The 72,089-nt window shown below is 45.6% G+C and overlaps 1 protein-coding gene across 1 annotated transcript; it reads left to right on the top strand.

The window, feature by feature from the left end:
- The first annotated feature begins 22,709 nt into the window (after positions 1 to 22,709).
- Positions 22,710 to 53,556, top strand: CDT1 (chromatin licensing and DNA replication factor 1). Its single transcript, XM_078669289.1, has 10 exons — positions 22,710 to 23,204; positions 23,863 to 24,012; positions 27,486 to 27,793; positions 37,311 to 37,502; positions 38,517 to 38,662; positions 38,772 to 38,872; positions 39,889 to 40,077; positions 42,572 to 42,715; positions 52,154 to 52,355; positions 52,666 to 53,556. The coding sequence occupies exons 1-10, from the start codon at positions 22,881 to 22,883 to the stop codon at positions 52,827 to 52,829; spliced, it is 1,920 nt and encodes a 639-aa protein (XP_078525415.1). The 5' UTR covers positions 22,710 to 22,880; the 3' UTR covers positions 52,830 to 53,556.
- The last annotated feature ends 18,533 nt before the right edge of the window (positions 53,557 to 72,089 follow it).

The following is a 72,089-nucleotide window of genomic DNA, read 5'->3' as shown; positions in this document are numbered from 1 at the left end:
TGGCTCACCACTAAGTACCTACATCAAGGAATTGCTTCAGTTGATCGTGTACCCAGAGTGTTTCCCAAAGGGGGTGAATATATCAAGTGCTCTGTAGAGCGATGACTTGGGGGACACAAGATAAAGCAGGATATTGTCCGCATATAGAGAAATGCGGTCCTCCCACTTCAGTCCCAGGATTACTGGGTCTCCACGAATCCACACCGCCAGCGGCTCCAGGGGAGAAGCAAAGAGGAGGGGAAACAGCGGACAGCCCTGTCGGTTCTCCTGTTTCGAATACCCTGATTTCCTATTATTAATGAACACTTGCGCCAAGGGCTTTGCATACAAAAGGCGTACCCACCTGATAAAATTGTGCCCAAACCCCATCGTGGCCAAATCCCATCTTGGCCAAGACTGTAAACAAATATGGCCACTCTATGGTATCAAAGGCCATCGCGGCATCAAGCGAGACCATGACCGCAGCTTCCTGAATCATGCCCCGGCGCCCCAAGACACAATGCAGTCTCCTTTGGTTCAAGGCTGTATTACGGTGGCGCATGAAGCCCGAATGGTCTGGGTGCACTAGTCTACCTATTGCCCGGATCAGACGTCTGGCTAGTAGTTTTGCGAGTATTCTGGGCTCTGCATTTAATAGTGAGATTGGCCTGTAGGGCAAGCAGGTCCCTGTCATCTATGGCCAGGGAGGGAAGTTTTATGTCCCCGATCAGAGCCTGCGAGTCCTCTTCTGTAAAGGACGAGCTCGGATCCTGACCCTTCTTAACTGTTACAAGCACCTTCTGAAGAACGCAACCAGGGATACAACCCTACAATTACTTACAAGTATTCTTTTTTTTACTCTGTTTATTGGCAAGACATTTGTGAAGTTCACCATGGTTTGGCAGGTACTAGGTTTGTTGCCCTCAACTAGATTATGTGATAACCTAAAATGTCCTCCACTGCCAAATGTAACAGAAGGGCTCTCTCTCTGTTCTCCGAGCGTCCTATGGCTGCCAAGTACATATATGGTCTATCCACCCACAACCTCCTTTTGGTTTCTTGTGATGATTGCCACCCAGAGATAACAAACAGCGTGATGGACAGAACAGACGACATCCTGAATGTTTTGGGTGTTGTGTGTGGAGTGAAGTAGGACAGAAGCCACTATGCGTCTGTGTGAGAAGCTGGCCTAGTATATGATGTCCACTAATGTAATTGGGCACCTTGCACCAGTCTAGACAACCCTTATGGTGATTTAAGAGCCATCCAAGTGATACGTGATGGCCAGTATAACCTGAGCTCAGAAGAGGAGAGTTACACAAGACACCAGGAGACGGGGAGGGAGGGGAATGTTTGGGGAGGGGAGGGAGGGAAAGGGGAGACGAGTTAATCTCTTGTTGAAGTCCCTCCACACTACGGACTATGAATACGGCTGAGTATATGTGATATGTTACTTACCATGATTGGCTCACATGTATTGTTGACGGCTCTCCGTTTAGGAACCAACAAGAGGCAGTGGGTTGTTGTGATTAGAGGGGTAAAATAGAAAATACCAGCTGATGTAACATAGAGATTCTATACTGTCATTGTTTTGATAACACGGCTGTGAATAAAGAGTTTTATAAAAAAAAAAAGAGCTATACAAGTGATAGCTGTGGAGAGCAGCCTTCAGGCTTAGTCTTGAAGGAGTGTAAAGCAGCTTGTTTTACCAGAATGCAATCTTATAGTATAGATTAATTGAAAAAGAACCATACAAAGAATTTATCAAAAATATGCATTTATTGTATAACACTATCTAGTATGTTACAGTATCTCCCACATGGATATAGACACAAAACATACAATACTAAAGTGAAGAAATCACAGTAAATAGCACTAATACACAGTGGATCCCGGGGGGGAGGGGGACCAAACCATATACTAAGAAAGTGGTATAAGAACTATGACTCGAGTCAAGACAATGTCAAGAGGACATAGAATTGCTGGGGACCCTCAGAACCACCCAGGGTACGTAGATAGGAACCCTACAGAGAGCATGTGCAGTGTGTGAACAAGAATGTGTGCTCGTTACATGTCTATGTGCAAGTCAAAGTTGGATTTTTAAAGATTAGGGACCCTTCCCAGTGGACCCTGAAGAAACCCTGTTGAAGACAGAATGGTGGAGAGCCACCCCACCCGTGGACACCACGGTACCTAAGCTACCTATCCCAAGGAAGCTGGGTGCATAGGTGTGAAGTGGCGTCAGAAACTGCTGTCAAACCCAATGGAGGACTTCAGAAAAGTGCCAATGCCAGAAGAGGAGAAACTGTCCAGAGAAATCCAAACATGGATTCTAGAAGAAGAGTACCTGAAAGCAGAGGGGACAGAGTCTATGTCATTCAGGGGTGACCAGGAACTTGGAAGACGGATGCCCTCCGATGTTGGGTGCTTCAGGAAAGATGACAGTGACCATGACTCTGCAGCTTCGAGGACCAGGCGACGCTGAGGAAGACCAGGACCCGAATACGAGCTGTCCCACGAAGTATGTTGAGTGCTGAGGGGTAGGTGTCCGGTGGGAGCACCAACAAGCCTTGGCAAATGCAACCCATGCAGGAAGTCAAGAAGGTGCATGGTTGGGACCAGCAAGGTCCAGAGGGCTCACCACAAGCAGGGGAGTCAGGGCAGGCCCGGGCGCTCAGGGGAGCCCAAGGAAAACAAAGGTGACCCTGAAATGGACCTACAAGCCGGAGGCACAAGAGTCATGAAAGGACCTCAAGCAGCTCACCAAAAGATGCCGCCCACGATGCATACAATGCGGTGTGGCGAAGATTCTGGTCACTGGTGGTGCTCGAAGATGGGGCTACTTGGAGACCGAAGATCTACTTGCAAATATTTCAACGCGCATTTGCAACTGTAAAGGTGACGCTGTACTCAGTGGTTTGGTTATTGCAACCCCCACAAGGAATACTGGCCTCAAACTTGGTGAGAGGATAGTGCAGACCTTAGGAGCTAGGGAAATCCATAATCTGTGTTGCAGAGCCCACGACATCCAGAGGAGCTCAGGATCTGCAGACCGGTTGACTTAGTTGCAGTGCCTGTGAATGCACTGGAGTGACTCATACACTCCAAAGGAGATTACTTCGGTAGTCCTTGATGCTTCACAGGTCTTGGAAGGTTCCTGTATGATGCACAGGCAATGTAGCAGACTGGAATGTAGATGAAGTCAGGCCCAAACAAAATCCAGCAAAGTCCAGAGTGCCTAGGCAGTAGAAGTGCAGTAGTTTCAGTTCTGAATCTTATCCCATGACAAATCTAGGGACCTACACCCAGGTAAGCCCTTAAGTACCCTAAGTAAAGGGTTGGGAAGATTCAGTTGATTTCAACATGTTTCATACCAAACATGATAGGATTTGTAGCAGCCATTTTTTAGATGGTCATCGCGCGATTACACGGTGCCCCTGTGTAGGACACTGGCTCTGTATAAACTATACCAATGTGAGGTATAGTGTGCACAGAGTGCAGTGGAACCCAAAAGGTAGACAGATGTAAAGTAGATAGCACCTCACTCTCTATTTGTGGTAGTGTGGTCGAGCAGCAAGGCTTTATCAGAGGACAGTGTTAAGCATCTGTTGTACACACTCAGTCAGCAAATGATTTCACACACTCAGAGACTTAACTTCAGACCAATTGTTTTTGTATAAAAATATTCTTTTAGTTATTTTATTTCCTAGAACCAAGCAAGCCTGGCACAGGTAAGGGATGTATGACGGTACAATGCGTACCGTTTCAACGCGTGCTTTTACAATGCGTCTTTAACAACGCAAGTCGTTACAACGACTTGCGTTTTTGGGCGCGGATAGTGAATAGTATAATTTACTATTCTAACACCAGTCCCCGTGGATAGTAGGGAAGGTGTTGGAATAGTAAATATACTATTCTTTATCCTTTAGCGCCCTCCAGCGCAAGTCGTGGTTACGACTTGCGGTGTTAAGGACGCGTCGTAAAAGCACTGCGGGGTAACATCCGCGTTGAAAAGGATGTTCCCCCAGGTAAGTGATAAATACTTTGAAGTAAATATACAGTTGTAACACAGTTTGAGTTGCAAAGCTAAATGTACTTTGATTTGATCACAATAGTGTTACTGATAATGAAATGCTTTTCAGGATACAGTACAGATACTTTGAATGGGATTTTTAGTAAAATTACAGGTAAGTTACTTTTGAGATTACTTTTCTTGCACGGTGTAGTTATCGGTTTAAAGGTAAGTACTTTGTTGTGGGAGTTGGTGTTCTGGGGTTAGACTCAGGGGTCCCCCTGTGTCAAGGATGCACTCTTGTTACACCCTCAGTGGCACTAGGGCGGCCAGTGCAGAGTGCCGAGGTCCAATGTGATCCAATGGGGAATCGGGGGCCTCCGGTTGGTGGCTGCTGATGAGCAGGCTACTGGGTTGTAGGATCAAAGCTAATGGACTTAAGCTCAGGGCAAATGAGGGTTTAGGCCTGCACAAAAGATGCACACTCAGCGGCACTGGGGTGGCCGGGTGCAGAGTGCTGTTTTGGCGTCGGAAGCCCTGTAGCTCTGAATGGGCAGTCTCCAGTTTGCAAAAGCACTGCAGGCTCGGTGACGAAGGTCTTCTGGGTGCCACCACCGCTTGGAGAGGTAAGTTGGGATGTTGGGGGTTGGTTAGGCACCGTCGGTTGGGCCACCCAAGGTTGTGGGGCATCAAGTGCATTTTAGGGTCGGATCTTCTTACCAGCTCCTGGTCGCGGTCGGGGGACCTTCCGGTTTGAGGCTGCAGGCGTCGCTTGAGGCATGAGGCAGTCAGGGGTTGCCGGATCTCCGGTCAGGATCACTGGGGAGACCTCTCTATGGTGTTTGCCCACTCGAGGTCAGGCCGTGGACAGCGGGTGCAGAGTAGTGCAGATTTGCAGTTTCCAACTGGGGCCAGAGGTTGTTGATGAACAAATCCGGTGTTCACAGGAGACACAGTCTTTGTGTTTGAAGGCAGGCAGGACCTCCGGGATTTTCAAGGTTGCTGGCAGCAGGACTCACCGGTATTTTGCATGAGCAGGTTCAAGGTTGAGACAAGCCGGTAGAGCTGGGGTCAAGTCAGTGAGCGCCTTCCTCTTGTTAGCGTTGGCACGGCTGTTCGGTCCTACTTCTAATTTTCTTGCAGTTGGTTCTTGTCTGAGGAAACAAGGGTCTGGGGTGTCCCTAAATACTAGATTTAGGGGTCATTACAGGTAGTTAAAAGGTTGGGACCAATGGGTCCCTTCCCTGTGGTGGGTACACCCCCTATTATGCCACCCTCCAGTGGGAGGGAGCATAAGCCTTTCCCTGGTTGGCTGAGTACCCCCATCTGCAAGATGGCGGGGACTGAGAGTTGTGCTTCACCTCGCCTCCCCCACCTGAGGAGTGGGGTTGGCAGAGGTGGGCACACCTCTCTTCCTCGCTTGTTTTTCCCGCTGGTTCTCCCGCCCAAAGTGGGGGTCAGAACCAGTTGCTGAAAGCAGCAAGTGGCCTGGGGAAGCTCACAAAGACGGCAAGCCTTTGCTCATCCTGCGGGAAGAGGCTTGGCACCTCATCCCAGGATGCACATTGTTTCAGGCCCCCGAGAGCAGCAGGCTCTCGACCCAAGGGTCCAGAAACATGTCTGGTGGTGGCAGCTGAAAGCAGCCACTCAGCCTGGACACTAGTGATAGGTTATTTTAGGGGGCATCTCTAAGAAACCCTCTGTGTGCATTTTTCATTAAATCCCACACTGGCATCAGTGTGGGTTTAATGTACTGAGAAGTTTGAGACCAAACTTCTAAGTTTTGAGTGCAGCCATTATGGTGCTTTGGAGTTTGTAATGACAAACTCCCTGCACCATATACTCTTAATGGCAGCACTGCACTTACAATGTCTAAGAATTGACTTAGACACTGTAGGGGTACAGGGCTCATGCACCTGCACCCCCACTACTGGTATAGTGCACCCAGCTAGAGGGGTGACTAATCTATGCCAGGGCAGTGGGTTGTAGGCATGCAACAAAGGTATGTGTGCCATGTCGACTCTTCACTTTGTTCTGCACCAAAATACGCAGCCTGCAAAGGCAGTGTGTAGGTGTAATGATACAGGGCCTCTAAGGGTAGCACAGTACGTGCTGCCGCCCCTAGAGGTATTCCCTGGTCACAGTGCCCTAGTTACCTGTGGTACCATTTACCAGGGGCTGACCTGTGGCCAGAGATGCCAATTGGGCTTTGTTTTCATGCAGGTTTATGGAAAAAACATATGCCCTGGGCACCTGATTGGCAGGAGCCCAGGGCACAGTCAGTCAAATCACATCAGCAGTTCAGCAAAAAGTGGGGGCTACCATGCAGAAAGAGGGCACTTTCTCACATCCTCCATATAGTAAATGGCTGCTTCACTGACAACCCAGGAGAATGGACTCCTTAGTCTGCAGGTGTGTCCTGCTCGTGCGGGGGCACCCTCTCACTTAGAACCAAGCACCCTGTCCTCAGGATTGTGAATGCCTGCTAAATGGGTGGCTTATAGGTTTTAAGTGCAGTGACCCTTAGATATAGTAAACCTATATCTTTAGTAAGTCGTGCATGCACCAACTTACACAGGCTGCAATGGCAGGCCTGTAGTTTCATTTTGAACGGGCTCTCAGGGGAGGCATAATACATGCTTCAGCCCATGGGAGACCTCTGGGGTACCTATGCCCTGGGTACATGGGTTCCATATACTAGGGACTTATAAGGGTACCGCAGTATACACTCTGGGATGTACCTAAGTACTGAGCACAACAATTTAGGGAGAAAGTAGATAGACTGGGGTCCTGATTAGCAGGACCCCAGTCAGACTAGTCAAAAACAGCATTACATCAAGCAAAAAGTGGGGGTAACCATAAGAAGCAGATCCTACTTTTCTAAAATCTGTCAGATCAATATTAGCAGTAGCGACATGTCAGGTGGCTTGCTCAAGGTTAGCAGTGCACAGTCCCCTTTAGCGCAGGCAATAAAAAGTGCAGAAGGAGGCTAAAGGTGGGAAGGACCCCATGATTGTGCGTACCCTTCACTGGGGCAGGTCGCCTCACCTTCCCGCTCTCATTCAGCAGTTTGAGGATGCAATAACCAATTTTCTCCCTTCCGTCCTTTGTGATCATGGGCAGCAGGACTGGTGTGGGATCCTTCAAATTGCCCAGAACTAGCTTTCCTTGTTTACAATTACAAGGCTGAATCTGGGCCTGACCCCAGGACATGGGGTTGGGTTGTAAGGAACCAGCCTCCATATCAAAACATGCTGATTTCCTCTGGCTGGATACAGCAGCAGGTATTCCCAGCTCGTGTGGAGGACGATAAACAGCCCCCAGGATGTCCGAGGAACAATACGGTCCTCATCGCCAATGTTGTGTTGGCAAGTGCCACAGAAATCAATCACCTCATATCACTTTCACTTACATCGGTATTCAGGGCACATTTAAGGCCCCTCCCAGCAACGATTTTGATGGCAGAGGTATTGTTGAAAAGGAGAGACTCTCCCCCTTCCAATGGTATCTCTCCTTAGGGGATCCCTGCTTGGGGATAAAAGCAGGAGGGTGACCTCTTAGCAGGGATCAACCCACTAGACACCAGGAATTTCTTCTTTTTGGGAGTGAGTGCCCCCCCAACAATGGGCTTCAACTTTCCCGTCCCCATGTACAACAATCGTTCAGCTCCCCTCTGTTTCCTGTAGGCAGACAGGGGGTGAATGAATGAATGAATCTTTATTGTTAAATTATTTAAAATTGTTACAATATTCTATCAATGAAACAAAAGCTTGTTAAAAATCTCACAGTTAGTTAAGAATGAAAAGACGTTTAAAAAGATTAAAATAGTAAAAAGGACTATTACTAGAAATCAGACCATCAGGGATACAAAAAGCCTACTAAATGCCAGGGAAATTATGGCACCACTAAAAAAAGGAGTTGAGGCAGCCTTCCCACTAAGTTTGACTAAAATCATTAGATTCTCTTCACATTTCTGAATGGGAAAGTTTCAGCAGCAGAGGGGAAAAAAATTGCTATCACCCAGTGTTTCTACACTTCAGCCGATAAATACTGCATCTCATTTGTCTGTCTGAGCTGAGCGTACGCAACAGGAAGGAATTGAACCAGGGATCATGTGAAGACCATGTTGACTTGGCATGGGCCCAGGTGTGATCTGTGGGCATTAGGCTCACTCACACAAGTAGAGTACCATTTTTATCAAGAGAAGTGTGGTAACGCTGGGTGGTAGGATTTTTGTGGACCCTGTCATCCGCCACTTTGTAGGCTAATATTTTACAGATTTTATCTCCCCCTTCATAGTGAGAAATTTTTAATTTGAGTAACTTGGTACTACTCTTTTCGATAAAAATTGTCTTTAAATTGGACTTAAGAGATCCAAGCATTAATCCCAATTCTACCACATTGGGGGAACCAGTTCGTAATGCATCGGCCAAGAGTAGTTCTTGAGCCAGAATGCTAGATATCAACTTTGTATTAATATTCCGGCGCTCTGAATTCTGCTTAAGAACATATTCTTGAGTAAACCCACTAATACTTGCCTTACAAGCACCCCAGACAATTATATGAGACGCAGAGTGAAGGTTAATTTTAACCAAATGCGCGCGGCGGGTTTTCCCGCTGCGCGCTGAAGTTTTTAAAACCCCGCGGTTCATGACGAGCTCAGCTCGTCATGAGCGCACGACAGGTAAACCTCATGACGAGCTGAGCTCGTCATCAGCGCAGAAGGGGTTAATGAATTCACAAAGATGTACTTTAAGCTGAGAGATGTAGCCTGCATCAGAGAGTAAATAACGAGGATAGGAAAACATTAATGGGGCCGCTTGAACTTGTGAATTATTAAATACCAGTAAGATTGGATTATGGTCCGAAGAGTTTGGATTATATTATCACTTGCCCAGGCCATATCGGTGCGGGAACATAATTTGTGGGGCGCAGAATAATACGTGTAACCAGATATATTAGGATGGAGAGAGCGCCATATATCTTTAACATTATGTATCCGCCTGATGTCTAGAATTGCAGTACGGACTTTACGCATGCGCTGAAAAGCGCCTTGTCTAGTGGTATCCTGCTGATAGTCCATGATACAATTGAAATCCCCCATGATAATAAGTTCCCCGTCCCACCCCAAAAGATCCATATTCAATTGGTCAAAAACAGAATTATCGCCAATATTTGGTCCATAAATCACACAGAGTACGTATTTACAGTTCCCTATAGATATTTGCGCAATAGCACACCGACCATTTTTATCTGACGCAGTTTTGGACGTTTCCATTCTAAATCGTCTATCTTTAAGGATAGCAACTCCTCTAATTGAAACCTGTTGTGTAGAGCAGATTATAACATTGTAGCCCAAATGACTAAATAACTTCCTATCTTTATAGGCAATATGCGTCTCTGATAAAAAAACTAACTGTGGGTCATAAAGTCTGAGGTCTTCAGAGACAAGTCGTCTTTTATTCTTACTATTGAGACCCGAAACATTCCATGCTAAACATTTTAATTTATACATTTCAAAACATAGATTACACAAATTCTGTCATTCTGGTCACTGAAAAACCATAAAGACTCCTTCCCATCATATTGCATGATTTTCCAAATCGTGCTGCTGTTTTTAACATTTTTACCCCCCCCCCCCCGCACAAACCCACCCTCAGAGAACGTGGGTCCATCCCCCACCCCCTCTCCCTCGCCCCAGGACAAGAGGGAATCCCCTCTGTAGCTGCTGCCACTGGAAGGGCAGCTCAAAGAGAAGCAACCCAAGGAATACCCAACCACTGCACTTCTTTTCTAAAATGAAGAAAAGAGAGGGAGAGAAAGAAAAAAAAAAAGAAAAGAAAAGAACCAAAAACAGACAAACTGAGTAAAGAGAGATTCCTGATCGAGTCCCCCAAAGACTGATACATGACCCTTAACCAAACTTGGAGAGCACACTCTCCGCTTCCTTCTCATCAGTGAAATAATAGGTATGACCTCCCTTGATAACTTTGAGGCAGGCAGGTTCCTGTAAGAACACTTGCCCTCCAATAGATTTGAAAGGATCAATGAATTTCCTTAACTTCCATCTCTTATCCATGGTTGCTTTACTCAATTCGGAACGTACAAATAAAGATATATTCTCAATTGTAATTGGAGAGTTGGGACGTGCTTTCAGAGACACAGCCTGCCTTAAAAGAAAATTACCAAAATAAATAAGGAAGGGCCTAGGAAATTTACTCCCCTTGTTCCTCTGAACTAAAGGGAGACGGTGAGCTCTTTGAACCTGAGAGTCCCAGTCCCAATCGGCTAAGTCTGGGAAAGCCTTAGATAGTAGCTTAACCAGGTAAGCCCTTGCGTCTGACCCTTCAGCACCCTCAGGGGTGTCGAAAAGTCGTAGATTCGATCACCGTTGGTGATTCTCTAAATCCTCCAACTTTAGCTGTAGGGCTGTAATCTGGGCATCATGCTGGTTCAAAGAGAATTCCATACGGACAGACCCCTCTTCTATATTAACCACCATTTGTTGGAGATCCTCGATGTCCTGTGAGACCCCCCTAAATTGGAGGTCATCTCCAATAATGGGTTCTGTAATTTGGTGTTGTCCTCTCGCAATTGCAAAAAATGCTCCTGTGCTTCCGCACGATGGTTGGTTAAAGTTTGCAAAATGATATCAAAAGGAGATAAAATAGTTTCCTGTTCTCCAGAAGTGCCTGACCGAGAGGTATGTGTTGATATTGCTGCATCAAAAACCATAGATATTGGTGGACCAGATGAGTGACCGGATAAGTCCAGAGGAGTAGAAGAAACTGTGGACACTGTTGAGGTAGATTCTGTAAGTGGAGCTGGGGACCTAAAGGGAGCCGAGTTGAGACCGGCAGATGGAGGCACAGATTATGACCCCAGGACTGGCGGAGACAGGCGAGATACAGGACAGCTTTTCAAAGGCTCGGCTATTGGTGGGCTTGTACCAGACAGTCGTACGGTCATATTCTTAACAAACCCTTTAGCCTGGATCCACTTCCTAAGGGGGCTTTTATCAGTGAGAAGGGTCTTTTTAAGAGCGGGAGCAGTAATAATAGCTGGTAAGCCCTCCGTTGAGGCTGTTCTCCCCTTCTTACTCTTCTTCTTTGCCTTTAGTTTAGCTTTATCCCTTTGGCCTGCCAGAAACTTAGAGGTAGCTGAAGGAGTACCGATCACAGGATTAACAGTTTCTCCTTCTTCCACTTCCTCTACCTCCTCGTACTCTTCATTAGCGCAGTCTCTTTCTAATTCCTCGACCCCCACACCGGGGGGGAGGGAGGCAGTCAAGTCATCGCCAATCAAAGTATTCTTCGAACATATAAGCTCTAAAGCCAATGCCTCTTCTGGGGTCGATCCATTGTCAGCCATGTTAGTACTCCCCTCATTCGGATGCTCAGTCGGCAGACCCGCAATCACACCAGAGAAAATGGCATCGCAGTTACTATCAATCCCGGTTGTGGTGGTAACATTGTCACTGGTTTCAATAAGAATTACACTGTTTCCATCGAGATCTGCACCCGGCAATTTTATATTGTTTCAACTATTATCCATGCCGCCTAAGTGAGACCCTTTTTTATTGGCACAGTTGGAAGCAGTGGACCGAACAGGCACAATTGCATCTGGAATAATAAGGACAGGAGGGCGTAGTACCTGTTTACTGGCTCCGGGGGTCCCCGCAGGTGATTTCGCTGGGACAAAAGCAGAGAAAGTAGGTGAATCCCCCACAACAGGCAGAACCATTGATGCCGTCATCACAGGCACTGTAGGCACAAAAGAAACCGGGGAAGCCACCGTTAATTCCGCCGCCGCTGCCTTGTTGGCGCGTGTTGATCTTGGTAAATTGTTTGGAGCCATTACCCCCAGCGATCTCGACTCAGAGATCCTGGTACACGGAGCAGGAATCGCCTGTCCCCGCCCTGTCCACAGCCCCGACCAGCCGCGCACCGACCCGCGAGCCAAACGCGCGATCGTATGCCGTACAAGCTGCAGGGGGCACCGAACCAGCCACAGCCACAGCATTCGTTGCCTCCCTCAGTCCGCTGATCCGTCTAAGATGCAAAGCTGAGAATAGTCGCACCAACCACATAAAAGAGCCGCGGGACCGTACCGCCTGGTATTGAAGCCCGAACCAGCCACTCCGGACCGCCCGGTATGTGCTTTTCAGGTAGCTGATTCGATTTTCAGTTTTTCAAACTTCAGGGACAAGGTCGATAGAATCCCTCGGTCATTTCTCCAAATTCTCCCCCCCCCCCCCGAAAATCGCCAAGTGGGGTGGGTCGGTAGGAGCCTTGGTGAGCTGCTGCTCTACGGTGTCCTCACTCCGCCATCTTGGACGCCGACCCAGAAAATGCCCAGACCCTTATAAAAAGCATCAGAGGCCCTAACAATGTCATATTTAATCAACCAGCACAGATATTGGCCCAATTTGTCGAATTCTATAACATCTTATATACTCCTGAGAATCTACCTTGTGCTTCGGATATTTTAGACTATTTGGACAACAACATCAAGGAAAAATATAATATACCTGGGTTAGAGCAATTATCGGAGGAGTTCACTCTGTTAGAGATCAGACAAGCGATTTTTTCGCTACCAGCGGGAAAAGCAGCGGGGGAAGATACCATTCCAGTTGAACTTAATAAAATATGCATTGAGGAACTAATCCCGCTCTTTTCTTTGGTAATCCAGTCTATAGGGGAAACCGGGAAGGTCCCTAACTCTTGGAACATAGCGAAAACTGTCTTTTTCTTGAAAAAAGGCAAACCGGCAGACGAGTGTGGGTCCTATAGACCCATCTCACTGATTAACACTGACGCTAAGGTTTTCGCCAAAATCTTAGCAAGTCGATTGGCTCCGTTTACCCCTAAGATTGTAAACTCGCAACAACATGGTTTCGTATTGGGTAGGGACACTACGACCCATATTAACACAGCTATTACTGCTTTTGACATAGCTGAGATGAGTCCACCCCACTCTGTATGATTTTATTGGATGCCGAGAAAGCTTTCGACCGAGTGGGGTGGGACTATCTTTGGTCTGTTATGTCCTTTATAGGATTCAGGGGCCAATTTGTTAGAGCTGGATTCGAGCCTTATATGATAGACCCACAGCTAGTATTAGTTATGCCGGTCTGTCTTCGCCCACTTTTGTTATCTCCTGGGGCACTCGGCAGGGGTGCCCGTTGTCACCCCTGCTGTTTGCCCTATCAATGGAACCATTTCTTTCCGCTCTTCAGCTACAGTCTCGAATAATTCCATTCAGGTCTGGCTCACATTGTCTGAAAATCACTGCATATGCGTATGATATTGCTATATATTCCACCAATGTTGTAGAGCCGTTAGAGGGTATAATGGCTGAGGCCAACAGATTTGGAGCCGTTTCAGGATACAAGCTAAATATAAATAAAACACAAATAGTGGTTAATCACAAACCATCGGCTATGGTTTCTGGAATCTGTAGGGTCGCCAACTATTTAGGGTTAAAATCTCATCTAAAAGCAGTGATTTAATTACTATAAACTACGATGCGTTATTAAAATCAACAGCTTTGTTATTGAAAAAATGGCATAAACTCCCTTTAAACATTATTAGCAGAATTAATTTGATTAAAATGAAAATTCTCCAGAAATTCCTTTATTTATTTTGTTCTATACCATTGGCACTTAATAATTCCTTTTTTTTAAACTTGACAGAAGGTTCAGCAGTTTCATTTGGGGATACAGGAAGGTGCGCAGATCTTTGTTGTTACTTAAGGGCTCTCTAAACACGGGGGGACTTAATTTTCCAGACTTTAAATTATACTTTTGGGCCACTTTTATTGGTCGTTTGCGTTCTTTGCTTAATTCAGATACGCAATTCTTTTTTCATACCCTTATGTTAAATTCAGACTCTAGAATGTTTTTGTTAAGACTGAATGACCCAAATTATTACAAAAGGGTTAAATTTAAGACCGCTAGAGATACAGCCAAGATTTGGTTCAATATTTTGTCATTTTGTAAAACGTCTTTTTTTCATCCTACATTACGGCTCTGCGGAAATCCGGGTCTTCCCGGGATTTTCAACGATGGTTGGGCAAATATATGGTCTGATCATGGAGTGTTACATTGGGGGACTTTTATGGCTCTCATGGCTTTTTAGATTTTGTTGCACTCAAAAATTTATATAATTTGACCGAGGAAACGAGGTTTAAGTACATTTAAATCCATGACTTTTTGATACGTAAGATGAAAATTCTCGATATCTCAGACTCCGACATCTGGAACAGTCTTTATTAATCTAAAACGAAATCTTTAATCAGTGAAGGGTACAGTTGTCTTATTTCTTATAAGACAAGTGACTGCTCTAAATTAGCCGAGAAATGGAGTTCCAAGTTGGGATTGACGATAAATCTCAACCAGATTGTTCACTCTCTTTCGAATCTTAATAATCTTGTGCAATCATCAAGCTTAAGATTGCAACAAAGTAAAACCATGTGTATGTTATACTACACCCCTGAAGTGATTCTTAAGTGGTCGGCAAATGCTTTATTTAGTGATCGTACTAAATGCCCTAAATGTGATCTTGTAGGTGCTCATTTAGAACATATGTTGTTGTCTTGCCCGATGTTAAAAGAGTTTTGGTCTGCTTTGGACAAGGTTATGAAAATGAAATTGGCGAGGCCCCCTCTTCTCTCTGATTTAATTGTACTCTTAGACATACACGATGTTACCCTCCCTCAACAGGCCTTAATCACTATTCTACTATCGTGTGCTAAACTAACCATCGCTCGTGCCTGGATCTCCCCACAGTCTCCACATATCATGGAATGGTGGTCTCTGGTTAATGAAATTTACGGCATGGAGGCGGCTCTGGCTAGGCTTAGAGGTGTCCGGTCTCTATGCAAATTTGAAAAAATCTGGGGCAATTTTATTTGAAATTACTTTAAAATTACTTAAAATGCCAAATGCAAAATGCTAACACTGTATTTTTTTCTTTTTTCTATTTTGTATCTTCTCTCTGCCCTTCTCTCCATCATCTTCTGATAAATCCTCTGTATCTCCGGAATTTAATATGACCATGTAGTAATTGTTAACACATTCATTCTGCTACACTGGTGTTAAATTGCATCTTCCCTAATGCATTTTTTTTCCTTCCATTTTCGTGCTGTCAATAAAAAATTCTTTAAAAAAAAAAATGGATTTTTGTGGACCAGCAGATTTCAGAACTTTATCTCACAGAAATGTGATGGAAAGTATGCTTTCTCCACAAGTTCAAGGTTTGCAAGGCACTGTGGGTCAGAAAAGTGAATGGCAGTACACCCTAGGTCCAATATTGACAGCTACCCACAGTGCAAACAAACAAGGGTTGAATTTAATTGGAGAAAAGCAATCTCTCCTTGTTGCGTTTTCGAGCCTTTACTGTTGTGGATTCTATGCTCAACCACACAAGTGAGGAACTGGTTTTATTGAGAGAAGTGTGGGAATGCTAGGTGGCAGGACCTTTGTGGATCCACACAGATTCTGAAACTTACTCGAACAGAAAATGTGTTTTAGCCACAGTCTGAGGATTGCGGGGCATTGTGGGTGGGGAATTGTAGTGGGTGTCATGCAAGCCAGACCATTCTCGACTCCCCAGGATGAGCAGTTTAACATTTTTTACAGATTTGGTAGGTTTTGCTGAGGTGCGACCGAGGCCAGGCCCGAAATCTGCAGCTATCCACATTGCAAAAAAAAGCATACATTTTGAGAGGGAAAATTCGGTCTCTTCATGTTGGGCTTGGAGCCTTTCCTGTCTGTTCTGTGCATTAGGCTCACTACTCAAGTGGTTCCAATTTTTTGTCAGAATTGGGGGGAAACAAAGTAGTAGAACATTTATTATAACCAAGTGGATTTCTTTTCATGTTTTGCTTCCAGATAAAGGCCAATGTGCAAGAAAGAAACATTTTGCAAACTGCCCTCTGAATCGGATAATAGTCTGGGTAATGTGTGTTTTGGACAACCATTAAACACTAGGGGCATATTATCAACAAACAGCGTTAAAATTATTGCCGCTTTAGCGGCAGGAAACTGCAGCTAAAGCGGCGATAATGGGCTTGATAATATGCCGTTGTGAATTCTCATAGAAGCCCATGTTCACACCAGAACATGGGCTTCTATGGGAATTCTCAAGGGCATATTATCAAGCCCATTATCGCCGCTTTAGGGCAGTTTCCTGCCACTAAAGCGGCGATAATTCTATTGCCCTTCTTGATAATATGCCCCTATATTTCTTGCATCCAGAAGTGTCTTATTAGACAAGGCAATAAGTCACTTTCGTAAATTGGAATTCAGGGCATAAAACTGTGGTTTGAAAACGTGTTTTTTTGCAGCTCTGCTTGTCCCTGAAAAATGAGAAGATGGTATCATAGCACAACAATTTTTAGGTCTCGCCTAACTATCGTGTAAGCGATGCTCTGCGAGATATTGAGTAAGGGGCTGTTAAAAGTGCTCCCAAAAGCTGCAGGCGGATTGGGTACAGTGCATGCGCGCCGGTCGCGCGCACCATTTGTCAGCCTGCGTGATCACTTTCGCGGCCGCTTTAATGTTCTCAGTGAGCCGCGCGGCCACTGAGAACATCAAAGCGGCCCCAAAAGTGATCACAAACAAAACAAGTTGCTCTCTTTACTTTTTCTGGTTTTGGTCTCTTCCTGCGTTTGTTGTTGTTTCCTTTTTTCCGCGCTCTTTTCTCTCTCCTTCTAGCAACCCAGTTCGCTCTCGTTCTCCTTTTCTCGGCCTCCCTACTCTCTCCCTCTCCCCTCATACTGTCTCAATCTTCCTCCTATTGCCTTTCGTCAGCAACACCCTGCCACCCCTTTTTCTTTTTTTTTTTTTTTTGAAAACCTTTATTGACATCAAAAAGGAGAGACAAGTCAAGGCCTACAACCAAGCCGGCCGGCCGCAATGTGCAAAACAATCAGGAGTCATCAGGCAAATATCACATAATCAATCAGTACAAAGCAGAGGCCGTACAATCATAAAAGGGGGGAGAAAAAATACAGGAACCAAAGGGCTGAAACACAGGAGGAAATAAGGCTTAATTTTATAATATGGGGAGAGGACGTATGACAGGCTCACTTTCAATACGAAGGCATCCGATATCCCGTAACCAACTTCAACATTAAGAAGGGGGCATGAGGTCAGAACATCGGGGGGGACAATATAATGCATTCAAGAAATCAGGATATGTGAGACACCATCAGCCCCTGAGCATTATCCTCGTAACATGCCCACCTCCCAAGACACTACCAAGCCAGAACAGAGGGATCGGAAAGACAATACACCAAAATCAGCCCGCCATAGTAACCTCTAGGACACCGAAAGGAAAAAGGGGGGAGGGAACGGGGTAGGGAAGGGGAAGGGAAAGGAAAATGGCGGGAAGACAAAATAAAACAATAAAAAAGGAAATAAAGAAATATGAAAAACGAAAGGAAAAAGACACGCCGACACAGTCCCCCCGTGGCGGGAAAGCAGGAGACAAAAGGAGTAGCGGCCCAAGCGGGGGTATGGCGATCGGGGAGAAAGACAGCCGAAACATAGCAGGAGGAGTAACGACGCCACACCCCCCACCCGAAACACACCATAGGAGGTCGGGACAGACGCGGCCTCACGAAAAAGAGATAGAAAAGGGCCATAGAACCAGAGGACAAACAAAAAATAGAACCCAACCCACCCGTCCCACCCTGCACCCCTGTAGAAGGCTATGGCCTACCCTTCAAACAGCGTGCCTGTCGCCCTAAACCAGAACCCGAAATATAGCGAGAAGTAAGAAAGAAGAACGAGACAAAAAACAGCAAAAACAAAGAAAAGAAGACCGGAGGGAGGAGCAGAATAATTATAATCCGAACGGGCGGCCGCAGCCCTCCGCCCCACCAGACAAGCACAGTCAACAACAGGCCAGGTCGACACCCCATCACGCGCCATAAAACAGTAGGCGAAGGGGACCTCCCACCTTTCCACGACTGAAAACATTTATGCTACTAAATCGTACACCTGGAATCAAACAGAAGTCGTACATTTCACCCCCAACCCTTTCGAGCGATAAACCCCACCCACCACATGTCAACGTAAAACCACATACTAAATACGGAATCAGCATATAATCGGGTGGAATGGCAACTAACATAGCTACGTGGGGGGTAGATAGTTCCACAAGGGAGCAACAGTCCAAACCAAAAGTGTAGATGCATCGACAATCGCAGCACGAGCAATGAAAAACAGGAGTTCAGTTGCGCCACTGGATCGGGCGAGGTGGTCCCAATTATAGACACAGGCAAAGTCATCGAAGCAGGCACAGGAGGCAGTCCACCAATAGTTTCAGGCAACAATGTCGAACAGGGTCGCAGTACAGCATCCAAGTCCCCGGGGACCGAACCTTGAAAAGCAGGGCGCCCCAAAGTCACCGGTACATTACACGGTCTTCGATCAGTGGCGGAGACACTCAAGCCAGTCGAGGGGGGCGAGGCAAGGAAGTCATCGAAACAAGAGGGCGACAAGAAGCAATGGCCTCCCAAAATGGCGGCAGATCGTGGCGGACCCACCGAGATGCCTAGGGCCAGGGAAGCGTGCAGGGATCTCAGGGCTTCCAGGATATCTCTGACCGTCGGCTCACGTCCACCAGATCCACTCCCCACACAATTAGGCAATACGGGCCCGCCGCCACAGGGTGACTCTCGTTCCAGAGGGTCGGCCGCCATTTCGTGAATCAGCCCAATCGCCGCCCACCAAGACCCCCGGAAAGAACAGTTCTCAAATGTAGGACTTTACAAGCTCCGGGGGTCCCAGCAAGGGCGGCCTCGATGCCAAAGGGATAGCCGCCCAAGACGGGCCTCCGCCAGCGCCAGCACCGGTGCCCCAAACAAGCGGAGCCCGGGCCCCGAGGACCAGGGCCGCCAGACAAAGCAGCGGCGGGGAGAGACCCCCTCACAGAATCAGGTCCCGGAGCCTCTCACCCACGCCGGCCGCGCGGCCACCAGGGCAGGCCCGGGTCAGGATCGCCGGGATCTTCGCACATCGGCTCCCAACACTGGTTCTCGCTCTCGGCCGGGCCGAGAGCCGTCGGATCTCGTCGGCCAGGTCCCGGTCCAAGTCTCGCAGAGGCCCCGATCCCTCGGAGGCCACAACTCCGGAGCCACTGCACACCGAGACCCCGGGGTCGGATGGTAAGTACAAACAAGCCGTTATGTTTCCAATGCCCCAAAAATGTGTCGTCCTCGGACAGGATAGAAGACAGGATAGGCAATCAGGACGGAGGGCTGCGGGAGCCGAGCTAAAGGGCGACCATCACGGCCGCGAGCTAGGCTCCTCCCCTCTGGCACCCCTTTTTCTCTGTTCTTTCCTGCTTCCCAATCCCTCTCTCCTCTTTTCCTTATATCCTCCACTTTCTGATCCCTAAGAGCCCATTGCTTCTATCCTCTGCGCCTTCTTCTTGTCTCTCCCTTTTCTCCCTCTCTCTTAATACTGCTCCCTTCCGACCTCTCGTCCTTCCACTTCCTGGACTTATCTCTTCTCCTGCTCGGCCTTTTCCTCTCTCTTTCTAGCTCCCCTCCTTTCCCCCACCCCTCCCAAGTATTTCCTCTCCTCTCTCTCTCTCTCCAGAAGTTTGCTCAAGTGCTGGCTGTTCCAAGCCCTGGCCTTGGAGCCCTGCAGTGGAACTTCCACTAGTGATCCTTCCCACCAGCCATATTCTTCCCATTGTCCGGACAACACTTAAGACAAACTTCTACTTGACGTAGACATCATATACTTGATGTGGTGCTACCAGATGGAGTCTCATTCAGTTTGTGGATGACTCGGCTAGACCGGAGAGCTCCAATCACTGTGATGCAGAAAGCAGGCTCACAAGAGATAGGGAGCCAGCAGCAATCTATATCCTAAACCTCAGCACAGGGTAACGAGCTTTCTTGGCCACTCTGTCTCTTGATTCAGAGGTAGGCCGTCAGCATCAGGCGATATAACCATCAGAGAAAGGTCTCTGACCATTTCTAGATTCATAAGCAGAATCTACAGCTTTCCCAGAAGATGTAACCGTGAACATTCACACAGTAGAGAAGGTATGTGTGTTCCTGCTACTATAATTCACGATTTCCAAATCAATGACTTATTGTGAACTGTACATTGATGTTTTCTAGCCTGGATAGATCATGGTAACTTCATACAACAAGACATTCAAACAGCCATCCATCCCAAGTTCAAGGATTCCAAAACACAGCAACTAAGTTAACGCCTTCAGCCTTATGTTACTACATCAGTCCAATCATCTGTCATTTTCACTGGCCAAGGGACGTCATGTATTGGCGCGCTGTTCGCCAAATCATTCATGTTGAAGTCTCACCAAACTTACAACTTCTGAACAGCACAGGCCTCCCCAATGAGGGAGTGTCTTGTACGTGGACCTAGCTCCTTAACTGAGAAGCGAAACACACAGCTGCTAGAAGCTTCTCCACAAAGCACACTCCCAATAGTATCCGTGAGCAATGGCATTGTTTACAATGGAAAACATAGTCTACAACACATTGTATGCAAATACAAGCAAACCCAGTTTAACCCTAGGTAACTGACGAGATAAAATCTAATCTGCGTTTCACTTGACTGCTCTCTCCTTATTTTCCAGCACATGCTGCAAGGACCCTCAGACCCTGTGTGTGAAAGAAGTCTTTTAAAACAATGAATGACTTGTAAATGACTTCTAACAAGCACAACGATCTCACGAAAGTTTCCTCTCTTGCAAGGTGTGCATTTAAAATAAGCATTGGCATAGCCAATAGGTCTCGCCTTTGGGACCTTATGCGTGTTTAGTTATCCAGCACAATATCCTTGTTGCTCCTGGACACATGTCCCTAGTCTGCAGACTTGTTACAACAACAGATAAGGCTGTGGAATGGCTCAAGGGAGGACTCTGCTTAGTTTTACTACAGACCCCCCTCTTCCCCCCACTCGCCTTAGGCTATTTCTAGGCAGTCAGACGAGGTGTTTGTAACCAAGGCCTCGTCTCCTATGGTGCGTTGAAAATGCATATGTGTTGTTTGGGTTCACGTTGTTTAGCGCTGTAGTCATTGACTCTTCCCCTGCCCTAAACTCCACTTCCTTTTAGAGTACACCGTCATATTACGGTTATGGTGGGCTAAAATACCCCAAAACTAAACACACTTTTCTTGTAATCCGTCTGTTTCAAAGTGCCAAAAAACTGTAACATTTTGTAAACCACATGGGATTTTAAATATTCCTTTTAAATTCATAAAGGTTCTCCGAGAAAATACTTGCCTTTAAAAACGCTTCTGTTGTTTATTATTGGCTTATTTTACTTTTTGCAAAAATATTCACCTTACTAAAGCAAACAAAAGTCCAAGCACTCCTGGCTGCGTTACTAGACCCATACAGGGACTTAATTTAAACTGGAGTTTACCAGAACGCTGTGCAGCAAAATGCATTTACACATGCCATGCGATAGGGCGGTTTACACAACCACACACACTCAACCACACAACTACACACACCACACACACACACCCACATACAAAACCACACACAACCACATACAACCACACATACAACCACACACACAACCACATCGTCAGTACACGCTTTCACCAGGCACAAACACCAGCACAAACACACCCACACAACCACACACATACAACCACACACACACAACCACATTGTCAGTGCACACTTTCTCCAGGCACAGACACCATCAGTCGTCAGTGCACGCTTTCACCGGTCTCAAACACCACTAGCCGTCAGTGCACGCTTTCACCGGGCATAAACACCACCAGCCGTCAATGCCTGCTTCCACCAGGCACACACCACCAGCCGTCAGTGCACGATTTCACCAGGCACACCCACACCACCAGCCGTCAGTGCACGCTTTCACCAGGCACACACCACCCGCGTCAGTGTACGTTTTCACCAGGCACAACACCTTCAGTGCCCGCTTCCACCAGGCACACACACCACCAGCCGACAGTGCACACTTCCACCAGGCACACACACTACCAGCCATCAGTGCACACATCAATTGTTAACGCATCCACAATTAACTATTGTAGCAATCTCAGTATGGCGCACTTGACTTTTAAACATATTTATCTAAAGCGCAGCATGCCACCATTGCTACAAAAATAAATACAATTTTTTTTGGCCTACTATTTATAGACTTTTGTTTCAATTGGTCTTGCAATATTTAGCAATGCCAATATCTCAAACGTTATTAATGCAAGACCTATTGCATTGCAAATGCTTGTTTAAGTTATTTTCGGGGGGAAAAAATGCATTCCTAGACAGTAATTTTAAGCCGACCCCTCCCCCCCCCAAAAAAAGTTAAACAGTACATATGTTTTTGCTAATTTGTCAGTTCCCTCTAGGGAAGTCCAAAAACTCCAGTACATTTATAATCCAAAATATTTTGGAGGGAGGGGGGTGGTTACGGACGCACGTTTGGTCTGGACACCTGTGGGAAAAAGTTAGGAAAGGGTTAAAAGTGGGTTTTAGGGGAAAGGGTGGTGTGCTAAACGCGTGGACCCGGAGACAAACGATAAAGCCTAACACTAAAACCGTCGCCGTCAGCCTAGCTCACCAAAAACGAGAAGAGCATGATGGGAAGAATAAACCATAACAGGCCGTGGCCAAGAAATAGCCCCGCCCTCCACCCCAACCTATTGGAAGGCTTCCTGGTCACGTGACCTCCAATTCCCGCGAAACTTTACTTCGAGAAACAGACGTTTCTGTAGAAGTTGTGTCCGTGGTTCCTTCCATTCTCTATTGTGATCTCACCCGGCGTTGCCATAAGAGACGTTCCGTGGCCGGGTCCATTGGTCACCGCTTCCCCCGGGTTCTCTTTCGGAACGCCGCGTATCCCTTCCATTGTGACTCGCGATGGCCCAGCTTCGGATGACCGATTACTTCGCCCAGAGCAAGGCCGGCGGCACCCCCCTCTGCTCCGGGCCCCGGGGAGGCAAGAGCCGCAAGCTGCTGGCCGAGCAGCCCGCCGCGCGCAGCCCCGCGCGGACCGTCGAGCTCTCCCTGCCCCGCACGCCGCCCGGCACGGACCCGCCCGCCCTGTGCACCCCCCGCTCCTCGGCCAGCAGGAAGAAGCGAGCTCGGCCGGAGTCCGACAGCGACCCCCAGCCCGTGGAGGCCAAGCGATCCGCCCGCAAGAAGCTCATCCTGCCCGGGGTGGAGGTGCCGGCCTTCGAGCAGGTAAGAATCTGATCGTGCTCGAGAGTGGGGGAGGGTTTGCACGGCAGTTTGAGTAACTAAAGAGGGGGGGACGCGACAACTGTTTCCAATGTCGCATACATGCAACAAACTCGAGCTCTGGAAATGTCCTTTTCAGCTAAGTTTCCCCCGATTAGCGCCTCGAGGCAGGTACGTTTACTGGCAAATGACAAGTGTAATGTACGATCTTGTGGATTAGTGTGTGTGTGAACTATTTGTGGGTGCATTGGAGCAGGTACTTGTACTGGAGAATGTATCTTGATTAGAGGTGGGGGGGGGGGGTATAAGTGCAATAATACAAGAGTTTCTAAATTGGACGACTCTATACAAAGCAGCAATGGAAATGGGCGTAGTACTTCGATTGTTACGATGTTGTGGGCCTATGGAGGGTGATATCATATAGTTAAGGAGGCATCAAGTATACCCATTGACTGTCCTACTTGGGAGGGAAAAATTGAATACATCGTACGAATGGGTATAGTAAGTGAGTGTATAAACCAGTGGAGTTAAAGTGGCGACACATTACTTGTGGCGTTCTTGGTGTACCCCACCGTATTTGTTTTGTGTGATAATGCAGACATCACATCCATTGTTGTGGTCTTGTGTGGCGAGAGACTAATTTTTAAAACATCATTTGCAGGTTGCAAGTCTGACCTCAGAACCAGGTATTCAGTCGTCCACCCCATCATCCCTGGACAAGAATGCCAAGAACCTGGCCAACGGCATCCTTTCACCGGGACTGAGGCAGGACAGCCGATGGCAAGAGGACCCCGATTTTCTGGAAGTGAAGGTTGGTCGAAATCACATTATCTCTGGCAGTAGTCACTGGTGTGTGTGGCCTTGTGCATACCAAAGTATCGGAACTCCCTTGTGATACAGTTGTATAGAATTTGAGGTACCCTGAAGCTGTTTAAATCCTTGATCACGGGTATAGGGGCTACATAGTGCACCTGGTAAATAACTATACATAGGGTGCAATAAATATCACCTGTTAAGAGTTTGTGGGGAATAACATGCACATTTTGGTGTTTAGCGCACCAAACTCTGAATGGTACGTTGTTAGATCATGTGTGGAGTGTGTATCGGCAGACAAGTCTCAGAAAACCTTAAATCCTCTGTATAGTTCTTTAGTGTGTCCCAATTTAGAGGGAAGACGTAGCTTTAGATATAATGGGGCCAGTGTTATGGACTGATGGTTCTCAAATATATTATTGTTTTAATGGATTTGTTTTCTAAATGGTATGAAGTAGAAGTTGTTACAAAAAGTGACTCTCTCTGTTATTACTTTCTTTGAGAATATTTTTCTGAGAGGTTACCCTAAATCCTTACTTACTGATAATGGTGTTCAGTTTAAATCCTTATAAATGAAAAACTTCATATAATATGCTGGTATTATTAAAAAATTCACAACGCTTAATCATCCAAGAGGAAATGTTGTGTGGAAAGGATAAACGGTTATTAAAGGTGCTCTGCAGTTAGCTATGCAAAACAAGAAGGATTTAGAGATATAATTAATGAAAATGGTGTGGAGCTACAGAGTTACTCTGCATGATTCAATTGGTAATAGTCCTTTCAGTATCATGAGAGGTAGAGTTCCCCATTCCAAAGTGAATCCAGGTTGGATGAACAAAGGAAACTAAATGAGTTGTCAATGACGTAAAGGAATGCATGGTAAAGTCTCAACAGAAGAACAAAGTGTATTTTGACAGATAATATGGTGTCAGGAAGGTTAATATTCATATAGAACAATGGGTAAGAGTGAAATCCAGTAGGGAAGTTGAAAAAGGAAAAAACTGATTTAGTGAACAAAAGAAAATTGTCAAGGTGCATAGAAATGCAGTGCAGCTTGAAGGTGGATCTATTGATCATATGAGCTAATTAGCTGTTGTAAAAAAAGATAGTGCTTGTAAAGAAACCCAAAGTACTAACGTCGTTTCCGAGGAGGACCAATATTGGTGGATTACCATTGATCATACAAACAATGGAAATGTACCTCCTACCACTGACATTGTCTGATCATAGCTCAGACCTGTGCGATAATGAAGTACTCAGTTGTCCTGTAAATCAAAGTTATTTTACTAGCACTGGCAGAGTTAGCAGTTTTGCCAGGAACATTGTTAAATCCAGGAAACTTGAAGACATTGTTTGATGTTTTTTTCTTCATTTAAAAAAAAAATTGTATTACAAGGAGAGGATAGGAGTGCTTTCAATAAAGTGATGTGTAGTATGTCTTTAAATAGACTGTAGAGTTTAGAGTGTTATGTAGACTCTGTATTCTGCATGAGGTAAGAATGTTAGAGACAGACTGCGGTGTAGCAGTGATGTGCTCACACCCCAACACCTGCACTGTCCGAAGTTGTCAGACTGCAAGAAACCATTCTTGTTTGTATTGCTTCATCTTTACAGGTACGGTAAATAACATACCTATTTCCCAGGATTACATTCTGGCAGGTTTTGACCTACCAAAATATATCTAGGCTTGAGGTATTTAACGCATCTGGTAACTATCTAATACATAAAATTCGTTATCCCGATCCAAGTGTAAATGGGAGTTTACGCATGGGTGTTTTATTTACGAAGTTTTATATAGCGCTTGCTTGACCCGTGGGTATCAGAGCGCTTTACACACACAAAGGAAAATTAAACATTTGCATTGCATCGCGGGATGAGAGGGAGCATAAAGATATAAGCAAAAACATAATACTTATGATGAATACAGCGAAGGGGACAAAAACGCTGGTGGTTGGAACAGTCCGATAACCACCCATCCATAAAGGTCCAGTGAGATGGGAGTCCACTAGGTTATTGAAGCCTAGGTTAGTTGGCTTGGACGGTAAAGTACTTGTCGAGGAGATGGAGTTTCAGGTCCCATTTGTAGAAGGAGGGGCTGAATCTGATGTCTATAGGTAATGAGTTCCACATCCTGGGTACATTACCAGAAAGGCTCGGCATTGGGTTGTTTTCAATATCGGAGGCTCGGGTTCCAACAATGTTTCTACAGGTATGGGGAACGCGGTTCTCTCGTTATCAAAAGTAACTCCATGGAAGGCTACAGAGAGGTCCACACTACAGAGGGCAGTACAAAAGAGTGCAAGGCCAGTCATGAGTTAGACTGACAGATGTCAAGAAGTGAGTGTCTGTCAGTGGAGTGAAATAATCAGTCTCAAATAATTTGGGGACATCGATGTGCTCTATAAAACTACAATCTAGCAATTAACTAACTCTCATAATCAGTCACTACGTGTTGGAGAGATGTCTGCTATCATGGTTGTGCATGACTTGTACATGTAGCTTAATCACTTGAGGTCACCATTATGACCTTTCAACAAGTTCTGATGTGCTTCAGGTCTGGAAGCTTTGAAGTACCCTGCTTTCTACCTTGCTCCATTGCGAACTACCAGATCAATACCTAAAGGAAACTCAAACCCTTCCTTCCAGCCAAAGATTTCCAAACTGCGGTACAAGCACTAGTCATCCCTCGAATAGACTACGGCAGCATCGCCCTCTGCGGTCTCCCCCTAACCACTACGGCACCCATAAAAGCTTCTCTAAACGCCGCAGCGAGACTCATCACTGGATCAAAAAAACTCACACATTTCCCCATACCTGAAATCCCTGAACTGGCTGCCTTTTGAAGCCAGAATACATCTGAAAATCGCCTGCATGACGCACAAGGCTGTCCACCTGAGCTCACCCGGATACCTAGCTCAGAAGCTGACGATTTCTGGAGGCTCCAGAAACACTAGAGGCACAAACAATCTCTTGCTAAAGCCCCAAAGATTCCACAAGGAAAAAACCTATAAACGCTCCTTCTCAGGAATGGCACCCAGGATCTGGAACTCACTCCCCCTGAAACCAGGCTCATCTCCTCTACCATACTCTTTAAGAAAGAAGTAAAAGCTATCCTCGTGGCTAAATACACTTGAATTATTACTGGGGATGATATTTACAGACACTGCACCATTCAGTTCTACTGATCCTTTTGCATTTTTGTATGACTCGTGTTATTGCCCTACCTGATTGTTTACGCTACTATTTATTTGTACTTGTATCACTATTGATGTATCTGGCTGACTATGCTCCCGCATGTACCTTCCCCACCCCAATTGTTATTTACTCACATGTTGTACCCTTCGTCTGTAAAGTGCTCTGATATCTGCAAAGATCTTGTTCGCGCTATATAAAACTTTCTAAATAAATAGACTCAATTACATCTTTAGTTGGAGCTTCCTTCCTGTATCTTACCCTGTCTTTTCGTTACAGGCTGAGCCAACCCGAAACCTGGCTGAGCTCCAATCGCGCATGCAGAGAATCCAAGAGCTAACTCAGAAACTGAATCTATCAACATCTCCGGTGACCAAGAAACCGCCAACGACATCTGTTCCTAACACCGCCTCTTCCCCCAATGGTCGGACACCAGCACTGCCTGTGAAAAACACCTCCGATCTCAAGACTCTCCAAAAGCGGCTGAAGAAGTTAGAAGAGCGGAAACGGGTGCAGAAAGCCAAAAAGCTAGAGGAGGAACCCATGCTAATTGAGTCCGGTGACAGAGTGCAAAGGAGTGAGGAAAGGTATGTGTACTGTGGACGTAGAGCTCCTGGCAATGCACAATAAAGCCCAAAACCTTCATCGTGGTTCTTTTGGAGCTAGTCTTTGCGCTTTTGCTGGTGTGGCCATTTTAGATCTTGCCTGAGTCGAAGCATGCAAGATATATATATATTTTTTTAACCTAAATGTGTTTGAGGCTGTCCATTGCTTAGATTGGTTGGCTTCATTGTCACTCATTTGCTTGCTTTTCGTAAACTGGTGCTTGTGGCATTCACTTCCACTTATTGTGTTTTGTCCCTGCCCTAGAGCATTGCTCAAGTACTTATTGTTCCACTTCTCCCTTAGTCCGGTGTTATTTTATTTTTTCTCTTGAGCACCAGTGACGGCCTGTAATTTTAGGAGTGTGGGGCGGCAGATGGGACGCACACATACTCACACATGTGCAAACATCCATTCACAACACTTGTGACTAAATATTCAAGCACTAGTATCAACGAGAGGGGGGGGGGGGGAGGGAAGAGCACATCCTTTTCCCCTTGGTTAAATGCAAAACAGCAATGAGGACAGGCCCTGTAAGGCAATATAATATAACTGCATTAACAGGCAATGGTATACGGCAAACCCATTCGGTTTTAAGAACAACCCTCGCCCACCAACCTAGTTGGTGTCATGCTTCATCGGGTTCCCACCTGGGAGGCTGAGTACATCCTAGGTGTGCTTTAAAGCCCGATTTACAGCAGAGCGGATGCTTTGGTGACGAGTGAAAAAAGTGAGGTTAAATTTGTCTCAAGGATCCCCCTCCAAGCCTGGACAAAATTATTTATCTTGGGACAAGGTAAAATGTAAAGCGGATATTTTTAATACGGAGTTGATCTTAGATATTCAGGCGATGGTCTACATGTTTCAGCCTTGATAACATAATTTGTCACGCCTTCTTCAAGAGTAGTTTGAGGCCAGAAGACCTCATGTAAAGTGAGTACACACGCTAAGGTATAAGGGGGTGGACCTGCTGCTTACGGTTTTCACCATATACGCTTTATCTGCTTAGAAATTTATTTCTCACAAACCATAGTTTTGACATAAGCTCAGGTGGATGCAGTAAGCGGTAAAATGCACCTTACAAGTGGATTTCCCACAGGCATACCTTGTAATTCATCAAAAAAGGCATGCAGTGGCAGTGCTGCAATCAACCCTCCAAACATGTAGGTTTGGGTTTTTTTTTGTTGCAAAAGTGACTTCGGTGAAGATTAATCATAGCCCATTGTCTTGAGCAGGTTAGCCAGAATGCTCATCATTCATGCGTACCCGTAAGTGGATAATGTCCTAGGAGTTAGGGCTCTATCAATCTATGCAAATACCTATTCATTATGAGGGTCTGGGCATGTAATTCGCCCAACCCTTCATAGGGATTGTTTTAAAGGAACACCTTTTGAAGCACAACAGTTTTTTGGCAGAGCAACAGATGGATAGGCGTACTAGTCCCTCCTTGGTACTGCCTTGTCTGCATTTGTAACCTCCCATAAGGACGACTTTTTACTTGTGGTGCTACACAGTCTGCTTTATCTAGTCGGTGAGCATTATTTTATTTAATGATCCCCCCATCCCACCCACGGCGTCGCGGCTGTCTGCCCGCTTTTGTATTTTTATTAACGTATATATTTTTTCATTTGCAGCACGGTCACATTTTCTCTAGCTGCCGCGCTTCAGAAACTTTCACTGAAATTTTGGCTGTGCCACTTTCTTTAGACGCTGCTCACTGTAATGTGACAATGCCTTTTTTGTGTTGCTTTTAAAAACTCAAAAGGCAATGTCATTTACAATGTCAATAGATTACTCTCGCAAATGCGGCACCGATTGCATTGAAAATGCTTGTTGTACATGTGCAGCCCGGGTTCTTTAGAACATCAAGTTTACTGTAAGAATGACAAGCTCGCTGCAACGTGGCTGCCTTCGGCCAGGGTCACTGGAATGGAGTGTGTGGCCATGGCATTTTTCACTTAAGTAGATTTTTTGTGTTTGCTACAATTCATCTGCTGCATAATCTGCAGATTTTAACAAATACATTGTACCTAGTTTAAATGGCTCACAAGTAACTAAAAGTGCAGCAACGTTGCCACGCAATGGAAGGCTGTTTGCAAAGGTTGACTGGTCACCTTCCTGTTGCATATTTATTTATTTTATTTATTTATTTTATTTATTTATTTTTATTTTGAAAGTTTTATATAGCGCGAACAAGATCTTTGCAGATATCAGAGCGCTGTACAAAAACAAGGGGTAAGAAAGCAAGAGAGTGATTAACAGACTTTTGAGCACAGAATAGTTGTAGGTAATAAATGAGTAGCAAAATAGGGTAGGTACATGAGGGAGCATAGTCAATCAGATAAACCAATAATACAAGTAGACAATCAGATAAACAAATAGTACAAATAGGTGCAGAGTCTCAAATAGATTCAAAGTAAAAGTTCAGGTGAATTTAGCCATGAGGATAGCTTTTACTTCTTTCTTAAAATATGTAGTGGAGGAGATACGCCTGGTTTCTGGAGGGAGTGTATTCCAGATCCTGGGTGCCATTCCTGAAAAGGAGCGTTTATATGTTTTTTCCTTCCGGAATCTTCGAGGTTTCAGAAGATTTTTTTGTGCTTCTAGTGGTTCTTGAGCCACCAGATATTGTCAGCTTCTGAGTGAGGTAGCCGGGTGAGTTGTGGTGTACAGCCGTGTGTCATGCAGGCAATTTTCAGATGTATTTTGGCTTCAAAAGGCAGCCAGTTCAGGGATTTTTAATCATAGGTGACACACCACCCATTTACTGTGGAAACCCTAAACAACCCATGGATCGTGACATGGTTCAACATAAGCCATTATAATGTTACAGAATTATTGCTGTAAAGGTGACGTGGTGCTCAAATATGTGCATCGGCGAAGTGCAGCGCGACTGAGTGTGCCGCAGAAAAACATTACACGTAGAGAAGTGTGGCTCAGGGGTTAGAGGCGGCAGACCCAGAAGCTGAGATCGGTCCTGGACCAGGGTTCAATTCCCCGCCTCGCCGGGTCTTGGGCTCAAAAATTCCATGGACTCGATAATTCTCGTTCCGGTGCCTACTTGACTCATGGGTTCACACTCTGCGACTCTGGGCAATAGCTTGCTTAATCTCCACTACGGCCCCTCGCGGCGGGATGCCTGGCTTTCACCTTGTGGATACCCTGCTGGGGCTATCTCACAGGGGAATACCAGGACGGGTTCCCAAGGCAAGCGCCTTGATGCCTACGGGTGATACGTGCGCTATATAAATCGCAATACATTTACATTTACAATCTTAACATTATTGGGTGGAGATTCGAACCAGACAAATGAATATAGAGTAAAATTACGATGTAAGTGGGATAGGGTGACTAGGGCCAAAGGCCGCGGGAGAAGTCCTAGGTGGTGCAGCTGACCATGAAAGGCCCAAAAAAGGATCCTTGATCTGTATATCCGGAAGTGTGTAAAGAAGATAATTGAAAGAGTTATGAAAAAGTAAAACGGATTAAGACTAAAGGCCAGGCAAAATTACTATGTGACCTTAGAAACGTATGAGGGAGCTAGCAAGCGTGAAAGGGAAACTCTCCCAACGGACAACTGAAAACTTACAATGGTGTACTATTCTCCCGAAACCAGAGAAGAAAGCATCTGCTCAAGGAAGAGTGATATGTCTATACATTGCGTAAATACAGAAAAGGAAAAGAAATCTGGATAAGTGAAAGGAAACACACTCACAGGGAGGAAAGGGAGTGGATGGGACTAGAAAGGATAATGGACATAGCATGCCTTGTCTACCTGTATGTGTGGTGAGCGGATCAATAGAATCTGAAAGGAATATGAATAACAAGTGACGTCAGTCCGAAATACAAGTGGTGATTAAAGTCACTAGAGCCAGGTGCCAAACATCAATTCAGGTCGATGTAGACACAACTCACCGACAAGCCGGTGATAATTCCAACCCGGCTGGTCTGGACTGCAAGTAGAAAGAACGTGACCGAGTACAAAGGGATCTATGACAGGGATAAGAACAATGGTCTAGGTCAGCCTGTTATCTCACAGGTTGAAAGTAAAGATGTGAAAGAAACCGTAAGAAACAAGTCATACCTTGAAAGTGTAATTGAAATTAAAGGGATGCCACGGTTGGATACACAGGTAAGTATCTTTGAGCCAAACGATCTAAAATAAAAAAAGAATACAAATGGAGTGGAGACTGGAGTAATGAAGACCCGCCAGTGAGCGGTGAGAGACTGAGACCTGTGTCATAAAACCGCATGGGCACTCAACAGTACTTACTAATGAAGTATGGCAACACAACAACCCGTAGCGCCATGTGTGGATACGGAATCCATCAAAGTGGAGACCACAGGAGGGACGCGGTTGTGTGTCAGGAGGTTTGCAATCTGCAAACAAAAAGGGAGGAAAGTCTAAGAGCAAATCCTGGGTCATGACCAGTGTCACCAGGCTCATAAAAATCTTGCTAAAAGTATGTGAAACAATCAGAATGCGGGTGCATCTAAAGCTCTTACTTGGATTGTAGCAGTGGAGCGTGATCCCGTGGCTCGCGTTTGTGGCATCAAGGTGTGGGGCGGGACAAAATCCGGAAGTGTCTATATAGTCACGCTCACCCAAAGGCTAGAGCGTGCAACCGCACCGCCAACCGGAAGGCGGAACTTTATTGTTCCCGGCTGCATCCACTGTGATAACAGCGAGTATGGGTATGAAACCTCCATGACAGTGACTTCCGTAGGAATGAGTATATCTCAAAATGGAAGATTAAGAAGAAAAAATCAAACTTCACTTCAATAATTAAGAATGTTGCAACTGACAGTTTCATTAAGAGTGTGTGGAATACTCGACTACTGGGTGTTTGTACACCCCAGATAACACCATGAGGGCGATGGGCAAACCCTAGCGAAGTAAAAAAGGAGAAAACTATTAAAAAAAAAACTGACTCCAACAGGACTAGTTCTCGAATGCCAGGTGACAATAAGAGGTGGGGGGGGGGGGGGGGGGGGAACAAGCACGCGGGAAAAAGCATATAGCAGTAACCACATCCTCATATAACAAAATATGTACATCAGACTGGGTACAAATGAAAGGACCTGCAGGGCTTCTATATAGAGAAAGCCACTGTTGGGTGGTAAGGTTGAAACCCACAGGGGTTACTAATCAGAACAGGGGATAATAGTAACAACGCTGTGTTGATTACAATTAGAGTCAAATCACACAATTATGTTTCTGTCGGTGGTATAGTGAAGGTGACCTATTTAATGAATGCGAGCTTATAGGTCAAAGAATATTGAAATGTCACTACATTAGTGTGTCGAGCAAACAAGTAGGATGACAAACATGGTGCCAGAATAATAATGACCATGGTGTAGTATTGGCAATACAAACACTCATAACTCAATTATAATTATGATGGCAGTGTAGTGAAGGTGACATATATAAAGCATACAAAATTGTAGGCCAAAGATAGTTCTAAATGACACTGAATCCAGTTACTAAAACATATTCAAACACAATGTACATAGGACATCATTACAGCAATTATTTCATTCAAGACTACAGTGGGGTGCACAACAACACTGCATCCTTGCGATCCCACAATCTCAGTGATAATCTCCCAAGAAGTACTGCATTGCATGGTCGCTATTTAACCCATGTTCCACAGTGTGCACGCGCATGATCCAAGTAGCCTCTGTCCTCCTCAGTTTCAGCTCTCTGTTCCCTCCACGTAAGCTGGGTTCTATCACCTCAATACCATAAAAGGTGAAGATTTTGCGTGGACTTTGGGAGGGACATGGTGCTGCATGTAAAACGACAGGGTATCTAGCGTATTGTTGGTGTAAAGCCCTGATATGTTCTCCAATCCTGTCCTTAAGAGGTCTGATCGTGCTGCCTACATATTGTTTCTGACATGCGCATTCAATTATGTAGACTACAAATCTAGTAGTGCAATTGATGTTAGATCTAATGTCATAGGTTCTTTTGTTGTATCTGGTAAATTTTTTCGTCCCATGTTTAGCCCATCTACACTCCACAGCTGCCACACTTATAGAATCCAATGGTGCGTGAGGTAAGCCATGAGGACAAGTTGTCCTGACGTGGAACTGTAGGACTGAGTCTGCCGCGTAAGGTTTTTCCCCGTCTGAAGTGATTTAGGGACGGGCTGTGATGTGATTATTCAGTGTATCATCCGACTGTAGGATGCCCCAGTGTTTGTTCAGGCTCCTCCTAAGGGTGTGGCATTGAACTCTGTGATGAGGCGTACTCTATTATTCTCAGTACGTGTCTGTGTTTTGGTTTTGAGCGTGTCTTCCTTTTCATGTGAGTAATTCTGTTCTCAGCTCCTTTGATGTTATGTATGGGATAACCTCTTTTCTTGAATCTGTTTTTAATGTCAGCGATACAGCTGTGAAATTCTGAATCCTCACTGCAGTTCCTTCTGGCTCTTACAAATTCCCCATATGGTATCGCTCTGATTAGGGGTGTGGGGTGAAAATTGTCTGCATGTAACACTGCAGTGCAGGATGTTTTTTTGCGAAACAGCCGACTGTGGAGTTCCCCATTATTGACATAAAGTTCAGTGTCGAGGAAGGTGATGTTGGTGCTACTGTTCTCCATTGTAAATTTCATGTCATAATCATTAGTTTTTGTTGGAGTTAAATTGCTCTTCTAATTCAGCTTGGGTGCCTAACCATAATAACAGGCAGTCGTCTATGTAGCGACTCCAGAAGACGATAAAGCCTATCCATGGTGAACCTCTTGTGCCCCAGATCCAATCTGATTCAAGACATCCCATGTAGAGATTCGCGAAAGACGGAGAGAATTTAGACCCCATTGCTACACCCTTTATTTGTTTAAACCACTTTCTGTCAAATAAAAAGAAAATGTTGTGGAGAATCAGATCCATCATGCTGATAAGCATGTTGGTGTGGTGCCAGAGTGTTGCCGGTCTATTGTGGAGTGTGGGGCTGTATGTGAGGTAGTGAGATGCTTGTGGAGTGTGGAGTTCGTGTGTGAGGTAATATGATAATTGTGGGGTTCATGTGTGATGTTTGTGGGGTTCGTGTATGAGGGAGTGTGATGCTTGTGGAGTATGGGGTTAGTGTGTGAGGGATTGATGTTTGTGGGGTCCGTGTGAGAGGGAGTGTGATGCTTCTGGAGTGTGCAGGTCGTGTGTGATGGAGTGTGATGTTTGTTGGGTTTGTGTGTGATGGAGCGTTATGATTGTGGGTTTCGTGTGTGAGGGTGTTGTGTTGTTTGTGGGGCTTGTGTGTGAGGGAGTGCAATGTTTGTTGGGTTCGTGTGTGAGGGAGTGTGATCATTGTGGGGTTTGTGTATGAGGGAGTGCAATGTTTGTGGGGTTCTTGTGTGAGGGAGCGTGATGTTTGTGGGGTTCGTGTGTGAGGGAGTGCAATGTTTGTGGGGTTTTGTGTGAGAGGGAGTGTGATAATTGTGGGTTTTGTGTATGTGGGAGTGCGATGTTTGTGGGGTTTATGTGTGAGGGAGTGCGATATTTATGCATGACTGGTGTATATAACAGGGATACTTGTGTGCAGGAAAGTGACCAGTGTTATGGGAGAGAGAGACAGTGTTTTTGTGTTTGTGAGAGGGGGAGTGTGTGTGTGTGTGTGTGTGTGTGTGTGTGTGAGAGAATGAGAGGAGTGTGTGTGGGGGGAAGAGGGAGAGGGAACGTAAAGGAGACAGGAGAGAAGCGAGAGCGCCCTCATGAAAGGAGGAGCCACGCAGGTAAAATGCTGGCAGCAGGCCCTGGAGCCTCTCCCCTGCATCTGAACGAGGGTCTGAGACCGTGGCATAGTGCCATTATCGACAACTTCTCCCACCCCTGGTCTGAGCATGCAAGATTGAATAAATACACAAGACAACTTTTGTTCTGGGAAAATATTGCTGCAGGTTTACTCCATACAAGAGCATGCAATATGTGGCTTATCTTACAGGCGATCCAAGGGCGGGCAGCTGTGCCAACCTATGCTGCCCTCCGCCTGGTGGGCCAGCACTGACTGTGGGACACCCCGGCAGTGCTACCCTCGATGATCCTCTTCCGGATCATGTGACACGTTGGTGTCTTCTACTCACGCACTTTTCAGGGCGGAGCGTAGCAGGGTAAACCCTAGGTTGGTCAGGCCCCCAACCGCCCGAAGGACTAAAGGGGCTATATATATTTATTTATATTGCTATATTTAGGTGTTAAACTGGTACCAATGAGGTGCAGCCTGTGCCCAGACAGTGTTAAAAGTAAAAATGATGAGCTACTAGCCCAAAGCGTGCTGCAGAATTGCTTTTCTTGCCGCAGAATTTGGTCAACCATGCAGCATATTTTGGCCCTTCCTGCGACATAATTCCACTGCCCCAGTTTTTAGACGATCTGCACTTGTTTTGCGAACTCCATTGGCTGTAAATTTTAATTGGTTATTGTATTAAGTAGTTATTTAGTGGCGTTGTTTGAAAGTGCACACCAGAGATTCAATATTTGGAAACCCCATGAGCATCATACACTTGAAGTTTAAATTTGCTTTGAGTACCTTCCCGTATCATCTAGGTTAGATACTTGCTCACTTCTCGGGACAAACCAGCTTGTGGTGATTGGTGTCTTTTTTCTGATGCGCAGCGGTTTGTGTCCCGCCATAGCCATTCAGTGCAGTTAAGGTCTGGATTTTGACTCTAATTTTGGAAACGTGCAGCAAGCCTCTTTTAACATAAAATGTTTTTTATCCTGGTTACCCTTCCATCAAAGTTGCTGCTGTTAAGTCGTTTTCTGTTGGTAGAATCGTACACACACAATGTTATCCGTAATGGCAGATGTCTGCTGATACTTGTGTGTAGCTTTTGGTGTTTGTATATATATTTTTTTTGCGTCAGATATTGCAGTGAATTTGCTGAGGTGTTGACTATTTGGTAGGTAGGCAATCTACTTAAATATTTTCCATGTTTAAATCTCACTGTGGGATGATGGGCTCGTTTTATAATGGCTTGTGCTACCCTTCCCGGTCTGAAACCTAATCTGGATTCTGTCTTTTGACCTGGGTGTGTTGTCGCCACAACACTGAATGCTCCAGACCACATATTCAGTTTGATTGCCTACATAGGTGTTAACATCTCCTAATCCTATAATGGTGCCTTTTTTTTTTATTTTCAAAAGGAGTACACGAGTATCTTAACTGAGGTGAAACCAGTCAGGGTGCACTTTTTCACACTTGTCAAAAGTGAAATGTATGTGCCATATTTATTATGGCTGGGTTGATTTGCTGTATAACTGTATCATGAACTGTGGCATTGAATATATGGTATATCTTAGTGATCATGTGCCTCCTTTCATATCTACTAAACTTTTGGTGACGGAGGCTGATAGCGCGTAGTTTGGTTTGGTGCATTGATGTTTGAGTAGGTAAAGCGTGCACAGATTTTTTTTTCATCATGCTTCTTTTGGAAAGTGATCAGTTTCAATGCTTAGATTTGGACCTCTTCTAATTACTTCCTTTTTCTTGTCTTTCTAGCCCTGCTCCAGCATACCAGCGTTTCCACACCCTTGCCCAGGATGTGCCCCCTGGACTGTCTTTACCCTACAAGTACAAGGTGCTGGCCGAGATGTTCCGCAGCATGGACACCATCGTGGGAATGCTCTTCAACCGAAGTGAGACTGTGACCTTCTCCAAAGTGAAGCAAGGCGTGCAGGATATGATGCACAAGTGAGTGTGGACTGGCTGTTGGAGCCAGTTTTTCTGCTGTCGTGCACTTTACAGTATGGGTCCTCCAACCTTTTGTACAATAAGAGCTATTTATGTTAAACTAAATTGCGAGCTTCTAATATTAGTGATGTAATAGTGACCACATCGGACAAGATCACATCAGTGACCGCCACTTCAAAGATTACTATGGCTGTGCAGTGCCCCTGGCACACAAGTAAACCTATTAGTAATAAGTCTCTGCAAATGATTTATCGCTCAAATTCTCAAAGTATATTTTCGAAATTCTGCCATTTTTGTCCAAACATCAGCTTTTGAGTTCTGAAAATACTCAATTTGTCTTGCAATATATAATCTTGTCATATGCATGTTAATTTAATCAAGCAAAAAGTTCCAATTTAGACTGCCGGGATGCACACGCATGCTGTGGGCAGAAGTGATGTGAAGTGTGGATTGAAGGGCTACTGCTTCCTGTAATCTGCATATGTAGTGTCAGATGCTCCTGGTACAGTTTAGATAGGGTACGGAAACATGTTTCCCCCCTCCACATGTTGCATAACTTCCACCTCCACGTAGGATTTCACCGCACTGCATTTATGAACTTTTAAACACCCACTCGCCATGTGCTGGGACATCTCCTTACCTCTGACTGGACAGGGGTGAAAGGCAGGTTTTGTTGGGGCCTCCTCAGGCTCTAAGCTCCCCTTGGAAGAGGAGCCCAGAGCCAAAACATTGAATGGTTCGTTACTCTTTTAGTAAAGACCAATCCAGCCACAAGACTTTATTTTCCCATTTGTCTCCCCCCCCCCCCCCCCCCCATGTACTTTTCTTTGAAAATCCTAGGAATATATTGGCAAATACCAGAAATAACATAACTTTCTAATGTGTCAGTATGAAGTCCACTTTTCTGTAAAAAAAAAAAAAACTGTTTGTTCTCCTTAGAGAATGAAATTAAAAAAAAAAACATGTCTCAGAGTATTTGGTGTAGGCACTACAAACTTTCCTATTGTGTTGCAGGCCTTTTGAGGAGAAGAACATTGGTCAGATTAAAACGGTTTATCCCACAGCCTACCGTTTCCGTCAGGAGAACAATATCCCAACGTACAAGGATGGCATGAAGAAGTCAGACTATCAGCTCACGCTTGAGCCCTCGGTGTCTAATGGTATGTTGCTGCCCTCCCACCCTGCAAAGCCACTGTAGAGATTAGTTGTACATTTGCTTCCTAGAGGCCTAGAATAAATGTAACTAAAGGCATTTTTCTCCCCCCTTAGACAAGACTGATGGTCGGCCGCAGCTCTCTGCATCATGCCTTCTGGAGCGGCGCCGCATCTTTGGAGGCAACATCCTGAACATAGTAAAGAGACATCACAGGGTAAGGATGTGATGGAGAAGAGTAAAGGGTGAATGTGTCGGAGCGTCACATCTGCTCGTCTCTTTGCTTTCACTTCATTTGGAATTGGTTTGAGGAGGTACCGTGAAGCAAGTGTTCATGACATCCTAGAATTTTATTTCCTAAAATATAATCCGCTGTTTTCTCGCCCATTTTTGAGCCACGGCGAGTAAGTGCGTGCCTATGGCCATTTAATGTGTACTAGTTCCTAGTATACCTAATTTGCTCCTCCTCGCAGCTTCTTTGGACATGCATACTTCTAATAGTTGATCTTGCGCTGCATGTGTGAGGTAGAGTGTGAGAAAGCGATCCAAGGCTATTGTGGCATTGGGGTGAAAAGAGTACATTATATTGCAGGTGATGTGAAGTTACATCCTTTTGTAGATAAACGTTTTCGTTTAGTGTTTACTTGTGAGCGCTACCTACCACTTTTTTCCCCCTTGACTCTTTCTGAGAGCACATTTACAATTTTGGTCTCCGACATTGCAGTCACCAGATCTATTTAGGAGTTTGAACTTGCAACTTTTGAATGTTTTTCTTGTGCATATTTAGGCGCTCAGACTTTACAGACCATGTGCTTTTGATTGCAACACATTCACACTAATTTTTGCTAGACCCAAGAAGCAATTTCAGTTTTCTGTGCAGGCATCAGTGCAGTAGTGTACCAGGTGCTCAGGATGCACTTGTGCCACATGAGTGGCTGTCACTGCAACCAGTATCCCTTTGCACAGTTATATGGGGTGGGTGGCGAAGGAGCGGAAGTGCGCGATCCTATCCACCATTCAAATAAATTCAAAGAATATTGTGACTGTCTCTGCAGTCCAAATGCGAGATGAGTTAAAATATGTGTGATGTTGGCATAGTTGACCCTTTGTGTTCAAGGATGCCCCTTTCCTCTTTCTTGAGTCATGAAGCATGGAGTACTAAGCCTCCACTATTTTTTTACATGTTTGTGCTGTTTGCTTCACTTTAGTAATAACACTACTTTTTCTGGACAGGCTTTCCTGGAGTCTCTGGATTCTCGCTTGGTAGTGCCTGATGAAAACATCACCCGCTGGCATCCTCGCTTTAATGTAGATACTGTACCGGATATTCCTGTCGCTGAGCTCCCGCTGCCTCCACAGGTCAATACATTGACGACAGCGCAAGACGTGCTGAACAAGGCTCGTGGCATGATGACACCCAAGGTCAGTCCAGACAATGACAATTGTTTCCATGTATAGTTAATTGAACTGCTAAGAAACAATGGGCAGAGAATATAATAGTAGGTACACTGCAACAAAAAAATTGTATTTGTTTACATTAACTTTAGTCCTAATGGCATGAATGGGATCTGATTAGGCATGAGGGTGGGGTAAGTCTGTTCTTTACCTTCTGGCATTGACAAAGGCATTCTGTGGTGCACCAGTGTAAGTTAATCGTGGTGTGAGCAAAATAATAATAATTTCAGCAAATCAGAGCATTGAAATAAAGCGTATCATACAGCCATGTCACCTAAGCACTACATGAATATTGATTCAGCACCTTGTGTGGTAATGTCATCCAGAGTTTAGGAGTGGGCAGTAAACTTCACGCCACCTGCGAAGTTTTGCCTGCTCCGCTTGGAGTGAGGAGTTCTGGAAAAACTCCACGAATAATCGTGTTTTTCTCGCTTGTGACCCGCCAACGAGAAATTGAACACTAGGAAAAGCCCCAGTGCAGTTTCTCTACTCAGGCGGCAGCAAGCTGCAGCGCCCTCTGGCGCAGCAGGTGGTGCTGTGCGCACTAATTTTGCAGTGCGGAACATGCCGAAATTCCGCTGCTTGCAGAACTCTGTGGAATCTGAGTTTTTATGTAATTCTGGGTGGGGAAACTGAGTTCCACCCACCCCTGCCAGAGATGTCGGATCAAAATGCAATGCACTGGACCATTGTGAATGAATACAATACAGCAGGCAGTTTGAAGATCCTTGAAGGAAAGGTACATTTCTGAGGCTATGCTGGTCTCTTAGAGAATGTCATTCGGAAATGAACATTCGTTTAATACGCGCAGTAATAATAAATAGAGCTCACACTAGATGAGACATCTATTTGGAACAAAATGGTGTTGATCCCTAGTTGGCGTAAGCCAGAAAAATGCACTTTAACCGATCATGTAAAGTTGGTTTCAAGGGCAATAACATCTAAGTGTACACATGTGAATTTGATTGTGTATGACTATTCTGCACATTAAGAATGCACAATTCTACTGATGCTCAAACTCCTACCTAGAGTCCTACATCCAAGTTAATACTTGTTCCACCAGGTTGACATTAGACATGTCTCTCAATTAAAGGCTAGGCATACGAACCTCTGCAAGAAAACACCTGTTCCCTGAAATAGTCTCCTCCTTTCATTGTGTGATTATCTCTTTGTAATTTTACCCTCCCTTCAAACAAACCAGACTCCTGCATCTCGCTTCTACTTCGAACATGAGGGCACTGCGCCCCCTACAAAAATGTCTGTTCCCTAATTTGCTGGATACTATCCATATCCCTGTAAAAACTGTTGTAAACGTGTGCTGGTGGGTATTATGCCTCTGAATGTGATATTCTTATAAAGCTTGCAAATGCCCTGTGGCGTCTTGGCGCTTGCAACTTTCAGAATGCATCATAAGCCAGAAAAGAGTTAATGTTTCCGACAGTCCTGCCATGCATGCCTATCAACCACTTGTTTGTGGAAGAATGTACTTAGAACTGAGTTTGGTTTCAACCAATGATATTCTAGGTAGCATTTTGTCCCTTAACAGTATTGCATTGCAAATTTGTGCATCAAAGTGAAGCAGAAATACTGTTGTTGCCTGTTTGTGTATTAAAACAGCTTTCAGTGCTGATGCACTTTGATCTGGGACATTCTTATGTATGGGGGATGCTTGCATTTTTACTGCCACCTGTGCTACACTTGTTCTGTTGTGAGATGGAATCTTTTGTTGCACATGCCTGTGCTAGTACAATTGTGTGTGCGAGGAAACCTTGAGTGCCTCAACACTTCATGTCTGTGTGAGGGGAAACCTGCATTGCTGCTTGTGCTGTATGTGAAGGCTGCTTGCACTGTTCCTGCATGTGTTGCACCCATTCTGTTTGAGGGAAGCCTGCATTACGGCGGCTTGTTCTGTTAGATTCGTAATATATCATAGAAAATATTGGCTTTTCAGATCTCGTTTTAGATGGGCATGGTGACATTTTCTGATTGGGATTCTGGGAAGATACATTCTTCTGTGTCAATACCATATACCTTTCCATTTCATGGATTTGCTTCAATTTAGAGATTTAATACCCAATTAAAAGGCATATTTTACTGTATATAGTCCTTATTTCCTATCACCCTTCCCATTGTCCATGTTGCTTATTCCCTCCCACTATCCCACCCACCATCTGACAAAACTTTTTTTGGGCAGCAGTGTGGTTGTGCAGCATATTAGTTTGGATAAAATCGGCTCAACCAATAGCTGTTGCAGAGGCAAGACCTTTTGGCTTTGCCAGTGCGTGTTGTTTATTTTGAGGAGGCGAGGAGCCAAACCATAAAGCCAAATCAAGAGCAGTTCGCTCTGCCAATGCTTGTTCTTCTGATTCACACGCAATAATATCTAGCCGGCGCTAAGATCAGTTAAATATCATGGTTCTTATACTCTGCAGTAACACATGCTACCTTTTCTCCTGTATAGATGGAAAAGGCTCTCGCAAATCTGGCCTTGCGGACTGTGGAATCTAACGTGGCAGAAACGAAAGAAGCGAACCCCGTGAAACCGGGCCCCGTCGCCAGCGTTCCTGTGGCTTTGAAGGGAGTTCCAGAGTCCCTCCTGGAGAGGGTGAGTACTACTGCTCCTATACTACGTCTTACATTAGTAGGATGTGGCATTTATCCTCCATATCCTCCCCTTCTGCTGGTGACTACCATGTGACCCAGTGTCTGCTTCAAGCTGGTCTGGTATGTTGTAAAGGTGCGTGAGTCACCCTTTCCAAACACTCCGAAGTTTAGAGTTTTGCAGGGTGATACTAGCGAAAGTTGTTTTCTGAGGTGAAACTAGGTCGGTCTCATTGAATGCTGAGTGGCATTCAGAGAAATTTTATAGATTCTGTCGTGGAATTAAATATTTAAAAAAGTGTCGTTTTATTTTTTTTAATATTCAAATTTAAGCCTTTAAACTTGAACAGATTTGTAATAGGTGCCCCGTTCTCTTCCTCCCTACCCACCCCCCCTCCCTTTCATAGCTGGGCAGTTTGATATGCCGTGAGTTTCCTGCCATTTTGCAGTTGGTCTGAGAAAGTTTGCGTTCTCCGCAGCCCTATCTGTTGGCCCACTCTTTCTGTTTTGGCTTTAGTTTTCTGCTGTCTGATTCAACTGTAGTGTAGAGTTCTGTGCAGAAGGTCCAGAAAAATATCCCAAAACAATCCTCCGTCTGTGTCGGTTGAGTTTGTGTCCCTTATGTCAGGTGCCCTCGTACTAGAGGACGGGACTGACAGCAGAGACTTGCACTGGTGGGAGCAAGCCCGCATGCAGTGAGCCAAAAATCAACGGTACTGGCCTGCTTTTAGGTCATGCCTAGACGGAGCGCATGTGCGTCATGCCTAGACGGAGCGCATGTGCAGTCTCTTGACATGCAGTCTACTTCTGTGGGCTTTTACCATGCCCATAACACACGCCCATCACTTTCATTCGTTGCTTGGCTGCCGTTCAAAATTACTTTTTCTTTGATAAATGCTTTACATTTTCCTGCCTTTTGGCTTATTGTTCCTGCCCTGGAGACTGACCCTGTTACATGGATCAGTTCTCTTCTGGCCATTTACTCGGGCACCTTACTGTTACTTTTGAAGGCTCACTGTGCCGTCTCCAACCACCTCCTGTTTTATGTGGTATTTGTTTGTGCTGTGATTTACACATGCAGCGTATCATGTTTTTTTAATCATTCGTCCCATTTTATTTTTCATTTATAAATTTCGTACAGCGAGAACATGACTCTAGAGGGTATCAGTGCTTTACATTCTCTAGGGTAGGTAGGATACATTTGTAAGAATAAACACTAGTCTCATAAATGAGAGTAGCATGGTAAAACTGGTATCGGTTTGCCCATCAATTTAGTAGTCCTACACAGTATCGGAATAATAGGCAGGTAAATAAACCATAAAGCAAAGTATCTTAGGGCAGAAACTTGTTCATTTGAATATTATTCCTTTTTTTTAATGAAGAGGTAGATCAGTCGGCCCGTAACATTAAGGGGGGCCCTTAGCGTGCCCATATTAAATTTAGGAAGACCGCAAAGACTGGCGCTTCCATAGTCTCATCTAGGCAATATAAGAGCCTGGCCCCCAGCTTAAAGTTGTCCTGTGGTAGGAAGGGTTTAAGTTTCCTTGCTATACTCATCTGTTAATTAGCTCCTTTGGTGGCATTGCTGAATATGTAGAATCATATTCAAGTGATCGTCTAGTGTAATTCCAAGGGATTTAGCTGAATCAATAAAGGGAGGAGTACAGTGAAGGCTGTTAGATGCTTCATCCAGAGGCCTGTCTTGGGAGTGTGATTAGGAGGAGCGATGAGGAGGAATACTGTTTTAGAAGTGTTGAGCTTTAGATGGTTACCAGTGAGACAGTTTTTAGTGTTCTTCAGGGTAGAGTTGAGTGAAATGAAGTGCCTTGTTTTCTGTTTCCTGTAACGGCAGCAAGAAGATATTTTCACCCAAACTATGTACACTTCAGTTCTATCATACTAGGGTGTTTTCTGCAAACGTACCTTCATCTAGTTTTGTTTCCTGATATCCGACCGTTGTCCAGAGGGAGTGTGGGGAAGGGTAAAGTTGACCTCACGTAACAACTATATCCACGTTGCCTCCTACATAAAAGACGGACACCATTGTTTTTAGAGGGTTGTACGAAGTGAACTGGTGTTTGAAAGTGAGCGAGGCGAGCGCTTCATACTACCGTTTCAGTGCGCATGTGTTGTTGCATGGATGCCAAAGCCTGGTTTGCCTGGTGCCCATCCAACCTGTTTAATATCCCTGAAATTTGCAACGTTTTCATAAATGTTTCTTAATTTCTTTGGCTTCCTTTAACCTCTTGGGACTATACCAGTAAAATTTGGAAAATCTATATCAGTTTGTTGAAACTGACACGTGGAGGGATTTGATTTTACAGCGCCTAGAATCAGACTGCATTCTGTAAGCTACACAGTGGCATGACAAAAAAGGAAAGCCTCTCTTTAGTAGCGCTGCAACCCCTCCATTAGATCACATAACTGCAGCACCATCGAAACTGACAATTATTAGTGATGTTCTGTAGACCTCATATCTACTAAATTCTAAAACTTTTTGATTCCTTTATACCATCCAGAACACCATTTGCATGATCGGCAAATAGTGTCGGGTTTCCCACCATTAACTACCCTCACCAGAACAGTTTCCTGTTCAGTGATTTCACTACCTGTGCTTCCATCTGCAATAATTCTCATAAAGCGAGAATTTAAAACTATTTTAGATGTCGTGTCGAAATATATCTGCCTCACATCTTATGAACTCTGGCTTTTTCGCAGTTTGTATTTTCTCCGGTATCCACATTGGTTTTCTTCATAGCCCTTCATGGGGCTTCCATGTCTGAGAGTGGCTTGCCTTGTGTTGCAATTAGGGAAGCCTTGTTAATCAAGATGGTCAATTTCTTTCTCTCTCCTTCGGTTTTTGCAATGCTTGCATGAGGGGCTGCTCTGCGAGGGCACTAGAATTTGAGGTACTCTTCGCAAGAGTCTGAGACTGCAAGGCTGTTTTTCATTTCCAGGCGGTACCATGAAACACGCCCTATGCCCTCACTAGTTTCATGAACTTAGATTGGTTCAATGTGCAACTGTTCACATCCACTTAAAAATGCATTTCTACCTGAATAGCTGACTGCCACAGCAGGATGCTTTTGGCAAATATTGCAGTAACTTTTTTTGGGTCCTTCTCCCTCCTGGCTTTGTTTCAGGTATAGCCATTGGGGGGATTCCAACCAGTGAGACTCAAACTAGTTTTCTTTTTTCAGCATCATACTTTTTGTTCTTGGTAATGGGATTATGTGGGTTGGTAGAAGGCCCAACCTCATTTGTTTCTTCTATTTCCTTCTCCTGGCTTTTCTTTATCTGTGTCGTTACTATTTTTATCCAAAGTTGAGATTTTGGCTGGGACATTTTTGCTTGTCCGCAGAACATAGTGATCAAGTCTGAGGCTATACTTGATTCAGTTTTAAAACCGGTCCAGAAATTTTGTCAATGGCAACACGTTTTTCACATAGGCGACCGCACTAAATCTTGATTCGTTTTCCTCCTACAGTTTTCCAAACTCATTGAGAACAAGTGTTGAGGCTGCCTATTGCAATGAACCTCGTTGCTGCTACTGCAGTTGTTAGTGATTCGGTTTAATGGCAAATTGTGATCGCACTGGAGTCTGCACTCAACCTAGAAGCCAAGAAAAGGTTTACACCTAACAAGGATTTGAGCTTTGGAAAAGTACATAAGGGCAATCCAAATCTATCATCCATATTACAATATAAAAACATTAGAAATTATATGTAATTGGCTGCTAAAAGATGGATAAAATAAAGAGGAAACAAGAAATTAGGCAAAAAAAGAAGAAAAAATTGAATGATGGTAAATCTGAAATAAAAAAAATAAAAAAACTGGATAGCAGGAAAGGAAGGAAATGACCAAGGCAAAATGTTGGGAAAAGGGTTCTTAGTATAACATTTTTGATCCTGCAAACCAAATTACACCTCATCTATATTTAAAACATTTTTTACACGTGCTGTATAGTAAACCATTGGCGAAACAGTCCAATAATCCTATGAAATGGCAGCAGTCTACTTCAAAGGTAATTATAACATCTTTAGGAGACAGACTGATCAAGCTGAAATGTGTCATGTGCTCACTTAACATGTGTTCTACGATCACATCAGGCAGTATCTGCTACTAAAGGGAACTCCTTATGTGTGCACCTTGTGTAAGAGGGAAATGATATCACTCAAAGTGACTTTAACCAGTGGCTTAACCCCTTCCATGCTCATGACTAGCTCAGCTCGTCATGCAGTACAGTGCTCCTGTGCTCATGACGAGCTGAGCTAGTCATGACCACACCCGTTTTTATTGCTGTCCAGCACAGCAGCAGAATCGCTCTAGAGGCGATGCGGTTAAGTATACTGACCCAATGCCCTATATATGACACACAGACCGAGTTCAAAGAGGTGTCCAAGTCCCTTTAAGTATATTATTTTAGTAAAATAAAAAGTCTTGGTTAAAGCCACACCTAAAAAGCAGTGATGACGCAACTGCATGCCATTCTACTTACACGTACATGCGTAATGTATACATGTGTCAGAACGCATGTGGGCTTTTTTTAATTTACTGGTCCAAGATCAGTAAACTCAACAAGCATTGCAAATGCAATAGGTCTCGCATTAGAAAAGTTGGAGTTATTGGCCTTGTAAATGACATATTTTATTTGTTGGTTTTTAAAATTGCTAAATTGATGGCTTTGTCATTTACAATGCCAATAGTTATAACTTTCGCGAATGTGACACCTATAGCATTTGGAATGCAACATGTTTTGTATTTACGTGACTTAGATGGCAGCTCTGGTCGTTAGGCCACATCTCTAGAGAGCAGGAGAGTGCAGCAGGGGAGAGAAGCACAGCAATGCAATAGGTCTCGCATTAGGAAAGTTTGAGCTATTGGTATTGTAAAGGACACATTTTTTATTTATGTGCTTGTTTTGAAAATAGCGAAATTAATAGCTTTGTTATTTACAATGCCAATAGTTTTATCTTTCGCAAATGTGACACCTATTGTAACACAATATGTGTTGTGAGGGTGAGGGTGAGGGTGAGGGTGAGGGGTTGAGGGTGAGTGAGGGTGAGTGAGGGTGAGGGTGAGTGAGGGTGAGGGGTTGAGTGAGGGTGAGGGGTTGAGGGTGAGTGAGGGTGAGTGAAGGTGAGTGAGTGAGGGTGAGTGAGGGGGTGAGGGTGATGGTGAGGGGTTGAGGGTGATGTTGAGGGTGAGTGAGGGGTTGAGGGTGAGTGAGGGGTTGAGGGTGAGTGAGGGGTTGAGGGTGAGTGAGGGGTTGAGGGTGAGTGAGGGGTTGAGGGTGAGTGAGGGGTTGAGGGTGAGGGGTTGAGGGTGTGAGGGTGAGGGGTTGAGGGTGAGGGGTTGAGGGTGAGGGGTTGAGGGTGAGTGAGGGTGAGGGGTTGAGGGTGAGTGTGGGTGAGTGTGAGTGATTGAGGGTGAGTGAGGGTGAGGGTGAGGGAGGTTGAGGGTGAGTGAGGGTGAGGGAGGGGTTGAGGGTGAGGGGTTGAGGGTGAGGGGTTGAGGGTGAGGGTGGATGTGGTGGTGAGGGTGAGGGGTTGAGGGTGGGTGAGGGTGAGGGTGTGAGGGTGAGGGGTTGAGGGTGAGTGAGGGTGAGGGGTTGAGGGTGAGTGAGTGTGAGTGATTGAGGGTGAGTGTGAGTGAGTGTGAGTGAGTGAGGGTGAGTGTGTGAGTGAGGGTGAGGGGTTGAGGGTGAGTGAGGGGTTGAGGGTGAGTGAGGGGTTGAGGGTGAGTGAGGGTGAGGTTGAGTGAGGGTGAGGTTGAGAGGGTGAGGTTGAGGGTGGGTGAGGGGTTGAGGGTGAGGGGGTGAGGGGTTGAGGGTGAGAGGGTGAGGGGTTGAGGGTGAGGGGTTGAGGGTGAGGGGTTGAGGGTGAGGGGTTGAGGGTGAGGGGTTGAGGGTGAGTGAGGGGTTGAGGGTGAGTGAGGGTGAGGGGTTGAGGGTGAGTGAGGGTGAGGGGTTGAGGGTGAGTGAGGGTGAGGGGTTGAGGGTGAGTGAGGGTGAGGGGTTGAGGGTGAGTGAGGGTGAGGGGTTGAGGGTGAGTGAGGGGTTGAGGGTGAGTGAGGGTGAGGGGTTGAGGGTGAGTGAGGGGTTGAGGGTGGATGTGGTGGTGGTGGTGGATGTGGAGGTGGTGGTGGATGTGGTGGTGGATTTGGTGGATGTGGGGTGATTGCGGCTTGCAAGCTTATTCCGCTCACGTTATGCAGTTTCAAACATGATTGCCACTATTACTCTCAAATTCACTTGGCAGCAAACTGGTGAACTAATTAAATGAAAGTCGTATTCAGCGTTATGGCCGGTACTTTATTCCAGCAAAGTGGCAAGCCACTACACACCAATGAGCTAGTGAAGCTAAAAACACACCACATGGCACAATTGCTGGCTGAGCGAGCAGAAGTAAGCCAAACAGCTTTCCCGTAGCTAAGGAGAGCTCGGCTCTTTTTGTAGCAGCACGCATAAGAAAAGTCCCGTATTTTCACCAAAACACTCTCTGATAATAATCAGCGGAATTCAGAAGGCTTCCTGCCCTCATATATTCCCAAGAGAGCAGTAATCTTATAGGGAAATGCTGTCATCACACCTAAAGCTACGGATGAGGAGAGCTTGCTGGAAGACATTCAATTAATGAAAAAAAAAAAAAAGGAGACACGGCCGGCCGGCCGTGAACTGAAAGCACGGCCGGCCGGCCGTGAAAAAGCCTTTGATGCCGCAGGGGGTAATTAGGGGAGGAGGATGGCTGGGCTGAGGCACAGCGCCAAGCCTTTGATGCAGCAGGGGGCGGAGCGGGAAGAGCTGCTGGCGGCACTAAGCTGACGATTTGATGCTGTGCACGCGCATTTTAACTAATTGCGCTTGCGCATTGAGTTAAAAGTGCACATGCACTTCATCAAATCGCCAGTGAATCGCCAGTGTAGGTAAGCTTTGTTTAAGCCCCCATAGTCTCGCTCTGCTCAATGCGCATGCGCATTGACAGGCGAGACCTAAAAATGACATTGAAGTTGCGCTTGTGTTTTTTTTTTTTGTTTGTTTTTTTAAGATTAAGTGTTTACACAATACACCACCCTGTGCGGGTAGTTTGTACAGTCGCTCATAACACTTGCAAAACTCTGCAACTGTCATCTGCTGATATTGAGAAAATAGCTGCCATGGGTGTCACCAAATGCAAACAGTTAAGACTAATTTAACAACCCCGAACCCTCCCCACACTTGAATTTGAGTGATTTCTTCATGGTAATAACATTAATAAATATTCATGTTTCATCATTTATCAGAAAAAACATAAATTAAGTCCCAATATTAAATTGAGTGGGCCTATGATGACCCTTAAATATCAAGGGCAGCTTGCTGCAAACCATGACAGCTGCATCAAGCTGAGCTTGCCCTTAAACCTCATTTTCTGCAGCAGACTCACCTGCTTGGGGAATATGAACTGTCTGAAATGCTGACCTGCTGCCTCTGATCCCAGGCAGTGCCCACTAGTGCACCAAAGATGAGCGACCTGCTTCGGACAGTGCATGAGGCTGACACCGTGCTGCAGGGGAGATCGAACTGTGCAGCAACTGGCATAAAGATTATGAACTGATGGCTTGCATGGGCACAAGGGTTGTTCCTCAATCTGTACCTTTTTAGTAACCTGCAACTGTTAGAGGGTCTGCTTTTGTCTCCCTCCCTGGCCCATTTTCTTTTCTACAGTCATGTAATCTAGTGATAGGCAGGATTACTGACAAAAATGGAATTGAGTGAAAATCTATAATCTCAGCTGCTGGTAATAACTTTGACCACATTACAGTACTTCATTCTTTGCTCAATGTACCTACAAATGGAGATTAACCATAGTCAAATCAACATTGGTATTGCTCCTATTAAACGTTTCAGCCAAAAATACCAATGCAGTTAATCCTCCGCCCCCCTCCCACCCCTCCCCCACACCTCCAAATGAAAACACAAGCAACTCTTTGGTTCCATTTTCTCTTGCTGTGCTAAAATATGTTGGCCAAGAAGGGCAAAATGTACTCTCACCCACTCCTTTCTATTGTTCACCATGTGCCCCTTTGGCACTTTCCCTTCTGATGGCATAGCTTGGTTTCTAGAGCAGTCTATAATCTGTATATAAAATATTCTAATGAAAAGGTTTTGTCTAGTTTAAATTGACATTGGAAGGTCATGAACTTAAATGTAGTATTGTGATCTACTGATGCTCTAAGGAGTCGGGCAGAGGTGCAACCGTACTTTAATGGCAAAGGTTTCAAAGGTGCACAGTGTTTTTTCGCGTATTAACAAAAGCTAACATGCACACTACCTGTGCACCTATAGGGTATCGCAGCCTAATTGTTTACCATCAGCAGAACAGTCTTGGACAGCAATTACTACAATATCTTATTTATGACCTGATCTGGAGAGTTAGACAACCACGTCATCTCATTGTATTGTAATGAGCAGTGGGAGCTGCATCTTGATATTAGCAATCAAATCGTTTTTTAAAAATAGACACACTTACAAGGAGACGGTAATGGACGGTAGAAAACTGAAATGTAGGTCCATCTGTTTTTACAGTATTGGCACACTTGAATGCTTATTATAATGGGTGTATGACAAGGGTAAAAAGTACTTAAAATGCACTATTTTAAGTGATTATTAAAAAAACAAGTTCCCACAGAAAATACAATAAAAAAAAAATCTGATTCCAGAACATATTTTCATTTTGAATAAGAATTGTCTCGAATAAAACATATACAAAACGGCCAACTACCCACATAGAACATTCGCAGCGAGCACAGGTCATTATTGAAAAACAACCCTACAGTGCCATCTACTGGCCTCACAAGGTAAATTAGAACAAAGTATTATAACGAAAACATACATTATACTAAGGAAATGTACAAATTAATTTATTTAAAATATCTTTAAACTTTTTACAAAATTGAAAACAGTAAGCGAAAACATTCAAAGCAATACATATAACTATTATTATTGGTTTAGGAGGTCGTGGTTGAGGTCCAGTAGGGGTTTAAGAGGTTGTGCTTTAGGTACAGGTAGTTGTTTAGGATTTGTTCTTAAGCCCACTTGTTGTTACAATTTTGTTATTAAGGCCGTTTCCCTGGCCTGCCTGATCTGGCTTCAGTGTAATGCAGCTTGATCTACCTGTGAGTGGTCCGATGGCCAGACTGCTAAGAAGATACTATAATTGTTATCCTCAACCAAGCAGTGGTTTCCGACTGCTTTGCAACATTTCCAGTTGCTTGCAACTGATCACTGTTGTAAGTCATACCTGTCAGCTGTGGACCTGCAATTGGAGGTCATTGAGGCTAACATTCTGGCTCCTCATTTTGTTATTCAGACATGTATACTCGTCATTCTTCTCCCCCCCCCCCCCCCCCCCCCCCCAAAAAAAATCTGTCTAGTGAACCCCCTCATTTTTAATTTGTTTCTCAGATCCGAGCAAAGGAAGCTCAGAAGATTCAGGCCTTAATGACCCGGAACCCTCAGCAAGAAGAGCGTCTCGCTGTGATGTCCAGGCTTCCAGAAATGGCCCGTATATTGCGAAACGTCTTTGTGTCTGAGAAGAAGCCAGCACTGACCATGGAGGTCTCCTGCAACCGAGTGATCGGCAGCTATCGCTCCTCAATGACGCAGAGTAAGGCTTGGCAGGTTCATGGGACCCGTGTCCCTTACATGGGTTTGTTTGGGAGGCAGGGTGGTTGGATGGTGCTGGCGCTGAATACATTTTCTTCTTTTCTCGCCACAAATTGTTAGATTTTGCAGATAATGAGTGACCAAAAACCAATTCCATAAACGTGTGCTTGGCACAGATACACATGTATGATTAAAGTTCTCTTTAATGTGGCAGACATTCATAGAACTTTATACCCTGGTTATAATACTGTAGTGCGTCTTCCTTGCTCAGTCGACATGCGAGTAACTTGCATATTTCTTCTTTGCTGTAGGAGAGATGGAGAAACACCTTCGCCTCCTTGCTGAACTGGTGCCCAGCTGGCTTGGCATTCACACGATCCGTAAAGAAACTTACTTGAAGTTGGATAAGACTGTCGAACTCTGCGTTGTTGTAGAGGCTCTGGATAAGAAAGTGAAGGAAGAAGAAAGACTGTAACCTCTGCGCCTTCGCTTGGACTCTATTTACACTGGAATGGGACTTTGAGCTTTGCACAGCCTGTTCAGAGCGTTACATGACTGAGCAGACTTTTACTATTGCAGAAGATCAAAGTTTTGAAAATGTAGTATTTATCATCAGTAATACTTGATGCAGATTGTGCATTTTTTTTAAAGTATGTTGCAAGATTATATGTACCTGGAAATTACTATTTTGGTCCGCTTCTACAGGTCTTTCAAACCTTGTTTTTTGCTGGATGCGTTTTCCAATTTTTCTGCAGCAGATGCCCCCTTTTAAAAATGCTTTAATCTGCCAAGATTTTAGATTCAAAACAGATAGTTCGACTTTAGCTTGGTCAAGAATTATGTCAGCAGGACTTATTTAACCTTGTGTTTGTACAATGCACCAAGACCACAGACAATCTACCAAATATAGTCTACTCAAGGATGTGGCTGATGTGGGATGGGTTGGATTGGTGGGGAAGCCAAGGGTCAATACTAGATTTGTTCGTTTGCACCACATGTCAATATAAATAGGGGTTTGAGGGTTAAGACCACCCTTTACAGTCATGAAGTTTCTAGTCCCTTTTTATAGAGCTAGCCATGTTAATTTGCACATATTTGTATTTTTAATAGCCTATTATGTTTGGGTCTAACCTTTGTGCCATCTGTTCAGCCTGTTTGTATGCAAAATATTGTTTTAATTAAAAGAATCCTTGTTAATTGAACACTTCATGTGGTAGTTATCATTCTAGGTCCTTTCTTTCTTAACCGGGTGGTGTGAGAATGGAGTTAAATGGTCCAAATTGTGGTATTTTATTGTTTTTTGGATGTTGGTAAGGTTGGTTGTTCTCGAATGCTAGTTTGGGAGTTGTCCACACTGGGCCTGAATTATCTCTTCTGTAGGGCATTAAGAGGTGCAACGTGGTGATTTTAATACGCAATGGTAACCAGGCAGCGAAATTTTTATCACATTTGTTCAAGGTTTGTTTTCTTATGATTGGCAGCTAACTGTGGTGCTGCTTTCTCTGGCAGTGCATGTGCGTTAACGTCTTGGACACAAGTACTGCCCATGAATTAACTGTAAGGGTTGTCCCACAATTTTCCCAGTCTTCGTTACTGCTCCTTTTTTGGAATGAGAATTAAGCTTTCATTATTGTTTTGTTTAGATACTGTGGTATTTGCATCTGGCTGTCAGTTTGTGGTAGTTTACAAAAATTTCAAGAGGCTCAAACTCCTAATGGTGGTTTTGAGGGCACTTCTTGGCAGAAAATTGTTTGGCTGTCAGTTGTAAATGGTTGAGGGATGTTCAAGTCTTGGGTCATAGTGTTCAGAAATTGTTCTTCTCCGGACACTAGGGAATTGGCATGCTGGAGGTATATTAGAACGTGCAAAATCACAGGTTTGGAGTGAAGATGACTCCTGATAGAGGATGGCGACTTCTTTCGGTTGCATCCTGAGACCTGTGATGAATTCTGGGTTACATCTTAATAAAATGAGCGATGACTAAACCTTCCATGCAGGAAGTGAGGAAATGAAACGCGAGCTTCCATAGAACTGGTCCTCATGCTTTTCTCCACTCTGAGAATTCGTGCTATGATTATTTGGAACATTTCATCTCTGCTCCTTTTTTAGGTATCATCCTACCAGACAGTGCAGCTGTGTGGTATGCGAAAGACCTCTTGGGAGTTTCAGAAGTTGACCTGGGAATGCTTTTGGTCTGTTGCTTGCCATTGGCCTTTTAACTCATGTGTTCTTGCTTTTTCATTTGCTGGCCTTGGCTGTCCAGGATCACTCCATCCCTCCCATTCTAATTCCTTATTACCAGTGTTTTTCCGAGAGCCCTCTATCTGTAAACTTGTCTGTAAATCTTGTTATCTAGTCAAAATTATTGTGCATTCAAAGATATGACTTCAAAGTGAGAGCGTTCAAGGGCGGAATGCATTTTGCCTTCCCCATGGAGTAGGGGTGTCAGTGTGTTCAAATCGGTGATTGTTTGCAGTTGCGCATTCTTAACCTGTAGTTTTGCAGCGTGAATCTTTCTGGATTCACTATGCTGTGCATTATTCCGCGATTCCGCGGTCTTGCGGTTGGGTCCGGATTCGTAGTCTTTTCTCTGTTTTTTTTTCTGTTTTTTTTTTTTTCGTAGCCCAGGTGGGCGTCGGCGTCACACCCCTTTGGGTGTATTTCCGGTGGCGTAGGCATGCTTCCTGCGGAAGCTCCCACTCTTGGGCGCCATCTTCAGATTCTTTTTTTCCGCGGTCGGGTCTGGATCGTGCCCGTTTGGGCTCCAGACATTTTTGGAGAAAGAAGAAAGAAAATGCAGAAAAGACGAGGAGAAGTCATCTGAAGACTCCAGGGGACTTCATCGACGAACAGCCAGCAAGGAGAAGGCGTTTTTCATCGAGATCCTCGACGACCGTCGACGAACACGCGACCAGGGAGGCCCTGGACGCTCGATGATGGACAACACGCCGTTCAAGTTCTGCCGTAACTGCCACCACAAGTACGCGCAGAAGGACCAGCACCCGGTATGCAACCTTTGCCTACCGGTGAACCACGAAAGCGGAGACTGCAACGCCTGTTCCGCCTTCGCCCCGAAGACTCTTCGTGTGAGAGAGAGGCAGAGGGTAGCACACGCCACCCTGCAGGGGAAGGCTCCGACTCCGTCCCTCTACGAGCTGGGGATGTCCTCCGAGGAAGAAGACAACGCTGCCGCAGAAGACGACCGCTACACGGTCGTAGAGACCGATTACACGAAGACTTCTGACAAGGTAAGAGACTCTTCGGCCCCCAAGAACCCGAGAGACTCTGAGTCTAGAAAAATCGAGGGCAAGACCCCGAAAGCGCCGACGCCAAAAAAGGCGGCGTCTGCGACTACTCCCAGGCCCAGCGGATCCTCCGAGAAGCAGTCCCCGGCGCCGAGAGCTGCTGATCAGCAGAAAACGTCGAAAATCGTCCCCGAAAAGGATCGATCGACGCCGAGGGAGAAAGACCCAAAACTGACGACGACCAGAGACCCAAAATCCGGTTCGATGTCAAACTTCGACACCGAAAGGCACGGCGCCGAGCCATCCGCCGAAAAGAACGGCCGACCCATCCGACGCGGAACACCCGGCCGAGATGGAGAAGAGAAGGCGCCTCGAGGCCGAAATGGAGAACATCATGCAGCGGAAGAAAGATTTCGACGCAAAGATGAAAGCCTTCACGATCCCTCACAAGACCAAGCCACCGGTGGTGGAGGCGATCGAGGAGGAAGAAGAGATCGCCGAAGTCGCCGAGGAACAAGACCAGGACGTCGAGGTGGTCGACAACCAGGAGGAGTACGAGAAGCCCTACGATAGTTACAACTATGGGGAGGAAGAGGAAAGCAGGACAGATACAGAGTCGGCACCCTCTGACCTACAGGAGGTAGATTACATAGATGTCGACACCGACAGCCCGGAGGAGGTGGTCGACACTTACCCCTCGAGGCCCTCGCCGCCTGACGACATCGGGGCCTACAACTCGGTGATACAATCTGCCGCAGCAGCTTTCAAGCTCAAGCTCGACGAAGGGAAGCAGAAAGCAGACTTCCTTCTAGAGACATTGCTCCCAACACAAACGAGGAGCCAGTTCCTTCCAATGCTCGAAAGCGTCTTGGCTCAGGGGAAGGAAGCATTCAGGGAACCCGCAACATGCAAGGCAGTAACTCCCAGAACTGAGAAGAAGTACAAACATTCCACAAAGGACCCGGCCTACATTCAGGGCACAGTCTCCGCAGACTCCATTATCACGGCCACAGCAAGGAGGAGGGCTAACGTACCCACTACCTCGGGTCCGCCAACGGATAAGGAGAGGAAAAGGATGGATCTGGTGGGCAGAAGGATCGAACGGAATGCCGCGACCCACTGGCGCATGGCTAATTCCAACGCCCTGATAAACAGGCACATGTACCAGATCATGGAAGAGCTGGGGCAGTTGGTGAAGGACCTGCCCCAGGATGCCAGGCAGAAGGCCGAAAAGCTGGTTGAAGAGGGAAAAAACGCGGCAAATTCTTGCCTTAAGATGGCCCTGGATGAAGCAGACACCGCCAGCAGGCTCATGATGATGGGTGTCACGGAAAGGAGGCACGCCTGGCTCAGGATCTCAGGTTTCAAGCCGGAGGTGCAACACAGCATCCTGAACACACCGTTCAACGGCAACACGCTTTTCGGAACAACAGTTGATGAAACGCTCAGTCAACTGAAAAATGATAACGAAACAGCAAGATCCATGGGAGCATTGCAGTTCAGAGGGAACAAGAGGGGCACCCCGTCACGGAGGCCCGGTGGGAGAGGCGGAAACCAGCCAGGTACATCACACCAGGCTTTCCAGCAAACGCACCAGGCAGACTCGCAGGCTCAGCATGGTCAGCAGAAGCAGTCCTGGCAGTACCAACAAAGAGGCCCGTCCTTTCGAAGGAGAAATGGACGGGGACAAAATAGAAGAGGGGGGCAGCAGCCCACCTCTAAGTGACTACAAAAAACTACGTGTGCCCGCCCACAGAAAAGATCCCAAGGGGCAGCACGTACAGAGGGGTCAGGACAAAATAGACACCTACGACCACATAACACCAGTGGGAGGAAGATTAAGATTTTACCTCAGAGTGGAGAGAAATCACATCAGACAAATGGATCCTCAACATTATCCAATTCGGATACTGCATAGAGTTGGAGGGGAGGCCAACAAGCAGAAAACCAAAAAGAAAAACGCAAGCAGCTGCAGTGTCTTCAGGAGGAGGCAAAGGAACTCCTGCGGAAGCAGGCCATAGAACGGGTACCCTTCAAGGAAAGAAACACAGGAATATACTCAACGTACTTCCTGGTACCGAAGGTAGACGAGTCAATGAGACCCATTCTGGACTTACGGTTCCTGAACAAATTCATAAGAACTCAAAAAGTCAAAATGACCTCCCTGCCAGAGGTGCTCCCACAATTGCAGACCGGGGACTTCATGGTCACAATAGACCTCAAAGACGCCTACCTGCACATCCCAATGAACAGAAAGCACAAACACATGCTCAGGTTCACCATTGGAGACAGCCACTACCAGTTCACGACACTGGCCTTCGGACTAAAATCAGCACCAAGAGTTTTCACAAAGTGCCTCGCAGCAGTCGCAGCGCACCTACGAAGGCAAGGGATACACGTATACCCTTACCTGGACGACTGGCTGGTGAAAGCAAACTCATACCAGAAATGCAAGCAGCACGCACATGCAGTAACGAGCACGCTCATAAGCCTGGGGTTCTCCATCCATTGGAAGAAATCATCAATGGAGCCGGAACAAGTCAAGATCTTCCTGGGAGCACAGATCAACACCTTACAGGGCAAGGTGTTCCCCAGCGAGAAGAGGGCAAGGGCGCTGGTGAAGGAAACTCTCCTCTACCGGAAGGGACAAGCTCGGACAGTGAGGACTGCGAGCAAGATCATGGTCATGATGGCATCATGCATCCACCTGGTACCAAATGTACGACTCCACATGAGACCCATTCAAGAATGGCTACAGGAGCAATGGTCACAAGCTACAGGCGGTTGGGAGGATCTAGTGGTTGTAACGCACGCAGTGCAGAAGGAGATGGCATGGTGGACTATGGAGAACATAAAAAGGGGAAAGCCTCTAACGCCCCCAACGCCAACAGTGACCATCACCACAGACGCATCCCTGAAGGGATGGGGCGCTCACATGGAGGAACTCAAGGTGAGGGGACTGTGGACGCCAACAGATGCGGCAAAGCACATCAATTACCTAGAACTGAAGACCATCTTCCTTGCACTGAAAGCCTTTCAAACAAGACTGTACAAACACAAGGTGTTGATACAAACAGACAACACCACTGCGATGTTCTACATCAACAAGCAGGGGGGCACACAGTCAGCCCCGCTTTCAACGCTGGCGCAGGAGATATGGAGATGGGCCATCCCTCTCAAGATAGACCTGCTAGCCATACACCTACCAGGGAAGGACAACATACAAGCCAATTGGCTCAGCAGGCAGACATCGGCATCCCACGAGTGGGAGGTCAATGCTCAGGAGACAAGGTACCTGTTCGACAGGTGGGGGACACCATCGATGGACCTGTTTGCCACACGCCAGAATGCAAAATGCCAAAGCTTCGCATCCAGGCAGCCCGAGGAGGGGTCACTGGGGAATGCCCTATGGATAGATTGGTCAAGGACATTTGCTTACGCCTTTCCTCCCGATACCACTGATGCACAGAGTGCTGAGCAAGTGCAGAGCGAGCAACATGACGCTGATACTGGTCGCACCAAAGTGGGCGAGGCAGACATGGTACTCGCAGATCATGGAGATGACACAGGGTGCACCCCACAGATTCAGCAGGAGGAAAGACCTACTCTCCATGCAGAACGGAGAGGTACTACATCCAGAGCCAGAGAGCATGAGCCTAGTAGCGTGGCTCCTGAGGACATAGAGTTCGCACATTTGAGACTGCCAGAAAGCACCCTGAGGGTCCTTCAGGAGGCACGAAGGCCCAGCACTCGGAAGTGCTACGTTGCGAAATGGAAAAGATTCACAATATGGTGCAGACAGGAAAGACTTCACAATAAAATGAAGAGGGACTCCACAGTGCTAAGGTACCTGACGCACTTGCTGGAGAAGAACCTTAGCTCATCCTCTTTAAGAGTTCACTTGGCAGCGATAGTCGCCTACACAAGGGGAGAAATGTGCAGGAGCTTCTTCACATCACAGGTGGTGAAGAGATTCCTGGAAGGAGCGAAAAGGATCGCACCACCCAAGCGGGTGCCGCCACCTGCATGGAACTTGAACACAGTCCTAACGGAACTCATGAAAGAGCCCTTTGAACCACTTCACAAGGCCTCCCTAAAGATGCTAACTATGAAAACAGCCTTCCTGGTTGCAATAACGTCCTTACGCAGAGTAAGCGAGCTTCAAGCGCTGACGCTACAAGAACCCTACTTACAAATACACAATGATAGGGTTGTGATGAGGACTGACCCACACTTCATGCCGAAGGTGGTATCCAAATTTCACATGAACCAGTCTATACAGATACCGAGTTTTTTCCAAAAACCAACAACTAGCGCAGAGCGAGCCCTGCACACCCTGGACGCCAGAAGGGGCAGTCATGCACTACATTGAGAGGACGAAGGGACACAGGAAAATAAAACAGTTCTTTGTGTCATTCGCAAACAGCTTCATGGGGAAAGCAGTAACCAAAAAGACTATTCCACTAGGAAGAAGGGCGCTACAATAGCCTTCCTGGCTAACACACCCATAGAGGACATATGCCTGGCGGCAACATGGGCTTCGGTGCACACGTTCACGAAGCACTACTGTGTGGACATACAAATGAACAAGGAAGCTCAAGTTGGACAGAAGGTGCTACAGCACATATTCAACACCCAACGCTCATCTTCCACCCAGCCGCCACAGAGATGAGAAACCGCTACAAAATCTATGCACAGCATAGTGAATCCAGAAAGATTCAAGCTGCAAAACTAATAGTTTTCTTACCTGTCGGTATAGTTTTGCAGCTTGAAGAGCTTTCTGGATTCACTAGCGAACCCACCCACCTCCGCCAGAAAGATGAGGCTGGAGAGAGAAGAGGTGGTTGACAAAAGAAAGGACCTTTAAAGTACAAAGCGGTAAAATACCAACTAAATAGAACATTGCCATTACTTCGGAAACGAAAAAAAAAAAAAACACGGAAAAAAAGAACCCGAAGATGGCGCCCAAGAGTGGGAGCTTCCGCAGGAAGCATGCCGACGTCACCGGAAATACACCCAAAGGGGTGTGACGCCGACGCCCACCTGGGCTACGAAACAAAACAAAAAAAGAGAAAAGACTACGAATCCGGACCCAACCACAAGACCGCAGAATAATGCACAGCATAGTGAATCCAGAAAGATCTTCAAGCTGCAAAACTACACCGACAGGTAAGAAAACTATTCGTTAGGATATACTTAATGCCAGCTGGACTGAAAGATTCCATGGCAACCCCATTTAACATTGCTAAACGCGTATTGACGAGCCTTCCAGTAATGGTGTTGCTTGTTACTGTGTGGGCTAGCACAAATTTCTCCTTTTGTTGTTGCAGTTTTACATGGCTCAAACTCGATTCGCAAGGTGGGTTGGAGTGCTTTATTTGAAAAGTTTTATAAAGCACAAACAATTCCTGATAGGGTATCCAAGCGCTGTGCATATGAGCAAAACCATGAAGGAAGTTAAACACAGGGTGATCATATTGGGTATAAAGAAAAAGTATTGGATAGTAAAAGGTACATCCGTGCTGTAAACATGAAGCAAAAGTTAGTTTGGTAACCAAGTCTATAGTTGCAGGTAGTTTTTCAGAAACTGACCTTTGACTTCTTTTTTTGAACGTGGCAATTGATGGGTTAGCTCTGAGTTTGTGCGGAAGAGCTTTCCAAATTCTTGGAGCAAGACTGAAGAAGGCGCAGTTGTAAGTTTTCTTCTTGAATTTGTGTGGTTTCAATAATGGTGTTGGAGCTTCTTAGGTTCCAGTTCAAACCACATACTTTGAGGTTTTTTGCAGGGTAAGTTGGAGTGTTGTATTGACAGTCTGCCTGACGCACAAAGCACATCTTGAACTGGAGCCTAGCTTTGAGTGTGAGCCAATTGGGTTGTATTAGATCTGGTGTGATATGATGTTGTTTTCTTGACCCCCGTTATGTGTCTGGCTGATGAGTTCAGCTGATCGCTAGGGGGGGGGGAGCAGTTGGACTTCAGGTAGGCCAGCCATGGTCACAATTTCGTAGTTTAGGCGGGAAATGACTAGTGATTGGACTAATGGCTGCACGTCATCAGACGGCATGAATGGTTTTAGTTTCCTTAATGTGTTGAGTTGGTGATTGACTCAGCTGGTGATTGCACTAATATGGTCTAGTATATTTAGGTGTTTGTCCAGAGTCAAGCCTAATGATTAAGTAGAGTCCACAATGCAAGGAGTGCAGTTGAGCACCGTTAGTTGTTTGAGCCAGTCTTGAATGGGGGCAGTGATTTTGGGGCGCAATCCGGAGGAATTCAGTCTTGAGAGTATTTAGTATCATGTGATTGTGAGTTAGCCAGTGTTGAGTTTTCAAAAGAGCAGTGTTAAGAGTTTTGATATAATCCAGTCAAGAGACTTTAAAGCCTAGCCGTGTATAGTCGGCGTACATGTGAGATTGTATGTTAGAGCTGTTCAGAATTTCAGTGAGGAGTTCCATGAATAAGTTGAAAAGCTTGGGCGAGAGTGTTTATCCTTACAAAACATACTGCTTATGTTTTGTAAGGATATAAGTAATGGACATTGAAACAGGACCCTTTGGAGTAACCATGTTATGCTTACATTTCACATACTTTACTTAATCTTGCGTTCCCTTGGGTGATGCTGTTACTTTTTTGTTTAGGCAGCATATAACTCTTGTCTAGTGCGTAATTTGAATTGAATCGCATCCAGATGTTTATGGTGCGGCACCATTGGGTTTTAGCTGAAGGTAGTGCGAATTTCTCTGTGAGGCAGTATGGTGTTCGGTGAGTGAGAGGAATGTGGAACTATTGCCAGAGTTGCCAAATTTGGAACTGGGGAACCAGGTTCTGCCTTCATGACCAGACCACTTTCCTGAGGGAGCTCGTTCCCATGCTAGACCTTAGAAGGCCCCGCAAGACCTTTGAAGCCCTGGTGTCTTAGCACCAGCAGGTGGACCCTAGCGGTGGCAAGTGTGGGTTAACCTTGAAGTCCTGTCCACCACAATCCATGCTGAAGTTCACCTCCAGACTTGCGGGCAGGCCTATGACGCAGCACACACTAGAACAGTGACTGTTACTGAGGTCACAGGACCCATGAGCAGGGCGACTCTAGGGCGTGCGACCGGTGCAATCGCACCAGGTGCTGACTTCGGGTGGGGTTGTCATGTTTGCAAGTATATTGTTTGGTTTCTAAAAGCACTTGCTGCCTCCTTCCTGGCATCCAGCAATTTTTGACAACAATAAAAATGTCATAACTCTGGTGGTTAATGTTCTTCCTAGAGAGACTTGGAGTTTTGTCAAGTGGAAGTTTTGGCTGGTGGAAATGTAGTGCAGAGGGTTAATATGCCTGCTGCAAAGAACATGTACCAATCAGATCACAAAGTGCACATAATGTAAATAGATCAGAGGGTTTACTGCTTTTGTCAGTCAACCTTTGCAAACGGCTGTTCTTTGCAGAAACACCAAATTATTTTTTTAACTTTTGATCCGTATGAGCTTCAAAAAATGTAGTCGTTAAAGTCATCAAATTATGCAGCAGATGACTCATTATGTGGCAAATATTGCAGAGCCATGATTGTATAGAAAACATTTGCAAAATAGGATATTTTGCCATTCATGTTTGAACTGCATTTGTGAAAAAAGGGTGAAGTGCTGATGACAACTGCGTGGCTCGTAGACAAATGGCCTATGATCTCACTTTTAAGCTTAGTTGAGACATTCTGATTGGAAACTTAACCCACTTCGTGAATCTATTTTAATGTCAAAAACTCGTATTATATCATAAATAAACGTGTAGCCATTGGTTGAATTATATAACCTAATAAGCTGCTACTGGGTAGTGAAATGACGAACAAATATTAATGAAAATTAGAATGATTTGCTCGTTGTAGACTGGCCTCTGACACCGCCCACTGACACACTCCTCTGGTTATTCTCACCCTAATTCTCCGCCCACAGTTCCCCCCTACTCCCCCTCCACCTCCTTCGGCCACTGCTTGCACCCCTCTGAGGCAGTGTTGCCAGATTGGGCTAAATCATGCACAATTGGGCTTCATTTTTCCCGTTTGTGCAGTAAAATTTTGGTTTGTGCTAGTTGGCAGATTATAAATAAATATATAGCGCTTCAGCAAAGTAGTATGTTAAAGCGCTTTTATTAGACAAATATTCACTTGGCAGCCTGCTGCAACATCAATTCCAATGCATTCACCGCCTGCTTGACGCTGTCCCTGCCCCATCTTCCTTAATGTAGCAATATTGGGCTACTTTTTGGTTGGCTTTAGGCTAGAGAATGATTAAAAAATCTGGCAACACTGCTGCAAGGCCACCCGCTACTCCCGACTGCTACGGACAACTGAGTTTGCCGAAAATTAGCCTGCCAGCGGCTCCGCACTATGGGCGATCATCTGTGTCTGGACCAGAATGAGTTTAAAACACCTTCCGGGCCAATGGTGTTTTAAACTCACTCTGGTCTGCGGCTTGTATTTGTGTCCTTATTTCACTGCTTGCCTTCAGCAAGATGCCTGAACCTGGTCCTCCTGCCTAGCAAACTGGCTGGCTGAAATGTAGAGGAAAGCCTAGCTCGACAAAGCAAACATTCTGAATACTTATTGCCTTACACGTCAGTCTTCCTATCGTTTTTGCCTAAAGCCCTGCACAGGGCCAGCCTTGTACATTGTAACTGAGCTCCTTCATGTGCTATTGATGTGGATCAATATTTTGGAGGGTGGAAGTTTACTTAATTGACATGTTGCACACCATTCCCATCTAGAGGTTATGCTCGGTACAGCACCTTGTTGACTGGTATTTACAGGGTATGAATAGGGTAGGATTGACTTTATATACCACATTTTAGACCATTTACTGTAATCTGCATATGCAGTGTCACACGCTTCTTGTACTGTTTAGATGGGATACTGACATTTGCTACTTGGAGGCCAAGAATAAAATTGACTTAAATTGCATTTCCCCATCTGCAGATAAGCCTGATAGGTGGCCACAGTTCTCTGCATCATGCCTTCTGGAGCGACGACGCATCTTTGAAAGCTACCTTGTGAACACACTTCTCAAAGTTCATATTCCACTATACTAATTTACCACTAATCCTTTATGGGTTCCAGAGTAGGGTGCTACTCGCCAATAAAGTGCTTCAACACTCCCATCAGGGTTACAAACACTATATAAATGCAAACCTATTCCCCTTTTCAATTTCTCCCCAACCAACCCTTCTCAATCCAAATAACTGGCTAACATATCCACTCAAATTACTTTCATATTTCACTATACTAATTCAACACTAATCCTTATGGGTTCCAGAGTAGCGTGCTGCTCGCAAAAAAAAAGCTTCAAAACCCCATCAGGGGTAGCAAGCGCTATACAAATACATACCGCTTTCCCTCTTCTATCCCGCCACCTACCCTTCTCTATCCAAATGACTGAATAACATATCCACCACTCAAATTACTTCATATTTCACTATACTAATTTTCAATACTAATCCTTTATGGTTTCCGGAGTAGCGTGCTACTCCCCGGAGAAGCGCTTCAACACCCCTCAAGGGTAACGGGTGCTATATAAATGCAAACCTTTCTTCCCCTTCTATTCTTCCGCTATCCCTCTCACTCCAAATAACTAAGATCCACCACTCAAATTACTTTCATATTTCACCATACTAATTCACCACTAATCCTTTATGGATTTCTGGAGTAGCGTGCTACTCGCCCAAAAAACGCTTCAACACTCCATCAGGGGGTAACAAGCGCTATAGAAATACAAAACTTTTTTCTCTTCTATCCTCCTGCATCCAAAGAACTGACAAACTATCCACCACTTAAATTACTTTCGTATTTCTCTATACTAATTGAACACTAATCCTTTATGGGTCCCAGAAAAAGCGCTTGGACGCCTCGTCAGGGGTAGTAAGCGCTATATAAATGCAATTACAATACACTAGTGAAGTGACATCACAGGGTAACATTGTGATTGAGGCAAGTAAGGGTGACTGTGTCCGTGCTCTTCTGTCTTTACCTGTCACTTCATTTTGAGTTGCCTTGAGTAGGTACCATGAAGCAGGTGTTCATGACTTCCTAGAATTTATTAACCAAAATATACAGTCTCTGGTTTTCTCAGCCATAGTCTAACTAGGCGAGTAAACACTTTTTCCAAGGGCTATTTAATGCTGTTCTAGTTACTAGCATGTTTGAGCTGGCTCTTTCTGCAGGGATATCCACACACCTTTTGCCTTCCTCCACCTATTTTTCTGACCTTTCTGTTGGCGTTAGGACTCTGGACACTTTACCACTGCTAATCAGTGCTAATGTGCAGGTGCTTTCTCCCCTAAACATGGTATGATTGGTGTACACCTGTTTAATTTACTTGTAAGTTCCTTGTAAAGTGGTTTCCCATATACCTGTAAATTAAATGTTACTAGTGGGCCTGCAGCACTTTGTGCTACCCACAGAAGTAGCCTTTCAAACGGGTCTCTGGCCGGTGTGCGCAGTTTACTGGCACCTTAACTTGCTATTTAAACTACTTGCCAAGCCTTAAACTCCCTTTTTATTACCCACAGGTCATTCCCAAGGTAGGCCCTAGGAAGCCCTATGTTTTTTTTGCTCTTATGTGTGTTTTAAGTAAGTTATTGCTGCGGTTTTAATTAATCATGCAAATAAAGTATGGTTATGTTATGGGCAGAGTGCTGTGTAAGTAAACGGTAGGACGTGCCTTTGTGTGGAATGTCCTGGTAGTGAGTCTATTTAGTTTTCACTGCTCTATTTAGTTTTCACTGCTGTGAGGCCTACTCCTCTCGTAGGCTAGCATTGGGAATCCCCTTATATACTTTTAAGTGGTAATTCCTGATCAGAAAGGAGTGGTGTTACCATGTCTGCTATGTTTAGGATAGTGGTGATAAATCCTACTTACTGGTGTTGTTGGTGTCAGACCCGGCTTCCTGGGCACCAGGGCACTTGGGGGTAACTGCGCTCCAATCGCCTCAACTGGAGTGTTCCCTCACTGGTGTCCCGGGGCCTCAGTACTAGTGGACCCAAAACTGGATAACCAAGTACTCCTCTCCAGCACTTGACTCTCTCATGGTAGCGAGACCGAGCAGTCCAAGGCTTGCACAAGGAGGTGAGGTGGGGGTTAGACATTCAGAATACAGTGTAAACCCTACCACCAGCTGATAAACTCAATGTCCAGTCAGTGCTTTAATTTATATAAAAGAAAAGTACTTTAATACACACAAGATGATTATACTACATATCATACTAGAATAAACCGTCAAAACCAGATGTATCTACAACCCTCTGGGACAGAGTTCCGACCCCAAACAGTATTATAGCGCCTAGACGCCAAGCACTATAAAAACAGTTAACATAAACACACTACGCATTGCAGATTGCAGATCATGTTACACTGGGCTGCTCTCATTCACTAGAGCCTTGATACCAATCTTTGGAAGGATATAGTTTCAGCATATGATGTGAAGTCCAATGTTGTTGATCAGCCCCATAACCCGCCCACCCAAAGCAACAGAAGTGCACTCCCGTCGTGAGTGAGGACACTGCTCTAGTGGTGGGATACATCTGCATACTGATAGTCTTCCTGAGCTGGGAGAGGTAGAGGTGGTTCACACTTTACATTTGTATAGGTTGTGTCCAGCCCTCATACAAAGGGCTGATTTACCTCCTACTGATTGTCTGCTGCTCCGTCCATCACCACCCACTCAGATCTGTTGACTGGGTGTGAGTGCTTGATTGGTTCAGATGCTCCGTCCATCACCACCCCCTTTTGTACCACTTTGATCGGTCATAAGTGTGGCAGGGTATGCTCAGACGTGAGTCCCTTGCTCACTTTACCACTGGATTCAAGCAAGCCGGGCTGAAGACTGCGAAAATGCCAGAAACCGGTCCTAGGAAGCTTGTTTCCGGTCCAGGGAAGGCATGGCTTGGCAGTTCGGGCTGGACTGTTCCCATGAGGCACAGGGTCAGACTGATTTGCATATGGCCATGTCTGAACTGGGGTGGCAGAGTGCGCTAAAGAACGGTGATGGATTAAACTCAGATCTGTTGACTGGGTGTGAGTGTTTGATTGGTTCAGATGCTCCGTCCATCTCCACCCCCTTTTGTACCACTTTTAGGAAGTGGCCATTTCTCTGTGCTTAGGACTGTGTTTTGCAGCCTAACTCCAATACACACTTGGCTACTCTTTGTACATTCTTTCTAGGCCACTACAACACAGGAAGGGTTGGGTGTGACAGGGGATACATCTGCATACTGATAGTCTTCCTGAGCTGGGAGAGGTAGAGGTGGTTCACACTTTACATTTGTATAGGTTGTGTCCAGCCCTCATACAAAGGGCTGATTTACCTCCTACTGATTGTCTGGACCAAGGGCTGGGTTGAAAGGAATTGCACACTTCTAAGTCAAACTCATTTTTGAGCATAAGTACAAGGGCTCTGGCCCATGTTTTTTAGACATTGTGGGACTTGTAACCAGACACTGCTGGCTTTATAAACTGCACTTTGCCAGAGGACTGCTGTGCTGCCAGGAGGAACTACTATTTGGACTACATGCTTTGCTATCCTGCTGAATGGACTGCCACTCTGCAACGGGACTTTTGTGCTGGCCTGGCTGCTACTCTTTGTGCCCCCAGTGGTCTCCTAGGGCTTGTTGACTTGCCCTCCCCTGTTTTGCAATCACTTGGCCACCAAAGATTGCCCCAAGCACCTCTGCTGTGGAACTCTATTCACTGTGAGTCCTTTCAGCAGCATGCTGTCACGAGGAACTGTGATTGAGGGCACTCTTGAAAACGTTGCTGCAACCCAGCGCGTGGTGAGTGCTGGATTCCAACTAACTGCATGTTTGCTCCCCGTGTTCCAGCCCCCAGATTGGCGCGTGGTGACCACTGCTCATTGCTCTGTGTCGCCCGATCTTCGCGTGGCTGATCTACTGTACTGCACAAAGGGAGGTGCTTCCTCGGGCATCCAGATGTTGCCCCACAAAAAAGTTGACCATCTCCCATCCGTGGGACGCTGGTTGTATGGGCTGTGCACGCCGAGCCACCTTTTGTTCACGCGGCGTTGCCGAGGCAACCAGGAGAAGCCTTGTGTCGTCATTGCTATGCGGACCCGCCCCCAGGGTCCTGCTTCAAAGGCCCACCGACGCTCACAGCACCACACAGGGGAGCCCCCCTTTTACCAGCCGGTGTCCAGGTCAGAGGCGACATCGGAGGTGTCCAGGCGGAAATGGGCAGCAGTGTGTCTTCAGCAGCTGCTTTACGCACTTGGGTGCTTTTTACGCGACGGACCAAGTGTGGTCTCACCTTCAATCTACAGTGTGTGCCCTTCCCTTGCGGCACTTGATCTATTGTGGCTTCCTGGGGTAAAACCTCAATGGAGGCCCCGATCACCACTAAAAACGAACTTCCATTAGGGTCAGGACTGTTGTGGCAGGAATTACTGTAACAAGGTTAGTAGGCACGCATGTGCTTCTGCACCCTGTGGTAGCCTGTTGCCCTGGAAGCACATATAAATTAACATAACCAGGTTAGAAAGAGTGCAGGTGCTTGTATGCCCCCTTCTTTTGCATTGTATGATTTAAGTGCTTTTCTAGCAAATAGGTGTTTGTCTCTAAAGATACTGCGTCCCTTTGGAAAGTATCTATGTTTCACATGCATTTAAAGTAATATTTATGTAATATTTACTCTGCATCTAAGGTGACATTTTAATCCTGCATCACTTGCAAATTATTTACTGATGTATGTTGTTTTTGCCTTGTTCAGGATAACGAGTACTACCCGAGTAACTGCATAGTGTGCACAATATTCATGAATCATTTCATCTCTTATGTTTTTATGTACAATATACTATATATTTTTATATAATCCTATGTAGAGTCTCTAATGTGGTGTATTCATTTTGTTGCTGTGTGCTTTACACATTGCCTCTGATGATAAGCCTGCCTGCTCCGCGCCACTCTACCACAGGTTTAGCACAGGATATCTTTGGTATATAACTGACTTGCCCTGACTAGAATGGTGGGTTCTGCCTGGCATAGGTGCATAGCCTAGCCAACCAGAAACCCCATTTCTAACATAGCATACCTGATTTCCTGCTCCTTGAAGCCTACTTTGACATGCAGACTTCTTAATAGTTGATCTTAAGCTGAAAGTGAGAGGGAGGGAATGAGAAAGGAGATCAGAGAGAATTAAGGGATTAGGGATGTAGGGCCAGATTTACGACCCTAAATTGCATGCGCAAACCGGTTTGCGACCTGTTTGCGCATGCAAAATGGCCGTGCCATGTACAATGCCTAATTAGCGATCGCAATTTATTTGCGACTAACTATTTAGGAATTGCGAATCGCTATTAGGAAGGGGCGTTCCCTTCCAAATAGCGTCCGCAATTCATTATATGAATGTTTTGTGACCGCAATTGCAGTCACAAAGCACTCGGAAATGACCACCCTCTTCAAGAGGGTGGTAATGCAGTCGCAACTTGTAAGGGCTCCCCAGGGGACCACTTTCACTTTGTGACTGTCTCTGAAAATATTTTTTAAGGGCAGGCAGTGGTCCCAGGGGCCACTGCCTGCCCTTCAAAAATGAAACTAAAATGTTTTTTTGTTGTTTTTTTAATGCATCCCTTTTTCTTTTAAGGAAAACGGGCAGCATTTTAAAAAACAAAAACGGCTTCATTTAAAATCAGTCCCAGCAGGCCACCATACCTGGGAAGGCCTGTCATTCCCAATGAGCTTGCAAATTGCAAGAGGCTCATTAATATTAATGAACCTCGCAATTTGAGACCTGTTAGAAATGGGCGTCTCTAGTTGGCAGAGGTAGGTACCTTTGTCCAAATAGGAACCCTTGCTTCTAGTCAGAGTAAGAGGGATACACTCCTAAAATAACCCCTGCTCACCCCTTGGTAGCTTGGCATGAGCAGACAGGCTTATCTCCGAGGCAGTGTGTTAAGCATTTGTGAACACATACAGTAATACAGTGAAAACACTACAAATGGACACCACACCAGTTTAGAAAAAACAGTAATCTTTATCTAAACTAAAACAAGAGCAAACTACAAAAATCGGCAATACAGTTATCAAGATATCCTTAAAAATAGGTTATTCACTCAAATAAGGCTTGTAGCCACAAATAACTCCACCTGGAGTTATAACCATGTCGTGACAGATGATAATCCCAAAGTATGGCGCCGACCGCGAGGTGCTCTGCATCGGACCCGGAGTCGAGCAGACCCACAAAGAACAGTGCCTTGGAATGGATAAAAGCAAAGGCGTTGGGGAGGTGATGCTTTGTTGGTGCCTGCGGCATTGGTTCCTTATGACCCATGGGGAGGTGATGCCTCTGTTCCTTACTGCAGCGCAGGGGAAGTGAGACGTCGGTTCCTTACTGTGTCGGGGAGGTAATGTCATGAATGGCGACGAGGCAGCGGTTCCTTATGAAGGTACTATGTCGATGGATTTGGGAGTCCCCCACGTCAAGGATCGGCTCTGCGTTGATGGAACACCGGCGTCGCTGAAGTCAGGGCTGTGATGCGAGTCGGGATGGTGCATCGTGGATGTCACGAGCAGTGTCCTCTGCTCCGGTGCAGGCAGCGGCCTCGATGACTGCTTCGGATTCGATGCGGCACAGCGTCAGGCCTACGGTGCAAGTCGAGGCGGTGCGTCGTGCCCTTCACGAGCGGTGCCCACGGCTTCGGTGCAGGTTACGGCATCTCTCGCCGGCGTCAGTGTTGAAATTTCCTTCTGTAGCAGCTGAAACAGCTCCAGATGCAGAGAGACAAAAGGAATGAAGTCTTTGTGTCCCTGAGACTTCAGAACAGGAGGCAAGCTCCGTTTCAAACTCGTGGAGATCTTCCTCAAGATGACAAATCAAACAGCAAAATCCTTCTCTCCTTTCCTTGGCAGCAAGCAGCCACTGCAGGCCAACCCCAGACAGCAAACAGCACAAGGGCAGTATTCCTCCTCAGTTTCTCCGGCTCTTCTCCCTGGCAAAGGTTTCTCTTGATTCCCAGAAGTGATATAAAAGTCGGAGGTCTGGGCCCCTCTTTTTATACCCCAAAATACTTAGTTCTCTGAAGGTAGAGAGTATCTGTACCAAGCCAAAACCAGTTCTATGGGACACTTTGCAAGTGCACAGCAACCTTCATTGCCAGTGTGATCCCTGTCTCCAGACACACCACAGGGGGCGGAGCCGTCATTGTGGAAGGCAGGCACATCCCTATTCAGGTGCAGGTGTTACTCCTCCCACCACTCCAAATTTTGCTTGTCCTACATCGGCCCTTAATTGTGAGTGCTACATACCACTGTTTTTTCCTTAGATGCTTGCTGACAAGACCTTTATAATTTTGGTCTCGGACATTGCAGGCATCGAATGGACTTTGAAATTGTAACTTTTGAACATGTTTTTCCCTTGCATATTTAGGCACACAGACTTTATAGACAATGTGATTTTGATTGTAACACATCCACACTAAATTCAGCAATTTCACTGTTTTCTGTGCAGA

Source organism: Lissotriton helveticus, chromosome 12, assembly GCF_964261635.1.
Source record: "Lissotriton helveticus chromosome 12, aLisHel1.1, whole genome shotgun sequence".
NCBI lineage: Eukaryota > Metazoa > Chordata > Amphibia > Caudata > Salamandridae > Lissotriton > Lissotriton helveticus.
Note: the sequence above shows the minus strand (reverse complement) of the source record. Positions and strands in the feature narration are given on the sequence as shown.

Coding starts and splice junctions, on each gene's coding strand:
- CDT1 (XM_078669289.1), top strand. CDS start 22,881: ATGGCCCAGCTTCGGATGACCGATTACTTCGCCCAGAGCAAGGCCGGC. Junction 23,205..23,862: donor AGGTGCCGGCCTTCGAGCAG/GTAAGAATCTGA, acceptor CATCATTTGCAG/GTTGCAAGTCTGACCTCAGA. Junction 38,873..39,888: donor TAGTAAAGAGACATCACAGG/GTAAGGATGTGA, acceptor TTTTCTGGACAG/GCTTTCCTGGAGTCTCTGGA.